This window comes from Pelmatolapia mariae, linkage group LG5 (assembly GCF_036321145.2).
Source record: "Pelmatolapia mariae isolate MD_Pm_ZW linkage group LG5, Pm_UMD_F_2, whole genome shotgun sequence".
Taxonomy (NCBI): Eukaryota; Metazoa; Chordata; class Actinopteri; order Cichliformes; family Cichlidae; genus Pelmatolapia; species Pelmatolapia mariae.
The window spans coordinates 27,355,941-27,416,919 of NC_086231.1; the positions used below are offsets into that span (position 1 = coordinate 27,355,941).

General features: G+C 40.0%; 5 protein-coding genes across 5 annotated transcripts in view; 1 reads left to right on the forward strand and 4 right to left on the reverse strand.

Moving 5' to 3' along the window:
* The window catches only part of otop1 (otopetrin 1), a 7,013-nt gene extending 1,367 nt beyond the window's left edge, over window positions 1-5,646 (reverse strand). The window contains exons 1-5 of the mRNA XM_063473153.1: window positions 5,103-5,646; window positions 4,760-4,896; window positions 4,340-4,398; window positions 3,997-4,127; window positions 1-712 (exon numbers count right to left, since the gene is read on the reverse strand). The exon at window positions 1-712 is cut by the window's left edge and continues 196 nt beyond it. Coding sequence (XP_063329223.1) covers window positions 1-712; window positions 3,997-4,127; window positions 4,340-4,398; window positions 4,760-4,896; window positions 5,103-5,487 — 1,424 coding nt within the window. The 5' untranslated portion in view covers window positions 5,488-5,646. The remainder of the gene's footprint in view (window positions 713-3,996; window positions 4,128-4,339; window positions 4,399-4,759; window positions 4,897-5,102) is intronic.
* A 20,248-nt stretch (window positions 5,647-25,894) lies between these two features.
* tmem128 (transmembrane protein 128) lies at window positions 25,895-39,463 on the reverse strand. Its single transcript, XM_063474571.1, has 5 exons — window positions 39,293-39,463; window positions 37,915-38,047; window positions 36,806-36,967; window positions 29,786-29,894; window positions 25,895-26,177 (listed from the first exon to the last, which is right to left on the reverse strand). Exons 1-4 carry the CDS (start codon window positions 39,390-39,392, stop codon window positions 29,795-29,797), a joined length of 495 nt encoding a protein of 164 aa, XP_063330641.1. The 5' UTR covers window positions 39,393-39,463; the 3' UTR covers window positions 25,895-26,177; window positions 29,786-29,794.
* An 873-nt stretch (window positions 39,464-40,336) lies between these two features.
* Window positions 40,337-44,598, reverse strand: lyar (Ly1 antibody reactive homolog (mouse)). The gene is made up of 8 exons (XM_063474573.1): window positions 44,088-44,598; window positions 43,886-44,000; window positions 43,681-43,788; window positions 43,518-43,598; window positions 43,007-43,328; window positions 42,739-42,801; window positions 42,504-42,589; window positions 40,337-42,370 (listed from the first exon to the last, which is right to left on the reverse strand). Exons 1-8 carry the CDS (start codon window positions 44,207-44,209, stop codon window positions 42,233-42,235), a joined length of 1,035 nt encoding a protein of 344 aa, XP_063330643.1. The 5' UTR covers window positions 44,210-44,598; the 3' UTR covers window positions 40,337-42,232.
* Window positions 44,599-44,844: 246 nt separating this feature from the next.
* On the forward strand, window positions 44,845-47,183 carry LOC134628004 (uncharacterized). The gene is made up of 3 exons (XM_063474572.1): window positions 44,845-45,544; window positions 45,847-45,982; window positions 46,346-47,183. Exons 1-3 carry the CDS (start codon window positions 44,949-44,951, stop codon window positions 47,090-47,092), a joined length of 1,479 nt encoding a protein of 492 aa, XP_063330642.1. The 5' UTR covers window positions 44,845-44,948; the 3' UTR covers window positions 47,093-47,183.
* Window positions 47,184-47,319: 136 nt separating this feature from the next.
* Window positions 47,320-50,308, reverse strand: LOC134627209 (uncharacterized). Its single transcript, XM_063473154.1, has 4 exons — window positions 50,117-50,308; window positions 49,102-49,295; window positions 48,937-49,013; window positions 47,320-48,686 (listed from the first exon to the last, which is right to left on the reverse strand). Exons 2-4 carry the CDS (start codon window positions 49,225-49,227, stop codon window positions 47,849-47,851), a joined length of 1,041 nt encoding a protein of 346 aa, XP_063329224.1. The 5' UTR covers window positions 49,228-49,295; window positions 50,117-50,308; the 3' UTR covers window positions 47,320-47,848.
* Window positions 50,309-60,979: the final 10,671 nt, after the last annotated feature.

The window sequence follows — 60,979 nt, forward strand, 5'->3', positions numbered from 1 at the left end:
TTGATGATGCCATTGTACGGCGGAGCGAGAGAGGAAGTGACAGAGAAGACTTCTGGAGCAGCTGGTAACTCTGGGTCCTGCCTCTCTCTATCCTCTTGCTGGCGATACAAAGACTCTATGATGAACAGATTCTGGACGTATTTCTCCAACACAATAAACAGAGAGTAGACTAAATTTGTCCAGCGATAAGGAGGGTTGCTTCCGGTGCTTAGCACAGACACTATGCTGCACCATGACATGAACCAGGAGCCAATGGAGGATCCAAACAGCACCTCCGTGTCCAGCTGCCTTGACGGGTTCTTGGAGGTGTCCAGCGGCATGTGGTTCACTCGGTATATGAGCAGACCCGAAGCACCGGCGCAGCACATGACTGTCAGCATGACGATGGCATAAATGTAGAACATGGAAACGGCTGACCTTCGCATTTGGATTGACTTCTCTACATGAGTAACGTAGACCACCAGTATCCCGATAGTGCTGGCCAGGGCAAGTAGACCCACAAGAGGACCTAAGATCAAGCCCCGGTTTTTGGCAACCTGCCTTTTATGGTTTGAAGTGAGGTCAATGGTGCGTCCAATATTTCTCCACATCACGAAAAGCAAGACAGAAACAAAGATGTGGTATTCGATATTGAAGGGGTAGAGATAGTAGAGGCTGGTGGCGAACATGGAGCATGTGCTGGTGGTGCAGTTACATTGTGGTTCTGAGTACTCTGGAAAACAGTTAAAAATGTGGGCAAACACATGAGTTACAGGGAAATAGTACAATAAAAAGAAGCTGACTATGCCAGTGCTGTCTTACATTAGTACAGCCTGTCTGTTTTTGAAGATAAGAACAAAATGAAAGACATGTTAGGCAATAATACTGGTCTAAAATCTAAATGTTAGAAACAATTTGAATGTAAAATAGAATGAATAGTAGATCTTTTACAGGTTGACAATAACAACAAAATGGATTATATTATCATAAAAAACATAAATATACACAATAATCATTCAGATTCCACACTACAAGTATACACACATATGCCATAACAGAATGTCTGTCTTGAAGTTTAATATTGTCTGACTCAACATCAAACATGGCATGTACAGGTCAGATAGCAATGTATAACCCCAATATAAAAAATGTTGGAATATTGTGTAAAGTGTGAGTAAAAACAGAATTCAGTGGTTTGAAAATCTCCTAAACCCATATTTTAGTCACACTAAACCATAGAAAACAAATTAAATATTTAAAATGATACATTTATCACGCATTTATTATTTCATGAAAAATATTTGCTCATTTTGAATTTGATGGCAGCGACATGTCTCAAAATAGTTGGAATAGGGGCAGCAAAAGTGTGGAAAAGTAAGTGGTACTGAAAAGAGACAGCTCAATGAACATTTTGCAACTAATTAGGTTAAATGGTAACTGGTCAGTAACGTGACTGGGTAGAAAAAGGACATCTTAGAGATGCAGAGTTTCCTTTTGTAAACTGTAAATTGTGGAACAAATTTAGAATAATGTTCCTAATAATAATGTTAAAATTGAGAAGATCTTGAATATCTCATCATCTACAGTACATAATATCATTAAAAGACTCAGACAATATTGAAAAATCTCTATGTGCATAAGACAAGGCTGAATTCAATTTTGGATGCGTCTGACTTTGGAATGCTTCCAAAGGTCACATCCTTTAGTATTATTAAATTTCACTGTGCCATATACAAATACAGGTTAAAGCTCTATAATACAAGGAAGTGACCATATGTGAACATAACCCAGAAACACTGGGATTTTCTCTTGTCCAAATTGCTTTTGAAAATGGACTTAGGCAAAGTGGAAAAGTGCTCTGTGGTCAAATTGAAATTTGAAATACTTTTTATGAGGCATTTTTTGAAAACATAGATGCTGCTTTCTCCAGGTTAAAGAAGAGGGAGACCAACCAGCTTGTTATCAGCGCTCAGTTCAAAAGCCTTAATCTGTGACAGTTTGGGGATGTAATGTAATTGGCAGCTTGCACATTTGTAAAGTGCTGAAAGATGTATACAGGATTTAGAGCTACATATGCTCCAATCCAGTCAATATCTTTTTTCAGGGAAAGCCTTGCATATTTCAGCAAGACAGCTAAACCACATACTGGATCTATTACAGCAGAATGGTTGCACAGTAGAAGAATCCGGGTGCTGAGCCTTTCACCAGTTGAAAGCATTTGCCACATCATGAATAAAAAAATATGATGATGATTCAGGACTCTTGAGCAGCTAGAATGCTATATAAGACGAGAATGGAACAACATTCCTCTCTCAAAACTCCCGCAGCTGTCTCCTCTGTTCCCAGATGTTTATGCGGAGGGGATGCTACGCAGTGGTAAACAAGATTCTGTCCTAACTTTTTTTAGTCATTTTGCTGCCCTCAAATTCAAAATGTGATAATATTTTTATTAACATGATATGTCTCAGTTTAAACATTTGATTTGTTTTCTGTGCTCAATTTAAATGAAATGTGGGTTGATAAGATTTGCATATCATTGCATTCTGTTTTTATTTACATTTTACACAGCGTCCCAACTTTTTAAAACTTTAAACCAGACTCACATGAAATAACAGAGTGCTCTGTTTCGATTTTTAACCATAAAACATGTTTTTTTTAGGGCTTTGAGACAAGTTTTAACCTATTGAATTTATACTAATCTTGTCTTATGAATGTGTTGACATCCTTGTGCTGCCCTCAGTTATACTGCACTATGACAGGACATCCCAACTTTTTGGTTTGTTGCAAACCCCTTTTCAGTGCATGTGGTTTGTGGAAGCTGTAGCATATTCACATTTATCCAAAATTAAGGAAACAATAATAATAATAATAATAATAATAATAATAATAATAATAATAATAATAATAATAATAATAATAATAATAATAATATAGAAGAAAAAAACCCAGAAGAATAAAAGTATTATTCTGTAGAGATTTGTAATTCTCTTTATTCAACAACATTTGTTTTATGATTACTTCTGACATCTTGTTGCTCGGTTTTACAAGATTACATGAATTTCAAAGCAAAAGATTTCTTTTAAAATAATTTTGTTGCCTCTCAACCACTATACCACCCACTGGTACACCCCCTTTTAATTTGGAATTTAAATATTTCTTCTTCTTAATATATATATTATTGCATTAATTGTTAGGATACCTTGTTTCTTAATATGTTTTATGCCTTTTAAGCCCTTTAAACTTGTATTTGTGACACTGAGCTATACAAAAAAATTAAATTGAACTAAATTAAAATAGTGATTTTTATTTATTTATTTTATTTATTTAATGATGAAAATGCCAGTTTGTTTTTGTGTGTGATTGTTTGTTTGCGAGAGAAAGAGAGCAAGCAAGTTTCTGCTTTTGAGTATTTATTAATCATATTGTATTCATTTGAAATTTCATTCATTAGCTGAATACACGTCTTGTTCACTTCCTATGGTAACACTGTTGCCCTCTAGGTCTTAAGCCCCCTCCCAACTCACCTGCTCCTGGCCCCCATCACCCCCCCACCCCCCCTTTCCCCTTGAGCCCACTACTATGGTCATGCACCCTTTAATTAAAAAGTGAACAACAGTCAGGGTGCAGCCAGCCTCACAGTCAGCCGGATATGAAGAGGAGTAGCAGAACCCCTCAACCCTAAGCTTAGATGTATCAGTTACTGTAATTGCAGTACCCTTGGGACTAAGCAGCCTGGGGACAAAGCCGTCTGAGGTCAAGTGGGGGGTTGCCAAGGGAGGTGGTGGTGGCTGAAGTGTGGGGAAAGGACTGGGGAGGGGGCAACAATATGTGTCTTCTGAAACCTAATAGAGAGACATTCGACACAAACAAGACCCGCTGAGCAGCCAGGCTTACCTCCATTGCGCTTCCAAGCCCTCCTCTCTTTCCCTTTTCTTTCATCCACTGAAGTGAGCTCTCAAGCTGACTATTGTACTTTTCTTCTAAGAACAAGCCTGCAATCGACCCCCAGGTCCTTACCTGTAGTGAGGTTTACGAGGCCCAGGGCAGAAAGTCTCCTCTTGTGGTTGTTCAGGAAGTGTTCAGCCTCTGACATCACACCACTGCACCACAGGAGGATGTTGGTAAAGACTGCATGGATTACACCAAATCTGAGGAGACAGCAGTTGAAAATAAGACACCCGATCACCTAACAGCAAGTGTAAGTGACAGGATTTAGCTGTGTTGTTGAGCTTGTTTCATGCCAGTGATTAAAAAAGAACTATGAACACAAAATTTTCTTATGATTTGCAGGTGCAAAAACAAACAAAAGAAAAAAAGGATATATTGACTAAAGGCCTAGGTTATCGCACATTTCACACACCTCTCAAATGTTTCAAAGCTCTTGATGACATCCTTGATGTGAAACCAGAGAAAATGCACCTAAATAAAACCCAAACACAAGTCTTAAAAAAAGCTTGACAAAGTCGTATCCAAAATGCAGTTTAGTGATTTTATCAAGCTTCAGAAATACACTTCATAATATACTAAGTACATACTTATTGTAAACTTAATTCTATTTATTTGCTTAAGTCATTTCATTTAAAGATTCCCACTGATATATGCAGTTACACTCAAGCGACATGGACAATGATCGGATTATACTGTCGCAGCAACGCTCTCTACTTGCCTTAACAACAAAGAGCACATTATTCTAAGATCTTGAAATGGTATATGGGGAAAAAAAAAGATACTGCTGAAAGAGTGTCACTTTTTAAAAATTAAACCTAGGCTGTGCACTTACCTGTGCCATAGTGTGAGTTGCGTGGATGACAGGATATACCACGAGCACCGCCGACACACAAGGCTGAAAACCAACATATTGCCCAATTCGGAAAGCATCCATAATCAGTGAAAGGAGTGCAAGAAGGGTCAAACCACCTACCGAAGAAAAATAAAGTTATTAAGCGATATAATCAAAGAAAATAAAGTCTTTGTGACCACATATGTTAACATTCAAGTTCTCTTTAAGTTATGAAACAAACATATAGTGGTCACGCGCATAAATCCCTTTAATTTTCACACTAACGAAAAAAACAGTTGCATAAATATTGTGTGCATTTGCTTGTTTAATCTCGCAAACTCACCTCTTATCCAGCCTGAGGTGGCGTGTACATCTTTTTCTGGCGGCGTGCTCTTTTGCCTGTCCCGCACCAAGATGTACCACATCATCCAGAGCAGCTGGAGGATCATGAGGCAGGTAGTGAAGGACCGCAGATCCTCTTCTTTAACGGAGGGGCTCTTGTTTGCGATGGCAAGCATCAACGCCGCCCCGATCAGCAGCAGATTGGTCCCGTATTGTCCGCTCAGGAACTCCGCGTTCTTCTTCGGATAGTCTTCAGACAAACTGAGTTTTAGTTTGCTGAAGATCTTCGTGTCCTGCTCGGAGCTGGACGACGACGAGGAGCTGTTGCTATACTTGTTCGGACACATAATATCCAGGCCGTTATGTTCCACCATGGTGAGAGGCATGTGCAAAAGGCGCAGTGCTGGGAGAAGAGGAAAGTCAAAGCCGTGCAAAAGCCGTGCGCTATAAGTGCATTTGAGGGAGGCGAGACGTGTAACCTGTTGCCTCTAGGTGGGGATTCAGATGGATAGGTACCGTGCCAAACATGCATTCAATCTTCAAGATCCGGCTCAGTGGCCACGCATAGTTTGAATGGGCTTGATAGATGCCATTGTCATCTTGTAGCCCTGAAACAAATATCTGGTCGTGTACCAGGCTCGCTGAGTCACTGAAAAGTGAAGATTATGTTTCAGTCTTTCCGAGAACGCGGTCTTCTTGGAACTACCATACGTTTACAAAAAAAAAAAAAAAAAAAAAAAAAAATAGCTGAGTCTGCTGTGCCAACCATTCAGCGGGCTACCTAAAGAAATAAAAAAAAAACCTCTATGCGTGGGCTTGGCCACAATAACAGAAACAACTGAGCTGTGCCCAAATCCACCTCTTTAGAGCAGCTGCCAAACAGTCCGTCCAAGTCTGCTATCAGGTGTTAAGCGTACACGCCTGGATAAGATGAAAGAGAACATGACATTTCTCAAATCTGAGATTTTTACAGGCTGCAGGAGAGTGGCCTGTTGTGACAGTGACTTAAATCTAAGTGCTCCTAACACAAATCCACTTGGGACTGAGATGTGGTTAAAATATTTGCTTTCAAGTCGGTTTAAAAAGGAAGAAGAAGACGAATCAGATTTCAGTGGTCAAGTATACAATGGCTTTTTGTGAGTGGATGTCAGGGAGACCGTGTAGGCCATGGCCAGTAAGATCTTTTAAGGATATGACCGTGTAACCTATTAAATAACATCCGGGCGGACACACGCAATCAGCCCAGCAACAGAATAACTGCTCACACCGATCGCGGTGATTAATCTGATGCGATATTGTTTAATAAACAAATTCTTCTTAAATAAATATATAAAAAGTAAAAAATAAAAATGAAAACAAACAGCTGGTGTTTCTATGCAGACAGAACGGTGGCTTCGCAAGAGCTCTCGTTAAGATTTAAGAGCCTGAGTTCATTCTAGTCAAGAAACATGGACTTCAAAATATTTTTCAAAACTAAATAAAACTGGATAAATCTGTTCATTTAGACTCTTTCTTAAATTTCACCAATAGTTGCTTTGATATAAGTCTAACATTTCCGAAAATTCACAGTTCATCAGTTGCTGCCAGCAACATAACGAATCAAGCTTTCCCCGAAAGGTCTTTTAGTTTTATTTGCGAACCTGCAGCGCGCACCAGCTGACTGCGGTGTGCGTCATATAGCCTAACTGTTTTGAAGCTGGCAATCAGTGAACTGAGGAAGACAAACTCCCTCTTTCGAGCCTTGTGTTTCTGATTAGCTGAGATGTCCATTATCCTTTGACGCAGGACTCGGGACACAATGGCATCACGAGTATTCAAAAGATGATCACGTCAGGGTCCATCTCATTTGCTGAGTGGACCATTGATTTCTTGATTAGCGATAAAAACGCTCGACAAAAAAAAGAGAGTAAAATCTGTTCTTTATCTGGACACTTTAATGGGCTATTGAGCAGGTCTAAAGGTTTTGATTGAATTCGGAAATACTCATTTCAGCCCTTTGTTGATTGCTCGTCTGGATCCACAAAACAAAGCAAAGACCATTGAATTTCAGAGTAGCTTGAGGGAAATTCTATAGCAATAAGATTTACTGTAAAAGCCTCTTTTTAATATCTTTAAAATGTTTTTAAAAGCGTCATTTGAGATTATTGTGTTGCATTCTGGTATGGTTATTACTATTATTCTTTTTAACTCCACTACACTGAATTGCCAGCAGCTTTTAGGAGTCTCTTTTTTTAAGAGAAGACACTAAAAGGGGCCGTTCTGATCACTCTAGACACATAACTGTATTTTCCCTGTATACTTGTATAAATGATTAAAATCTTGACTCCTTAATTGCTGCAGTGAAGGATGTCATTATAATCTGAAAATATTAATTTTACCATCAACAGTATAGCTACAGCCCTGCTTTGAATCGTTACCCTGGACAAAAAAATCACAATAACAGTTGTTTTAAAAAAAAGAAAGAAAAAAAAGCAAGATTTAACCATTTCAAATTCTCATCTTCTCATATTTTAAAGTTACTGCTTCAAAAACCCAAAAAACAATGAACTGCCAGTTATTTTATTGCACTACAGTTCACCACTTAAAAAATACTAGGTCTGGATTATTATTTACATAACTCACACATGGTTGCTATAATAGGCCAGGTGAAAGAAAAATGGGTTACGATGTAGGGAGCTTTTAATCGAGTTGGTCCTAGACTCTAAAGTTAGGAGCTCAGTTTCAGTCCAAACTTTGCTACAATGGCTTAAACCTCTGTGGTATACTGCCGCGACTGGCATGGAGATGCTGGGTCCTTTAAGTCCTGTGGACTGTGGATGACAGCATCACTGTCCTGGGCTTGTTCCAGGGGATGCTGCAAAGGTATAATAGGATCTTGGAGATCAGGTCAATGCATTTGGTTTCCTGAGTAGTGTTTTTTGTGGTGTGGGCCATTATCCTCCTGATGGGTGTGCCGTAACTATGGGAGGGTGTGCTTTGTCTGAGAAAATGTTTGTTTGGGTGGCATGTGTTAAAGTGCTATCCATATGAATGCCATGACCCAGCGTTTTCAACAAAGAGTGTTGCACTGTAACAGTATGATCAATGTAATTCACTTCCACTGCTAGAAGTTAAGATAAGATAAGATAAGATAACCTTTATTAGTCCCACATGTGGGAAATTTGTTTTGTCACAGCAGGAAGTGGACAGTGCAAAAGTTATGAAGCAAAAATTAGAATAAAATAAAATAAGAATAAATACAGTACACAACTGTACAGAATAGAATAAAATAAAATACTATATACAGTAGAATAAAATAGAATAAAATATGCAATAAGATAAAAATAGAATACAAGTGCTATATACAACTCAGTAAAAATACAACGATACCAGAAAAGATTATTGCACATGTGTGAATGTGTGTGTTGATCAGTTGGAGTCTTTGTTGTGCAGTCTGACAGCAGTGGGGAGGAAAGACCTGCGAAATCTCTCCGTCCCACACCGTGGGTGCCGCAGTCTCCCACTGAAGGAGCTGCTCAGTGCTGTCACAGTCTCATGCATGGGGTGGGAGATGTTGTCCAACAGGGATGACAGCTTAGCCACCATTCTCCTGTCACTCACAACCTCCACTGGGTCCAGAGGGCATCCTAGAACAGAGCTGGCCCTGCAGATCAGCCTGTTCAGTCTCTTCCTGTCCCCAGAAGAGATGCTGCCGCCCCAGCAGACCACACCATAAAAGATGGCTGAGGCCACCACAGAATCATAGAAGGTCTTCAGGAGTCGGCCCTCCACTCCAAAAGACCTGAGTCTCCGCAGCAGGTACAGTCTGCTCTGCCCTTTCCTGTAGAGGGCGTCTGAGTTATGAGTCCAGTCCAGTTTGCTGTTCAGATGAACACCAAGGTACCTGTAGCTGTCCACAGCCTCAATGTCCATACCTTGGATGTTCAGTGGTTGCAGTGGAGGATGTTTGTGCCTGCGGAAGTCTACCACCAGCTCCTTTGTTTTACTGGCATTGATCTGGAGGTAGTTCAGCTGGCACCAGTCCACAAAGTCCTGAGTCAGTCCTCTGTACTCCTTGTCGTCCCCATCAGTGATGAGGCCGACTATAGCAGAGTCATCAGAGAACTTCTGCAGGAAGCACTGGGTGGAGTTGTGGGAGAAGTCTGCAGTGTAGATGGTGAAGAGGAACGGAGCCAGAACCGTTCCCTGTGGGGCCCCCGTACTGCAGACGACCCTGTCCGACACACAGCCCTGAGTCCTCACATACTGTGGTCGGTCGGTGAGGTAGTCCAGAATCCAGGTAGTGAGGTGATGGTCCACTCCAGAGTTCTCCAGCTTGTCCTTCAGAACCGAGGGAAGAATAGTGTTGAAGGCACTGGAGAAATCAAAGAACATGATTCTCACAGTGCTTCCAGCGGTCTCCAGGTGAGCGAGGGAGCGATGTAGGAGGTGAATGACGGCATCATCCGCTCCAATGCCAGGCTGGTAGGCAAACTGAAGTGGATCCAGTGATGAGCTCACAAGGCGCCGAAGCTGAGCCAGGACCAGCCGCTCCAGGGTCTTCATCAGGTGGGATGTCAGAGCCACCGGCCTGTAGCTGTTGAGGTCCTTGGGGCGTGAAGTCTTTGGCACTGGTACAACACAGGAGGTTTTCCAGAGCTGTGGGACTCTTCCCAGCCTCAGGCTCAGGTTGAAGAGGTGCTCCATCACACCACACAGTTGGTCTGCGCAGGACCTGACGACCCTCGAGCTGATGCCATCTGGACCCGCTGCCTTCTTGGCTTTAATCCTCCTCAGTTCCCTCCTAACCTGGGTGGTTGAGAGAGACAGGCTGGAGCCTTGTGTTGATTGTGTATTGGATGCTGTTGTTGGGGGTGGGGAGGAGTGAGCAGGGTGAATAGAGGAGGTGTGAAGTGTCTGAGGTGTCAGAGGTGGAACAGCAGCAGTGGGGGTGGGTGAGTCTGCAGCCGATGTTGAAGACTGCCTCATGGCTGAATCAAATCTGTTGAAGAAATGATTCAGTTCATTTGCCCACCTCACATCCCTCCCAGGCAGAGAGTTCTGATGTTTGTGGCCTGAGATGGTTCTGAGGCCTCTCCAGACTTCACCAACGTTATTTTGCTGAAGCTGGTTCTCCATCTTCTGCCTGTAGCTGTCCTTCCCATTCCTTATCAGTCCCCTCAGCTCTCTCTGCACCCTTTTCAACTCCTCTTTGTCTTTGGATTTGAAGGCCCTCCTCTTCTGCTTGAGGACGGCTTTAATTTCTGGGGTAATCCAAGGTTTGTTGTTGGAGAAACACCGTACAGTCCTGGTAGGTACGGTGTTATCCACACAGAAATTAATATAGTCAGTAATACATGTAGTAAGGCTGTCGATGTCCTCTCCGTGGTCGTCACAGATCACCTCCCACACAGTCGACTCAAAACAGTCCTTAAGAGCCTCCTCGCTCTCCTCCGACCATCTCTGTACTGTGCGGGTGGCTGGTGGCTCCCTGCGCACTAAGGGCTCATACACAGGGACAAGGTGCACCAGGTTATGATCAGATCTGCCCAGGGGAGGGAGAGATGATGAACTGTATGCCTCTTCTGCATTGGCATACAGTAAGTCCAGTGTTTTATTGTCTCTGGTTGGGCAGGTCACATACTGGGTGAAGGTGGGCAGTGTGGAGTCCAGTGAGGCATGATTGAAGTCCCCTGATATTATGAGGAGGGCTCTCGGAGATTGTGTTTGCAGTCTGCTGACCACTGAGTGGAGAGTGTCACAGGCTGCATCCGCGTTGGCCGAGGGGGGGACATACGCTGTTATCGCGATAACATGCGAGAATTCCCGGGGCAGGTAGTACGGACGCATGCTAACGGCTAACAGCTCAATGTCTCTGCTGCAGAGTTGTTCTTTCACAGTGATGTGCCCAGGGTTACACCATCTGTCATTCACAAACACTGCCAGTCCCCCTCCTTTCCTCTTACCGCTCTCTCTCGTCCTGTCCGCTCGCAGCAGCTGGAATCCCGGTAGTGTCACGCTCGTGTCCGGAGTTAGCGGTGTTAGCCACGACTCCGTTAGCATCATGATGCTACATTGCCGGTACTCCCTCTGTGACCAGGTTAGCGACGTGAGCTCATCCAATTTATTGTGCAAAGAACGTACATTTCCAATAATTACAGAAGGAAGAGATGGTCGATAACGTCTCCTTCTCGGCCGACGGCGCTCCTTCCCAGCACGACACCCCCGTCTTTTCCTCCTCAGCTCACTGGGAATGTCAGGTCTGTCCGCCGGCAGTACCGCTGCGGGACGCAGCGCTAACAGCTGATCCTTACTGTAAACAAAGGATCCCTGCTCTGGGTCCCCAGACACGGGTGAAAAAAGTAGAAAAAAACTAAGAAAAACGACCAGAACTAGCACAAAACGGTAGAACATGGTTACAGAGTCTAATTACTAATACGTTAGTTATAGAAAAATTACGAGAAGAAAAGATAAGAAAGAAAGAAACTCAGAATGAGCAGAGCTGCTGTAACAGGCTGCCGCACACGGGGGGCGCCGGAAGTAGAGACAGTTGAAACGTTTGTGTAATGTTTGCATAATCTGCAATAATAATGCCATTATTTTATAGAATGTATTTCAAGAGACTCAAAGAGTCCTGACATAAGTGGAAAAATTATTGCAACCACTAAAAAGCAAAAATATATTAGTCACATTAAAAGCAGTTCTAAAAAAACAATAATGATCATTCAGTGTCTGGTGCTTGGCCTTTACAATGGAGATTGACAGATTGCCTCGGAGCATGGAGGTGGAGCAGATCAAACAGGACAAGGATTTTAAATTGAAAGGGTTGTTAGACAACTAGGCAGTTCCGAATGAAATTCAGCCCACTATTGCTTTTCATGTGGTAAAAATGGTCTGAGCTAAAATGGATAGGTCAGTGGAAGTGAACCTTAACAAAAGCATGTTTAATTTTCCCAGAAATTGTCTGCTGTAAATGTATTTTTACTTTACTTTTTACTGAAACATTCTACATTTGGAACATACATCAATTTATCTTATATAACCAGCATATGAATATCCATAATATTTTACATAAAGCATTTAGTGAGCTTGCTGCTACATGTGTTTACAAAAAATATGTGTAGAACATGTTTTTTTGTGTGAGTGTATCTAGTTTGTTAAGATTTAGCACTGTAAAATAATGAAGGGTTAGGGTGTGCACGTCTTATATTCTCCTAGTTAAACGGAAAACAGGCTGGCAATATTTTGCGAATATACAAGATGCAAACATACGACAATACAAGATTTAGATTACGAAACTTCACAAATGAAAAAAAAAAAAAAAACAACAAAAAGGTGGTTTGACTTAGAACGCTGACACAATATGCACACAGTACAAAATCTTAGGTTGACACTTACTCACTCCTCTCGCATCAAGCTGGGCCAACTTTTCTGAAAAGTGAAATATTGAGTTTTCTCACCCTGTTACAGTTTTGTTGAATTGTCTGCAGTTATTGGTCCTAGTTCTGTTCTTCTTACACTTTCATCCAAATAATAAAATAGATATGCATATCTTTTTTAAAACATTTATTTTTTACAAAACAATTTAAAAATAAATATAATTAAATAAACTGATGTCATTCAATTTTGAATACATCACAGAAACTCTACTTGTTAACTAAATATACCTCAAAACAAACTGGAAAGGAGAAATCAGATCAGGATTTTTATCCACTAGGTTATTGCAAATCCGAGTGCATAAAAAAATCTTCTATCAAAGAAAAAGAAAAGATAATAGTGCTTATCCCACGTTTCCTTGGAGTAGCAGTTGCCAAAGACACTTCAACTGCAAAGCTTTCACCGTCTATGAATGTTACTGACATTAAATTATAGCACACTATAACACACCTAACACTTACTTCAGCCAACTCATGAGCCCATTCAGCGATTAGACTGCAACAAACTTTCCTGCTCCTATATTATATTATACTAAAACAAACTGAATAAAAGATCGCAAATAACTTATTGTGAGTTTTCAAGCACTGCAGTTTGATTTTGTGACTTTACTTTAAAATGTCATATTTTGTTTTATGTGTTATTTCATGAGGACGTTTTAGTCACTTGCTGAGACAAATTCATGGACGTGGCACCATGGAGGTAGGATATATATTTGATTAATTTTTCTCAGTCCTTCTCTCTCATCAGCTAGTCTTAATTTTAGCGTTAGCTAAGTTTAGCCTAGCACACAGTGAAATATGACCTTTGCTCACAGTCTGTCGCTACTTTTTGAGATCAGGTTTTTGTTTTAAAATCATAAACTTTTGCTGTGGAGGTGGGAGACATTAGATGTAATCAATTAAAAATAGGATTTCAGAGGAAAGGTCTTTGTGGTTGTAGTTCACCATTTGCCATTTCCTCACTCAGAGCAGACTCTGCTGGACGCGGTATCAAAATTATTTTGACTTATTAGTTGTAGTTGTTGTAAGTTGTCTTCTCTCTTTAGCGCATTAATAATACTGCTGGAAGCAGTTACAGTTAGCTCTCAGCTAATTCACCCCTCTCTGCTTACGTGTATCATGGCGAAGGCAGAAAAGATTTGCCTCTTCTTCACTAGTGCCTACTGAGCTCTACTTGACTGGACTCGACTCTACTGGGTTTCGCTCGTTTTTATTTCCATAACTGAGTGCCACCTCAATGTGGGTGGACTAGTTACACCACAGCAACTTGAAAGCCTCATGATGTCGTTTGTATGTGACACAAACAGAACACATTCTGTCATCAACACAAAAATGTCTACACTTTGTCAGTGGACCACGGTGACGGTTTCTTCTTTGCCAGGTTTCAAAAATGGGGGGTTGATTCTTGTGAAGAAGTTGCGCTCATGACTCGTCCAGTGACATTCAGTTTGTTGACATCATATTTTCTGCTTGCTTCAACTTGCTTGGAAACTCAACCAAGTAGATACTAAAAAGATACCTGGGTCCCAGGTACTAACACTTAATTGAAAATTTAGATTGTAGGTGCTAATGGAAAAGTGCCATTTAAGACTCCAGAGAGGAGCTCAAAGACCAGGTAAATTCTGAAAAACTGCAATTTTCTGATCTATGTATGTATATACTATTTTACAAACAGTAGAAAATTTACTTAGCTTGGCTTTAAGATAGAGTACTTGTTAAGTCTGGTCATGCTTTCTGGTATATCTAAACTTTGGCAAGTATTGTTCCTTAAATGTTTAATGTGGAAGCATTTACTATGTCTTAATGCTCAGTAACCTAGGTAATTAAATCCAAGAAACTTGAATCTGTTTATCTGGATGTAGCATTTTCAGTGGGATAAATGTTTCATCAGTCATCCAAGTGACTTCTTCGGTATCAGCTGACTGCAGGTTTCCACAGTTTCCCCAACCTTATAAAAGGTACAGTTGCATAACGGCCAGAACTGGCATCGGTGACTGACAATGGGCTGTGAGTTCAGTTTCATGATCATTACTATGCAGTTTGTCATGGCCATTAATCAATGGCCACAAGTACCATTCAGAGAGCTGAGGAATCACAGCATTGTAAAGATCAGGGATGCAGAATAACATCACATCAAAGAGGCACTAAATAAATATCAGCTGGGCATTTGTCAAATGTTGGAAGGTATACATAAGGGAAACCAAAGAATCACTGGCACAACACAGAAGAGCTACCTCATTAGGCCAGGACTCTACAGCCTATTTACACCTACAGGCCAGGGACCTGGGATGTACACATCTCAGTTAATCAGGTTTAAGGTGTGCTGATATTCTCCAATACCTAAATGCTGTGTTTTTCACATGTGTGTGAGTGGGTGGGTGCCTCTGTGAAACTATGGCACATCTGAATAATTAGTCTGCTTCGTATGTTGAATTTGCTCCAGTCTGGAGCAGCTATTTTTCTTTCTGACTTCTGTGGAGCAGTACCTCAGGAAGGAAAAATCACATAATACCAACTAGTTATTTTTAGTTAATTTAGTTAATTTTAATTAATATAGGGTTAGCATTGCCATGAAATCAATTTCATGAGATGATACAACACACTCAACTTCAGAAAACCTAACAAGAAGAAAACTAAAAACAGACTAAAGAAATACATTTGTGACGGCCAGTGGGCTGGCCTTGTGTTTTGCTTTTTCTGTTACCTGTTTCTTGCAGGTAGGTGGAGCCGGCCCAATTACAGATGCAGCACACCTGAGGAGGCCAGTCCCAGTGCATATAAAGACACTTTGACTGAACCAGCGCTCTCTCTTGCTCTTGCTCTCTCTGTCTGGCACCCATCATGTTCATTTGGAAGTTTCAGTTATGGCTGTTATGTCCTTTAAGTTGCTTTACCTTATTTTCATTAAATATGTCTTACAGCCTTTAAAAGCCTGTGTGTGGTCTCCCTCTTGATTGTCACTTCCTGTGAGCCGGGTTGTGACAAATGGGGGCTCGTCCCTGCAATTATCCTGGTTTGGTAAGCTTTCTAACATTTGATTGGGAGCCGGTCTGTTTGCAGCTGATTGCAACTAGTGTTGTTTGCTTTCATCTGTTTAGCTGACTTTGTCTAGTTGTGTCTTGGCTAGGACTGATGAGTTTGGTTATTTGTGGTGGTTTGATTTTCTGGGTTTGCTGTGTATTTTGTTTGGGAGGCAATTTTGTTAGGGAGATTAAGTGGTGGCGGTCATGTTAACACTGATGTTTTGCTATAGGCTTCGGTTTCGTGGAGCTAGTGTTGATGTGCTGTCTTGTGTCAACTTTGGAGCGTATGAGCTGTGTTGATTATTGAATATGCATAAGTTAAAACCAGTGCTTTCCCTGTTAGGTTGAAGGAGTGTTTCTCTCCTGAGAATCATTCATGAAATTTCTGTGGCGGTGAACACGGTTAGACCAGTTGTCTCGGGAGCACGTCCCCAGAATTGAGGGGGTCGCTGTTTGTGCAGTTGCCTTTCTCTTTCTGGCGGTTTTCAGTGCATAAGTACCCACCGTAAGTAACTGCATGAAGACTAGGCTTTAGTTAAGTAGATTTTGGTTAGGCAGTTGGTGGGGAAGTGCTGATTTCACTTGCATTTTCGAGAATCAATACTTTGCTGTTATGGCTACAGTTGATGCTTTTGTTCAGTCTCCATCGGAGGAACTCTTGAATAGTTGTACAAAGGAACAACTGTTGAAACTTGTTGAACATTATGATGTCGACGTTGGGGATAAACGGTTGAAAGATGAGATTAAAGGAGTGTTAAAGGCTGCATTAGTAACGATAGGCGTGTTGCCAGGTAAAATGCAGGCTTTAGTGGCGGAGGTTGATCAGTCTGTGGTCTCAACTGCCGTTGCTTTGTCCTTTTGAGCAGCAAAAGGAGTTGTTACTCTTACAAATGGAAAGAGACAAGCTGAGCATTGAGAAAGAACGTGTGAGGCCTTCTTTAGAAAAGGAAAAGATGGAGCTGGAGCAGTATCGGTTAGACCTAATCAAGGCGGGCAAGTTATCAGGTGGTGTTGAGGCTAAAGAGTCTTCTCCACAAGGAGTTGAAACTTTTGATGTTGTGCGTAATTTGCGTTTGGTGCCGAAATTTGATGAAAAAGAGCCAGATGCCTTTTTCTCCCTTTTTGAACGTGTTGCCGAATTGAGAGGATGGCCGGGAGCTGACTGTGTCATTATGTTGCAGTCTGTTTTGACTGGAAAGGCTCAGGAAACTTATTCAGCACTTAGTGCAGCTGATTGTCAGAGTTTTGCTACTGTTAAAGATGCAGTTCTGAAAGCGTACGAGTTGGTACCAGAAGCTTACCGTCAACGTTTCAGATCATGGAGGAAGTCTGATAAGCAGTCGCATGTAGAGTTTGCGAGGGATTTAACTAAACACTTCAACAGATGGTGTTCTGCACTGGGAGTGTCTACTTTCCAGGATTTATGTGAGTTAATGGTATTGGAGCAGTTTAAAGATTGTGTTCCTCCTGAGGTTGCCACTTACATTGCCGAACGGGAAGTGACAACAGTTTCTGACGCTGCTAAATTGGCAGATGAATATGTCTTGGCACATAAGGGGCAGTTTGGTAGAAACTGTTTTTCAGTTGGTGCTCCTGCTAGAGTTTTTTGGTCAAACTAAATTTGTGTCATCGGTTCCTGCGAAGGCCAGTGGTGCTGTGAAGCCCCATAAGTTTGGTCAAGCTTGCAGTTATTCACAGCAAAATCTCTAGTGTTAAATTAACACTAGAGAGTGTCTATATGGGTCCACACCTCTGAGTGTTAAATATAACACTGAGTGTTAAATGAACACTTTTGACAGTGTTATATTTTTAAAAGTGACCTAGTCAGTTTTGAAGATTAGCAATGACTAACACTGGGCAGTGCTGATCTTCTAACACTGGAATATTTCTAACATTTTGAGTTATTTTCCAGTGTTAGAAAATAAGCACTGCTCAGTGTTAGTCATAATTTTGGAGATTAACAATGACTAAACACTGAGCAGTGCTTATTTTCTAACACTGGAAAATAACTCAAAATGTTAGAAATATTCCAGTGTTAGAAGATCAGCACTGCCCAGTGTTAGTCACTGCTAATCTTCAAAACTGACTAGGTCACTTTTAAAAATATAACACTGTCAAAAGTGTTCATTTAACACTCAGTGTTATATTTAACACTCAGAGGTGTGGACCCATATAGACACTCTCTAGTGTTAATTTAACACTGGAGATTTTGCTGTGTTGCCATGGCGATGGACACTGGAAAGCAGAATGTCTCTTGTTGAAAAGCAAGTTGGCGCGTACAGGCAAACAGGTTAAGCCTGCGGCTCTTACCATTCCTGCACGGGAAATTTCAGTAGTTCCTCAGGATACTCTAGTTTCAGCTAAATCTGACTCGGAGAGCTATTCGGGGTTTGAGGATTTTGTGTCAGATGGGTTTGTATCGCTCCCAGGTGATGTTCATAGAGTTCCTGTAAAGATTTTGCGTGACATGTAAAACCTACCAGGATAAAGAAAATAATGAAAAATGAAATGTCATAAATAAATATTTCTAAATTTACATTTTTTTTACATGGGTGGCAGGTATGGAGCATTAAAAAGCAATGGGATAAGGACGAGTGCCAAACAGGTTAAAGTTATTGAACATGGTATTGCAGCAAAGAGGCAGTGCATTTGTGAGAGACTATCTTCATACTGGAAGATGACAAGAACAGCCATAAAGAGTGCATTGTGGTTGCCCAGGTGTTGCAGTTGAGGAGTCTAATGGCCTGATAATAAAAACTGTTCTTCAATCTAGTAGTCAATGCAGCATGACCGTAACAAGAATAGCTGGTGTGCTGGATGGATATGGTCTTTGATAACGCTGTGAGCCTTGTGCAGACACTACTTGAGGTAGATGTCCTTTATGGCAGTAAGGCTCTCACCACTGGTGTTTTCTGCCACCTCTGCCACTTTCTGTAATGATCTCCAGTTGTTGGCAAAGCAACCCCTACACCAGGTTCTTGATTGTGATCCTAGAAGTTAGAGGAGATGCTAGAATTCATGTTCATGGCTCCTTAGGAAGTATAAGCACTGACAAGTGTTTCTGACCACAGTGGCTTTGTGAAGGATCCAGGAGAGATCCTCTGTAATGTTCATACCAAGGAACATGAAACTGCTGACACTTTCAACCTTAACACCACTGATGTGGATAGGCTAATGTTCTTTTCTGTGTTGATTTCTATAGTCCACTATCATTTCTCTTTGTTTTGCTGATGTGGAGAGAGAGGTTGTCCTGACACCAGATATTTTGTGCCTTTCTCTCTGTAGGCCATCTCATTGTCTGTGATAAGCCCCATGATGGTCATATCATCTGCAAACTTAATGATAATGTTGGAGCTGTGCTAAGCAACACAGTCATGAGTGAACAAAGAATGCAAGAGGGGAATAAACACGCAGGCTTGTGGTGTTCCTGTGTTATGAGAGAGGAGGAACTCTCACTAGGAGTTGTGAAGAAGTTGAAAATTCTGGTGGACATCCCAAACACAAGGTCAGTGATTTTGGACACAAGTTTCAAAGGGACGATGGTGCTGAATGTTGAGCTGTAATCAGAAAAGAGCATTCTCATGTGTTCACTTCCTCCAGATGGGTTAGGGCAGTGTGTGTTGCCAAGGTGATGACATCATCCATGGCTCTATACCTTTTGTAGGGAAATTAAAGAGGGTCCAGTGCATTAGGGAGGGAGGAACAGGTGTATCTTTTCACCAGCACTTCATGATGTTCACTGGTTTCATCATTCCTGGAGAGGGGAATAATGGTGGGCACACTGAAAGATGTGGGAACCATAGACTACTTCAGAGAGAGGCAGAAAATGTTGGTGAACACCTCTGCCAGCTGGTAAGAACTTGCTCTGAGAACATGACTTGGAATGCTGTCTGGTCCCAGAGCTTTGTTTGAGTTGACCTTTATGAAGAATAGAATAGAATAGAATAATCCTTTAATTGTCCCACAAGGGGAAATTTTTGTGTAACAGCAGCAAGAAAGACACATATACATACAAACAGAACAGAAACATACACAATATTTACATCAAGGACAATGGTTACCAAAAACAGAGTACTGTACCGTTATTAAATTAAATAAAATTAAATGAATTTAAATGAAGTTAAGAGGCAAACCCTGGTTATAGTGTGAATCGGTTGATAAAATAGTGCAAGTTACAGCGCTGATGTAAACCTCTGTTGGTAGCAGTTTTGATTGTACAGTCTGACAGCTGCAGGGAGGAAGGACCTGCGGAAACGCTCCTTCATGCATCGAGGATGCAGCAGATGTAAGGACCCTCTTACATCAGCCCCACTGCCCACTAGACGGCTCTTCTTTGTTGGCTGGGGCAGAATGAATGTGGAAGCTGTTAAGCTCATCTGGGAGCAACATGGTGGGTTGAACACTGATTATGATTTTATAGTCAACTCCACTTTGTCCTAGTAGACTCTCTTGGTCTTTGTAATGGACTTCTGGAGGTTTTGTTTTTGTTTTTTGGCTGCTTTGTAAGCATCCAAGTTCCCCAAGTTAAAGGCAAAGGTCCATGTCTTGAGCTAAGCAAATTTTTTTTCTCCATGTTTTCTGGTTTGGGTATGTGCAGACATTGATTTTAGTAACAGTTTCGCCAATGCACTTGCTTATATAACTAATGACAGTGTCTGTAGATTAATTGATTTTTCCATCTCCTGTGTCCTCAAACAATCAGTTGTCTTAAAGCAGTCCTGTAAGACCCGCTCAGCTCCACTGTCCCATTTGTAAATGTTGCTGGAAACCTGTTTTTCTCGTTTAAGTCTCTGTAGCAGACAAGAGGATGGAACAATGATCTGCTTTCCCAAAAGTAGGGTGGGGGAGGGGTTCGTAACAGGCTAATGACTCCATGAAAGTACTGACAACTCAAGCAGAGATCAGACTTGATTGTTGTACTTTAAAGAAAAAATACACCAAATAGTATTTCATAAACTGGTTATCACAAGAAAGAATTTACTCAAACCCTTCTGACTGTTTAACAATCACTAGTGTGACTCCTATTCTGAAAATGTCATTTTTTTTTAGCACACAACTGCAAAAACAAATGACCTGTCAGTAAAAGGGATTATTTGCATTGTATGGTGGCTTGAGATGTTTTCACTGACTGAAACTATATTTACATGACAAGGTGTCTCGTGTGTCAGCTACTGTCCGCTTTTTTTTTTTTTTTTTTTTTTTTTTTTTTTGCATTACAGATGTTATCAAAGATTTCTTGCCAGTCATTCACCATAATTTATGCTTTCAGTAACTTTTTTTGCTTAGATGCGTTGTTATCTGTTTAGTTATCATTTTAACATCTTGTGATGCAAGGGCCATGTTGGTTTATCGTGTATACAGTTCGTCATTTTGGTGAAATGCAGTGGCGTGTCTAGAAAATTTTTGTTGGGGGGGCCAGGTGGGGGGCCAGGTAGGGGCACAGCTTTGAAGAAGGGTGGCAGATGTAATTGGCAGATAATGTTAAAAAAAAAAACATTTCTACCAACCGTTAACCATAATTCAATAACCCTATAAATCTAATAACCGAATGTGCTTTTAACACTTATTAGAATGAGATTTTAACTACTACAGTGCAAAGTTTTTAGATACTGCGCTGATAAAGTACAAGAGATACAATCAGTGCTTTGTCAGTGTTTATTTAGCATTCAAGGACAGCAATATTTGCATAGTATTTTTACTGACATATAGTGCACAAATGTTTTGGGCAAAAACATTTTTGAATATTAAAATACGAACATTTTTAACATACAATTGGCAAATTAGCCAATGCCAATGCAAAACTTTATCTGCCTATTAAAAAAAGAAGATAATCTGTGCACAAGTCTGTAAATGATTCTTTAAATCAGCTGTGTTGAAGTATGGAAACATCTGAAACCGGGAGGACAGGAGCCTTGAGAACCAGAACTGCACATCCCTGCATTGAACATGGCACAGCCATTTCATGGGGTGATTTACACTCTATTCATAACATGGAGCTGGCAGATAGGATAAGTAATGAGAGAAATTAGCTAGACCGCACAGTGTAGTGTAAGTGCTGCCTTATGGTAAACTTTAGTAATATTGATGTATAAAGAACAACACTGGCTGATGATGAAATGCAGTCAGCTGGCATGGTGACACTGCCAGTATTAACCTGCAACCAAATCTGCAGCTCCATACAGCAATGTTACAACTTGGATTATATCTTATAACTCATAACTCTTATGCTAGCTCCCCCCAGTAGCCTACTGTCTGAAATATTCGATGGTTGCAATAATTCTTTAAGTGTTATTTTTTTCCTTGGTATTCTAATTTCACCGAAGTTTACTAAACTCAACAAACTTAATATTACTTACCGGGACATTTATTCTCTCCTCATTTTCTTTCGCCGAAAAATTGTTTTCTGCGCTGCCGTCTTTCGTGCTTGGCTCTCCTTCCTTTGCTAACGTGATGCTCATAGTGCAGAACCCAATGCTGCATTCATTTACACTCGGATATCTGAGCTTCACTGTGAAAACATAATCCTACATTTGATATTTGATTGAATTTTATTGTTTTAGCTTCGGGGTAGCACCTGGGGTGGCCTATGTCCCCCCCAGGCCACCCCGCTGGACACGCCACTGGTGAAATGATTTGTTACTAAGGTTCAGAATTCTGACCAAGCTTTAATAAATTTTATACATTTATTTCAAAGTAATGGATCAGCTCCTTATTATGTTATGTCAAAGGTTTGCCTTTTGCTTAAGAAAGAATGAATTTGGATTATATATCTGAAATCTGAGCAAAATTGGAACAAAAGCTGCCTGTGTTCAGTATGCAGGATTTAAAATTGGCAAATGGAAAAAAGGAAAGTCAAAAATCAAAGCATAAGAGTCGAGATAAAGACAGAGAACAACAAAGTGCTAATGTGGAATATCACAAGGAACGAGCAGTTTAACCCAGCTAAAATTGCCCCTCTCATCTCCGTGACAAACGTGTATATGATGCAATTTCTAAACTGGCTGAAAGTGGGCGTCAGGTTTCGTCAAGCAGCTCGGATTTCAAGATGCTGAGTAATATAAATTCCAATTTATCACCTTTTTTCAACTGCACATTATATCCTCAAAGTTAAGCTTTGCTATTATCCATTTCCAATAAAATAAAGTTATATAGCTATTTTTGCTAAAAAAAAATTTGATTGTCAGACATATCAACAATATCATTAAAACTTGCCATAAATGCTGTCATATGACAGAGTCATGATATTATTAGTCTATATGGGACGATTGTGGCTCAAGAGTTGGGAGTTCGTCTTGTAATCGGAAGGTTTACAAGACGAGCCCCAGCTCGGACAGTCTCGGTCGTTGTGTCCTTGGGCAAGACACTTCACCCATTGCCTACTGGTGGTGGTCAGAGGGCCCGATGGCGCCAGTGTCCGGCAGCCTCGCCTCTGTCAGTGCGCCCTAGGGCAGCTGTGGCTACAATGTAGCTTGCCATCACCTGTGTGTGAATGACTGAATGTAGTGTAAAGCGCTTTGGGGTCCTTAGGGACTAAGTAAAGCGCTATACAAATACAGGACATTTATATCAATCTGTGACTGAACGGAGTCAAGTTGGCAGCAATTAACTGTGATAAATTATTGAAAATCACATACACCAACCAGGCGTAAGATCATGACCACTGTCAGGTGAACACTGATTATCTCTACATCGTGTCCATATTAGTGGTTGGACTATATTCGGGACTAAGTGGACATTTTGTCCTCAAAGTTTGTGTTTGAAGCAGGAAAAATGGGCAAGGATAAGGATTTGACCTAGTTTGACAAGGGTCAAATTGTGATGACTAGCCGTCTGGGTCAGAGCAACCCTTGTCAGCTATTCTTAGTCTGCAGTGGTGAGGAAAACTGGTCCAGGGAAGGAACAGCGGTGAACCAGAGACAGGGTAATGGGCAGCCAAGAGTCACTGATGTGTGTACAGATCAAAGGCTGGCCTCTGTGTTCTGATCCAACAGAACAGCTACTATTGCTCAAATTGCCAGAAGTAGTTAATGCTGGTTCTGATAGCAATTTGTCAAATACACACTTTGTTGTGTATGGGGCTGCATAGCCACAGTCCAGTTGAGTGCCCATTGTTGACCCTTGTCCACTGCCGAAAAGGCAAACAATGGGCACGTGAGCATCAGAACTGAACCATGGAGAAGTGGAAGGTGGTGGCCTGGTCTGATGAATCATGTTTTCTTTTACATCATATGGATGGCCGTGTGTGTATGTTACTTATCTGGGGAATACCTGGGACCAAGATGTAGTGTAGCAGAAGCGTCATGGTTTGAGCAGTGTTGTTTGGAAGCATGGGGTTAGGGATTAGCCATCCATGGGGATGTTACTTTGACATGCACCATCTATCTAAGAACTGTTGAACACCCTTTCATGGAAACACTATTCCCCGATAGCTGTGGCTAAGGACAATGTGCTCTGCCATAAAGCAAAAATGGTTCAGAAATGTTTGGAGGAGCGCAACGCTGAAATTGACAACTCAATCCAATTGAGCATGTGTGGGATGTGGTGGAGAAAAAATTCCAATCCATCTAACATCTTGGTATCAGATACCATAGCACATCTTCAGGGATGTATTGGAGCACATGTCCCAGCAGGTCAGGGCTCTTTGGCAGTAAAAGGCAGGCCAACACAATATTAGGCAGGTGGTCATAATGCTATGCCCAATCATTATAGCTGTTGCTGGCATGTCCACGCTGGTTTGTGCCTTTGTTGTAAAAATGCTTCTTGCCACTGAATCTCATATTTTTGGAAGGCCTGTTTATTTTCCCTTAAATGGTGCCACATTTCTAACGAAAATGCATTTGTGGTTTCAGCAGCAGCATTCAGTATGTGGGGTGGATCCATTAAAAACTTGCCAAATCTTCTCTGCCAAACAGCTTGCTCTGCTATTGACTCCTGTTAGGTGTTGTTTATTGAAATGGATGATCGAAGTCTGAAGAAACAAGACATACTGGTAATTAAACAACTTATTCATTTAACAAAATTTCAGTAGCATTTGTAAGGCTGAGTGAGGAAACGATTGTGGTGTCGTCTTCTTCGGGCGCCCACTTCAAAGCCTCTTCTTGACAGGTGCCGACTCCAGGTGTTGACAAACAAGAGTCAATAGCAGAATAAGAGAAGAAATGGCAAGTTTTTCATGGGCATAACACATACTCAACTCTGCTGCTCAACCCATAAATACAATTTCCTTACAAGGGAAATAAACAGGCTTTCCAGTAGTATAAGATTTATTGCCAAGAAGCATTGTTAAACCAAAGAATAGACCAAACACACCTTTCCTTACCTTTTGTGCTAGGTTTATTACACTTTCAGTTTGCAACTTCCTGTTCCATAGGAATATAACCAGAATACAACAATTTGGCAGTGAGCCGAGTCTCCTGGAGTTGTATTCAATGGCAAAGATTGACAACATGTTGTTATCTGTTGCTGTCTGATTCAATCTGCATTTATAAACTAGACAGCAATTATTTGCAAACCTTGAACAATCAGAGTCATTTCAGTCAATCCATGTCAGACTGTAAAAGGTTGCCTCCTATCAAGTGACCTGTACAATTGTCTTGCAGTAAGAAGTGGTTGTGAGTGTGCAACACCCTCAAGCAGTAGGAAAGCATTTAGTTACCAAAAGTTGCAATCAGTAGCAGAATGTGAAAAATAAAATACACCTTTGTCAAGCTAAGTAGGTGGAGCCTACAGTGGAGCCAATTTAATGTAATTTTGCTCAGCTAACATCATGTCAGCATTGTGGCGCATGAGATGATTTGTCTTGTCCTCCTCTTCCCCAGCTTCTGAATTTTTTTAAGGACACATTGCACACAGACTTCAGCTAATATCTCTAGAAATATCTCACGTGCAAAAACACTATTTCATGCCTGTCAAGCTGTTATTTTTGACATCTTTCATAGATTTAACTAAAGAAATTGGATTTAATTACTTCCATATTGTGCCAGGCTGCTGGCAACAAAGCGCATAAATATATAATTACATTTTTCTTTGGCAAGACGGCCAGCGTCACTAGACACAAGACTCCCTTGAGTTAGATGCTTTTTTATAGTCGAATGACTCACCGGTCAGTGCAAAGTAGCTTAATGAACCAAAAAAAACACCAACACTTCCCTAAAAACTGTTAGGTACAAGGACTGGACTAATTTAAATGAAAACCTAGCAAGTCTCCAAAGAAAAACATCAGGTCTGGGGAAGTACTGAATGAAAGCAATAAAGAAATTCTTTAAAAACAAAAAACAAAACACAAACAAAACTCAACACTGTAGTGAACTGGAGTTGATTAGGCTGGACAACAAACAAGACAGTTGAATGGTTTTAATCTTTATTTACAATCATTTTACTATACATAATGCACTGTGCAGCTTTTTTTGTTTTAGTACCTTTAGTACTACCTTTAGTATCTTTAAAACAGAAACAATACAATCTCAGTTGTTTGATAAAAGACATTGAAAATTAATCTTTACAGCAGTCAAAAAAACCAAACAAAACAAAAAACAGTAACACAAAGATTGCGAGATGAATATAATTACACCGATGAACTGTGTGAATCAAATGAGTGGAGTAAAGGAGGACCACACTGGCCATAACTCAATGGTAAAGCTGGAAGACAAGTATAGAGAAATGTTTGAATATTGAATATTTAAAAAAAATAATAAAATATTAGTTGCATACAGAAATGGAATATTTAACATGATGAGAAAGAATCTGATAACATATGACAAGTGGAGAAAAAAAAAAAACAAATATCCAAACTTGTTCACCTTATCAGGCTACGTCTACATCTACACAGGTATTTTGGTAAGCGTGGCTTTTTCTATGCATTTTTGTCTTTTGAATCCATGAAAACAGACTCTCTGAAAAACTCTCTTTTTGTATCTCTTTCACCTACCGGATTGTGACACAGAATCTAAGATCTTCTGAAACTAAGGGTGGTTCAGGGAAGATTTGACTCATTAGATCATCACTCACTCTCAATAATACTCTAATTCCTACAAATTATTTGGGGTTTCTTTCCTCCCCCCCACACCTCTGTAATACATGTAGAGACAAATAGTAATTATCTTCTGTTGGTTTCCGAGCATTACTGTGTAGTAACATTCACCTGTCCAAGGCTATAGTGTACGATTTCTGCAGGGTAGTGTTTTTATATCCGTGTTCCTGAAAATGTGACACCATTTCCTCAGATTTCATTTCAAATCCCCTTTACTGGTCAGCGTCTTCTGACTCATTGAAATTTACCAAAAGGGAAAATTTTTGTAAGCCACTTCAGATGAAAGCTGTTGGCATGTACTATAACTCTCTATTGGTAACACATGTATGTCACTTTGTGATCTTTAATGATTTTGCGGCCCAATAAATATATTCTCACCTTGCTATACTCCAAAGACAGCTTATATTGTAATTGAGGTTATTTAAAAAGATATGAAAAGTTTATCACCAGTGTACCATTCCCACTGAACAATAGGTTTAAGAACAAAAAAAAAAAAAAAACAACAACATTCACTGGTGGAATATTCCATTCACCATTAGGTGGTAGCTTGCGACTGGTGTAACACCATATCTGGACCGCCCTACTGGGGGCATACCACTAGAAACGATTCTGTGTTCATGGACTTTTATTCTCTGATGAAGGCGTGTGTACTGAAACAGCTTTGTGTATTTACATACAATAAAGGCTGGAATTTGTTTTTAAAAAAGGGAATGATTTATTTCTGCGCTTGTCAGTTTTTAGATCGTTTTCGTTTTTTGTTTTTTTTGTTTTTTTGTTTTTTTTTAGTTGGGGGAGACTAAGATATATTTCAAAATGTACTTGGGGAAAAAGTGTCCATGTGGATGTAGGCACGCAAGCTTAATTCATGTCATTAGTAACACCTGTGTTCACCCTGCTCATATCAAAACAGCTGCTCTCAAATAGGTCCATTACAAACAAAAAGAATAAGCTTAAGAGACTACTGGTTCAACAACAATGCTTCTGTACATGTACAGGGTCAGGCAGGGGACAATGAATCATGCTTTTGTTTTCTTTAAGCTACAGGGGGGAAGAAAAAAAAGTACCTGACATTTAATCTATCATGCCAAGAACACGGGAGGAGATTTTATTTTGTGGGTTTCAACTATTACACTGTCCTATACACAGAGATGTCATTCAAGTAAAACCTAGTAGAGGTCTAATCAGCTAAATTAAGTCGAACATCTGTTTGAGTATAAAATGAGTTTATATCAACTAATTTCCAAGTTCATTAAAGGAAAGGAGGAAAAAAAATGACAACTTGACTATTTCAAAAATAAGTAACAATCCATTGATTATAATGCCAGGAGTTCACACATCTTTAGGAAAGAGCTCATTTCTGACACTTGTTCATATAATCATTCTTTGGTTTACAACCCAGGACTTGTGACCTCAGCTGAGGGCAGGAATGGAGATCAACTGATAAACTGATGATACCGATCCATCTGCCAATTTCCCATTCCACTCCATCTTCACTCATGAACAAGACCCTGAGATACTTGAACACCTCTATTTGGAGCAGTAACTCGTTCCAAAGCTAGAGCAGGCACACAACCTGCTTGTGGCCAAGAATCAGAAGTTGAGGTGCCAATTCTCCTCCCAGTTGCTTCATAGCCACAATCCACAAATTCTATGTGGCATTAGACAGCTACATAACTTACAGACATTTAGGGTAAATCGTATCCACCTCAGGAGCCCTGCCACCAAGTATTAAATTTAATTACCTCCAAAACCTTGCTCCCTTGTGTTTTACCAGTCAAAATAATAATAAAATATCCAGTCTGTTCCATCCCATCCACATTAAACTGGTTGCACTGCCCAAAATATGCATCAAAGTTACTCCAGTCCCATCAAACAATGGATCAACTTCACTCACTAGCTCAGGCTCCTTACCTGCTAGACATTTCATGTACCTCTAGCTTGTTTTGGGACTTAGCTAATGCTGCTATTTTATGTAATGCATTTCAAGACGCAAAGATTCCTCAGACAAGTGAAAAGAAAGACTGTAACCACAAAGCAAAATGATATTGGACGCATTGAGAGCAGTTCTATTTAAAAAAAACAAAACCAAACAACCTATCACTCAGTGTATGGTGCTTTGTCTTGACAATGGAGACTGAAAGATGGTGTCAAAGCATGTATGTACAGTAAATCAAACAAGGGAAGGATTTTGAATTGAAAAGGTTGCGGGATAGCGAGACAGGTCTGAATGAAATTCAGTACACTATTGCTTTTCATGTGGTAAAAATGGTTCAAGCTAAAAAAGAGGGGTGGTAAGTGTATACACGTAGGCCAAGTGAGGCTTAACAAATGAAAGATAAAGCGATAAAACAGAAGGAATTTAAATAGCGATTATGCCAGCACTGCACAGTCAGTGTACTTACTTGCAAGAAACTTACGAAAAAATTTCTGCTGTACATGTAATTTATTTTTTCCTAGAAGGTTCTACATTTAGAACTTGCACAATTTCATCTTGGACAGCCACTACAAAAAAATCCATTATTTGCTATATCAGTGTTTCCCAACCTTTTGGAGCCACGGCACACATTTCATTTTAGAAAAATCACACATGCTAGGGCCTTCATCTGGGTTGGAATTTTCTCCAGGACCCAGGTCAGGTCGACTACTTTTCTTTTCAAATATTTATCAATTGCTATTACGTGCTGTGTCGTCTCACAGCATGACTATTATGTAATTTCTTCTTGGTTTTCTTCTGTTTTACTGGCAGTTGGCAACCCATTTAATTACAGCAGGTAGTTGTACTGCCCTCTAGTGGAAGAAAATATAATTGTTCTGCCCGCTGATCGCTTAGAGTACTAATCAGATGGAATCAGATAATCTTCCACGGCACACCTATGTGCCGCAGCACAGTAGTTGGAAAACACTGTGCTATATAAAGCATTAAGTTTCAATGAAAGATGTATTTTTTGGTGACATATCCAACAACAAAATAATTAAGATAATTTAACCTTTACTGCCAATAATTTCAATTAACAGAGTGCGCTGGACAGTGCAGTCTCTTTACTTTCGTGCTTAAAATTTTTTGCCATTTTGAAGATGTGTCCAAAAGACAATACAATGTCAACAGATTGATTAAAAAAAAAAGACACACTGTGAAAATTACAATTTCCACAGTATAGTTATTTAAAAAACAAACAAACAAAAAAAAAAAAACCAAAAACAAAGAACACTGTCCCACCTTTCCTATTCATCCAAGCAAAGAGATGAACATGACCACACCCATGAACTGTGTGAAGAGGATGAGTGGAGTGAAGAAGGACCACACTGGCCATAATGCAATGTTAAAGCTGCAAGACAAATATTGAGAAATGTTTGAGTATTGATCATTTGTAAAATATTAGTTGAATACAGATGCTTCCTGTTACAAAAAGATGTGAGAGGACAGGCAACAGAGCTGTTTCTCTATCAGATTCAGCTCCTTTGCCCCTTCATCATATACAGGCATTTTATTTTAGTTTAGTTTTTAAACACCACATACTATCAGTTGCTATAATGCAATATATCTGTCTTTAATAATAATAATAACAATAATCATCATCATCTGTGAATAAAGAAGTATGGGATAAATAAAGTATTATGATCTTTAATTTTTTTTTTTTTTTGCACTCACAAAAAAACAAAAACAAAAAAAGCTACTAAATAAATACTGTGCTGTATGTATTGTGGCAAAGTATTGAATCACCTCTTTTTTTTCCTATTGAATCACATTTCTTTCTGTTTTTTCCTAAGGAAGCAACGCGCTTTAAAAACGCTCCAGAGCAACATCTTTATGCATGTTCAATCATGGAGGTAAGGAAATCCCAAAAAGTTGATTCTGTTCATCTGGACGTGGCGTTTTCAGTGGGAGAAATGTTTCGTCACTCATCCAAATGACTTCTTCAGTCTCAGCTGACTGCAGCTTTCCCCAACCTTTTAAACAGTACATTTGCATAATGAGTGAAAATACAACTGCACAAGTGGATGAAAAATCTGTCTGACAGACAACTCACCCAAGCAGAGAAAAACATCCTTGTGAAAGGGTAGAACTTTGCTGTGATACCGACACAAATATGGCTAGTGGAACTGATCACAGCCACAGAAACAACATTGAAGCTGTGGAAGCAGAGCAACTGCGGACTAAGGTTTCAGCCTGTCTCAACAATGCAAAGCATTGAGGAGCATGGAGGAGAGCAAAGCACTTACATCCCTTAGTAATGACAAAAAACAATATCATCCTTCCGGCAGACAAAGGTAGGTGCACAGTTTTGCTAAGCCAGAAAGACTATCATGAGAACATTTTGCCACAGTGACAGTGACAAAAATACTTCTGAGCCCCTGAAACGAGACCCAGGACGTGGTTACAGGAAGATGGTGTTAGATTGTCTGAAGTAGTTTGACCAAGACAATGCCATTGACCAGACCTCATACCACAGGATATACCCAGGGGAAGCTACACCAAGTCCATATGGTTTGCCAAAGATACATAAACAGGGTGTACCTTTAAGACCAATTGTCTTTATGATCAACTTAAGTCACCTATAACATCTCGTTTCTGGATTCAATCCTCAACCTGTTAGTAGGCACCTCTGAACACCACATCGAGAACACCTTGGATTTTGTTGAGAGATGTCATTATGGAGGCTGATGAAACCATGGTCTCGTACGATGTTACATCTCTCTTCACTTGCATCCCAGTCACTGAAGCAGTGGAGGTAGTCTGTAAGCGATTACAAGATGACCCCAACCTCAGCACCGACCAGCTGTGTTTGCTCTTGGAACTGTGTCTTCATTCCATATATTTCACATACAAGGGTCAGCACTACAGGCAGAAACATGGGTGCACCATGGGTTCCCCAGTTCACCCATTGTGTACAACTTGCATATGGAATAAGTGGAAAAGAGTCCTCTGTTATCCTACCCTGGAACACCACCTAGTCTTTGTTTAGGTACATGGATGACACCTGGGTAAAAAAATCAAATCTCAGGACATACCAAAATTCACTGATCACATTAACTTGGGGGACCAACACATCTATGGAACACCAGGACTGACATAATGAATTAATTAAATATACCACTAAATAATTAATTAAATGTGGCAATAATTAATTACAATTGGAAATAATTAAAATGGGAAATAATTAATTAAATATTTTTACCCCATTTAATTAATTAATTATTGCCACATTTACATAATTATTTAACGGTGTATTTAATTAATTCATTTTGGCACGCTTGACTCCTTCAGGTCTCACCATGAAATAATTTTATCTGTCAACCTCATTAGTTTTCTTCTAACATCCAGAAGTCTGCACGATGTGTTTCATAGTTTCTAACAAGCCTTTGACAGTTAAACATAACATGAAAGAAACACCAAAAAAGAAGAAAAAAAAAAAAAAAAAAAAAAAAAATCACACAAATCATATGTTACCCTCATTTATTTTTAGTTAAGTAAACTCTAAAAATTCTAACAGATACCTGGTGCTTAGAATACAGTTGAATAACTATTAAAAAACAGATGATGTAATATTTCTGTACAGGTTGCAGTCTTCATGATGAACATGCTGTTGCAAACTCTGCTCCTCTTGGTGGAAATGCGCCTTCTCCTTCCTCTTTGTATAAAAACATTTTAAAAGTCAGTTTAATCTCAAAATTCACTGTTAAAAAATCCAAAACACACCAGATAAAGAAAAGCGAATGGTTCAATCCAATACATGTGCCAGTGAACCATTAAACTTCAGTAAAACTATGCAGTTATGAAACGTAACTTTAACCTCAGCCAAACCGATTTGCTCAATTGTAAATAAAACAGCGAATTAAACGTGACCCAACAGACAAAACCTAAGTGAATTAAATCCAGTGTTTAACCACTGAGAGCTAAAATTCAGGTGAGGTTTCAAAGCTGTGTGCCGGTGATTGGACATCAGCCGCTGATAAAGTGGGTTCGCCTATAAAGTGCTCTGTAGGGAAACAAACTCCAGCAGCTCTGCGCTCTGGAAAAAAAAACTATATTTACTTATCTTGTGCAGAAAAATGCGTCGACATTGCGTTATATCGAACAACGACTGCCCAGTTAAACTGTGACTATCACCAGGTAAAGTGGGCGTGTTTCTTGAATTAGCAGCAGGTGTTAAACAGCTGACAGGTGAGGAGGATGTATGCAGGTAAACTGAGGGCTTGTTGAGCTGATCGCTGGAGTCGTGAGAAAAATGTCACCTCGTTCTTTATGTTACAGAAGCACAGAGACACAAGACCAGGCGGAAAGAGACGATCATTCGGTGAAAATGAGAATCTGCAGATGCAACATGTGGAACACGGAGAGTGGAATATTTAAACAAACCGCTTAATGTAAAAAAAAACCAAACAAACAAAAAACAGTTACGATGGAACACCGGGGCTGTGAGCTCGGTACACTCTGTCAGCTAACTGTTAGCAGAGCTAGTGACATCTCTGAAAACATCTGACCACTTTTGCAAACATGTTCTATGTTGACAACCTGACCAGACATGTAAAGATTAGGCCACGACATTCGCGGCTAAAACACTATTAAAAGTGTAGTTGGTGACAGAAAACGGGATATTTTAAAACTTTACACCACCACCATTGCTGCCTGTGATTTGAAATGCATTCTGGGATACCTGGCTGCCCCAAGTCCACACAAGCAATCGATTATCTAGGATCACCCTGTCTTGACTTACTTTGCACGGCAACCAATCAAATGTTAGAGAAGCTGCAGTGGCAGCGTTAAACATTTATTTAATTATATATTTCCAATTTCAATTAATTATTGCCACATTTAATTAATTATTTAATGGTGTATTTAATTAATTAATTATGTCAGTCCTGGCGTTCCATACACATCAAGTTCACCTGGGAGAATTTGAAAAATGACAGGCTAGGTTTTTTAGACTGGAAGATTTACATTCGTAAAGGTGGACATTTGTTGATGTGTACCGTAAACCAACGCATACGGATGAGTATTTAAGGTTTGACTCTCATCATCCACTGGAGCACAAACTGGGTGTCATCAGGACGCTATAACACAGGGGGAACACCATCCCCACAGATACAGCGTCCAGGGAAGCCGAAGAACATATCGAGAAGGCCCTGGACATTCATCAAAGCTGGGAAGACACCTAAAGGAAGCTCCAGGTGATCCAGGAGAGAAGAAGGACAAGAGCTTCCTCAGTAAAACCCCTTAGTGATCCCTTATGTGTCAGGAATATCAGAACAGCTGAGACGCATTTTCTCTTAACACTGGAAACACGCTGCGTCAAAAATTGGTCCACCCCAAGGATCGGGTCCCCCGACACACAGTAGTATAGTGTACGCTGTTAAGTGCCAGGAGGATAGCCATGATTTATACATTGGGAAAACTAAACAACCCCTGGCTAAGCGGATGGCACAACACAGAAAAGCTAACTCGTCAGGCCAGGAGTCTACTCACACCTACAGGCCAGTGGCCATTCTTTCAATGATCCTGGACAGGGAGGAACACTGGTTTGAGAAGGGAGTCAAGGAGACCATTTACTTGAAAAGGGAAAGACCATCTCTTAATCGAGGAGGTGGACTATGGGGGCATCTTTCACCATTTTACAATGCTGTGACTGCAGCCGTTTCCCAACTCTCTGTGAATGGTACTCATAGCAACCACTGATCAATGGTCTTTGATCAGTGGTTGTTGATTAGTGGTGATGAAAATTTGGATATTAATGATCAAGAAAGTGACCTTACAGCCCATTGTTCGTCAGTGGTGCTAGTTTCAGTTATTGTGCAAATGTACTGTTTAAAAGGATGGGGAAACCTGCAGTCAGCTGAGACTAAAGAAGTCCCTTTGATGAATCAACTTTTTGGGGCTCTTGAGCAATAGTTCTCCAGGTTCTCTGAAGGCCTTTCAAAGCTTTTCTTTGGACGTTAGCTGCTTTTTCACTCAACTAACAGTCCAGTCCTTGTACCAAAGGATTCAAAGGATTTTTTTTTTGTTGTTTCTTGTCCACTTAACACTGACCTCGGAATCATTGAAGCATAAAAAAAAAGCACCCAAGTCAAGGGATGACCCAGTGTTGTGTCTACATATAACAGACAACTTAAAGAAAAAGAAAAAAACAAAACAAAAACAGCCTGTCACAAAAAACACATAATTTATTTCTACTTCCTTCACTGGCCCTGGCTGTCAGGAAGCCATTCTCAAGCAAGAAAAATAGAGAGAAAAAAGCTGATTTATCCCAAATTAGACATGAACTGAAATGAAATATGTGGTAAGAGGTCTTATGGAACGATTAATCCAAATTTCAAATTTTTTGTTCAAATCATCACTTTCTTGGTCAGAAGAGGTACAAAAATGAGTACCTACAGCCATTTGTAAAACTCGTTGAGGCTCTGGAATGGTTTGAGGCTACATTTCAGCCAATGGTGCTGGGAATTGTGTCGAAAATGACGGAATTATGAATGCAGAAAAATACTGTCAGATTTTGATCCACCATGCAATATGAACTGAAAGATGACTGACAGCTTTATTTTTCAGCATAACAATGATCCCAGACATACTGCCAATGAAGTAAAAACTTAACTGGATAGAGAAACCAAAAGTGCAACATTATCAGTTAGTGTTGTGCGATATGACCAAAAATCTCCTGATATAACCCATCTGTTATCCTGATAATGACACATATCACAATATAGTACATTTTCTGTAGATTTTGTGATTATATGTGTTGATTATATAAACAGAAGTAATATTTCTTGTAACATTTAAATTAAATCAAAAGTGAAACAAATATGAACCTCACATGGCGTTAACCACATGGCGTATTGACACAAACTAGATGACCCGTTGCACTCATGAAAGCGCTTCCCTGAACCCTCCAGCTATCATTACTGTCCCTGTATGGTTGTCAAGAAACTAACCTCTGCAGACACTGACTGCAGAGTGTTCGGTTTCGGATGCAGTGCACCATTAAACTCTTACAAGGATGTGTTGTTCGGCTCATCCACATATCTGTTGTTCCAGCGTAGTATGCTACGTTGCTGATTTCCTCCAATACTTACCCGACACTCATAATATAAAACAGGCAACTCGACTTGTGGTGAAGTGTTTTCGGCTGGGAGTTATGTACCTGGAATCGAATATTTTGACCAGTGCACAAAATCATATAACGAGCCCCTAATTTTTTTTGGCTGGTTCTTGTGTGGTGCCAATGAAAGAATATTTCAGTTAATACTGTGTTTTGTAATAGAGTATAAATATGAAACAATAAGCGTTTCGATATCATCCTCTAATATAATTCATCATATCGCACAGCCCTACTGTCAGTCATAGATTGGCCTCCCCAGTGCCCAGATCTCAGCATTATATTATAGCCAACATCCAAAGAAGAGCTTTGAATGTCCTTCAAGAAGACTGGAGAACTATGCCTGAAGACTACTTAAATAAATGGTAAGAAGGTTTGCCTAAGGGAGTTCAGACAGTGTTAAAAAATAAAAATGGTTATACAAATTCATTATACCATATTGATATTACCATATATACACACAATATAGATTTTCAAGCTTTTGAGAACTGTACAAACTCTATTTTTGCTTTATATACTGCATTGCATATTGCAAATATGCAAGACAATATATAAAGAAAATAATTTGCTGCCCCTACTTTCAATTTCCCTAGAAAATTATAAAGAAATGAGGGCTGGTTCAACATCTTTTTTGCACAGTAGTATACACACAAACACCTGCAAGAAAATGTCTAAACTTGCTCCATTCCACTTACACAAATAGCCTTGATTAAATACCAATATTTGTTTTTAACCCGCTATCAAAATGGCTGCCATTAAACAAGTCAATTATTACATATTTTAAATTGTGCTGAAATGCTAGGCACTTTTTACTGTTCATAACATTACACACACACTTTTAGATCAGTTTGATGAGTCAACAGAGGCTAGCTTTAGCAGCTTTCTTTCCTTACAGATTAAGATCCACTTTGATTACAGTACATGCCACAGTAACATTTAAATCATACTGGACGGTCAGTTGCCTACCATTACCTCTTACTATATACCCAAAAGAATATAAAGTTGTTTATGCAAACACATTTAAATAAGAAAAGTACTATAGTCTTTGCTATACATGTTGCTGGCATATAAACCTATGGCTGCATTTTTTGTGTGAAAACAATGCTTTGGAGTTAACTTGTAATTACACAGGACATGTCCTGTTTTACCTGCATGATGCAGCGATAAATGCTGCAGTGGTGATTGGAGGAATGGCAGGGTACTCTTGGTCATAGTGCTGGATGCCTTTGTACCACTCCAAGTACACAATGCAAAACGTGGCCAGAGACAAGCAGATCCCCAGGAGTAACAGACCAACGCTGAACCACCAACTGGCAAAACAGGTTAAAATGAGGATCAGTGTCAACACCTAAAGCTAGTCTATTCAAACAGAGAACATGCTGCGTCACGAACACATTCGCACCAGTATCATATAACCACAATGTCATTGAAAGAGAAGAAAAACAAACAAACAAAAAAAAACACCTCTTGGGTTTTGATTTTCAAGCACCTTTCATAACGACAAAGTAGGGCTTGGTGATACAGTTAAAAAAGAAAGAAAGAAAATGTAATGTTAAAAAAGGTATTCCTTTATAACACCAACACCACAATTATGTAAGTAATATCAAAAATGTTTTAAACTGAAATACTGATTTGACAAAAATTATGTGGAATATATTAAAAAACACAATGTGCACAGAGGAGGTGACGCCTTTAAGAAGATAATCCGTCACTTCTTATTGTGGGAGGTTTTCTGTTATTGCAGTTATCAGCATCTAGCTATGATTAAGTTACAAAAGTATCCGAGTATGGCATTTGGTGGAATTGGTGCGCCCCAGAAAAGAAAAGAAAGACTCTTTTTATACAAGGGTATTGTCGTGTCTATCTGCATCTCCTTATTACTGCATCATTAGAGTGCAGAGTAGAGAGCAGTCACTCTATATGAGATAAGCTACAGTAAAGACATTAACAGCAGAAAATATAAAAGCTAATGTCTGTGTGCACATGCACCAGCTAGTGAACCAAACAGCAGTACTGTTCTATAGTCCAGGCAAAATCCAACAGCTAAGCGGACAGTAACCTGCTTAGCTAATAGAACTCATATTGAGTATCATCACAAATTATGGATTTTCCACAAAATGCAATGAAATATACTGATGTTGATGATATTCAGAAAGAACTACTGCAAACACTTTAAAAGAACAATGTTTACTGTGATTATCTGAGAAATTTTAATAATAGTATAACGCGGAATGAGTGAGCAACAAAGCACATTCACCTTTTTATATCATCATTTTCCATGATGTGTCGGAGGAAGTCCACGTAGTATGTCACAACTACCGAAGCCACAATCCAGAAAACAGAGTGTTTATTGATGCGGGGGAGTGGTTTGACCTCTTTTTCCTCCTGACCTGAAAGATTAAAAAAACAAAAAAACAAAACACAAAAGCACAAAAATTATTTGTATTAACTCAAGCCCTTTTTAAGGGCATACTTAATTACAGGACACCTCAGAAGAACAGACCGTACACTGTTACGATGTTTTACTATAAATTAGATGCTAAGTAAAGTTATTATATAAACACACTGCATTACTCAAAGAAAACTGAAGTTATAGCACCATATGACATAAATCAAATCTAAGATTTGTCTCATCAGAAGGCATACGACAAATCTCTGTTGTACAAATTCCAGCCTTTAACGTTTAAGCAGCTTCTGAGGCAAAACTGATAGGTTTCCTTCAGACAATCTTCCCTCTCAGAGGGCTATTAATCTCTATAATTTAATGGTTGATTAAACGTATCAGAGATTGTTGTTGGCCACTGAAGTGGCTTAGCGTGCTACTCCACTGTACAAAGAGTTCACTATGAACTTGACGCCCTAGATAAGTAGCTGCTGTACATCTTAATCAAAGTTAAGCCTAATGGTTCATCCTTCATGTAACATTGGCATAGTACTATAATACATTATCTTGCCATAGAGACCCAGTGATGATAAGCAGGTATGGGTGTCATATACACAAAGCCATTCATAAGAAATCTCAATCTCAGTTATCTTACAGTTTACACTGGCAAAGGCACGACCCTTGAATTGATAACTGTGTAGGAGTAGAGTGTCCCCTGTATTATGTTGCTGAGCTGACACAGAGTTTCTTCACAGTCAAAACAATCAAGAATTGGTGGATTTCTGCCAGCTAGGGCCTCAGAGTTGGACAAGTGTCGGTTGTACAAGCTGCCTACAAGACACCATTACAATAAAAAGGCTGCAGTCACAATGACCAGCCGCTGTGTTACAGCTGAGGGAGTTTGCGTTTAATTACCTGTAGCTTAATACAGGGACGAAGTAATGAAAAGAAAGAAAAACGTTAAATGGTTTAAAGAAAGACCCAAAAAGAAAGAAAGAAAGAAAGAAAGAAAGATTGGTTACTTTTCTATCAACCTCTGCTCGGGTCAGCAGCTGTACCTGTGGCAGATAACCACAATTTGTACTCAAGTGACAGTTTGACACCTTTAAAGTCACAGACCGGGGTTAACTCTGTGGATAACAGTAACGGTGCCTTCCAGCGTAAATGGTTCGTTCAGAAGAAGAAGAAGAAGAAAAAATATTAGTTAAAACTGGCTAATAACGTTAGCCAGCATAAATTTTCTAAACCTTACTCTTTTCATCTTCGGCACCCGAATCTGCTGGTCGCATAAGCAATTCTGCATCTCTTTTAAATCGATTCCGTAAGTTTGCAAGATCGCTGTCGTTCAGCATTTTACTGACGCTACCATTAACTTAACATGAACATTAAATGTTAGCTAGCTGGGTATCAGAAGGGACTTCCCGTGACACACTGAGTCGCTTTTTTATGACGCACTTGAGCGAGACGGTTGTAGTTTTAAAACCCATTCTATAATAAAATGATAAGAATAACTAAATGTTTAATCATTTGACTTTAAAGCGATTATAAAATAGCTGAAGTTAAACGTAAAAAGGTAGAATACCTTCAGAAAGGTTAACGTCAGAGTATATATTAAATTGGATCTTTCTAAGATAGAATGCGTAATCATAAAGTATTCTCATTTTTCTTATATCTTTACACGTATAAAAATAGAATTTGGCAAAGAGGAATGGGCCATTCAGAAATTTTCTGTCGTTTTAAAAAGAATATCTATAAAAAATATTTTGTGCCTGTCTTTTATTAAGGAGCAGCTGGAAAGGTAGAGCAACAACCAAACTGGACCACTGGTCTGGAAAGAAATGCACGTCTAGTGTAACTGAGGATTAAGGGGAGGGTGGTCTGATGGGGTACTTCTGATGCCAACCCTCATAACATTTGCAGAATGCATAGTCGCTGGCTTTACTCCAAGCCTAATCTTGAATGTGAATGTATACATTTACATAGCTCTGGCAACAATCTGACACTTCTGTTATTGTTGCTTGTATTTCTGAGCCCTAAATTTTTTCTGTTGAGACTTGAGACAGATTTTGTTTTATACTTAATGGTTTGTCTATCACCCAGTTTAGCAGCTATAAATGCCACAGAGTCCAGCTTTTTGTTGGAATGTTTTTATTATTTTTGTAATATGTGACTATTGGACTGACATGTTGCTAAAATTCTAATTATTTAAATCACATAACTGCAAAACTCCTGCATTTCGTCATCTTTAGGGAAAATGAAATGACTCCTATTATTAAAATATATTAAAATACCTCACTGAAATAAAACTGTGTAACAGTGCTGAACATCGTATGGATGTGACACTTATATCACAATTTTATGAACCAAAAATAAATAAGTTTAAAAAAAAAAAAAACTTAGTTCTGTGCAAAACTCTTGAGCCACCCAATCTATCTGGAGAGGCCAATCCATGACTGATAGTGTTTCACTGTGTTTTTTTCTTTCCCGGTCTGCTTTTACTACATTGGCAGTGTGTCTGGGATCATTTTCATGCTGCAAAATGAAACATTTTCTAATCAGATACTTTCCAAATTGTATTGCCTGGTGGATCAAAATCTGATGGTACTATTCTATGTTCTTAAATCCAATAATTTTAAACGATCTCCAAACAAGGCTGGCTGAAATGGAGCCCCAAATCATGACAGAGCCGTTTAGTGACCATTTGTGATGAGGCTTCAACAAAAACTACAAGGCCAGATGCATCTTTTCGCTCCTGTGTCAAGTCTTTGCTGGTTTTTTTCCTCATTCTTAAGGGTGGCTTTCACATCTGCAACAGATGTCATTTTCTTTTCTATTCCAGTATATTAAAATCCTTCAGATACATCGCACACCATGACAATCTATGCCAACTTTTCTTTTTGGCAAACACTTTATTCATGCAAAAATGTTATTTTGTCTTTGAAACCTTGTTATTTTCTGCATTTCGTAGATCACATAACCAGGAATGGATTATATTGGGTTTTTCTGGACAGCCTGCTGATTACAAAGTCCCCAAAGACACAATATAAAAATCGGTTCCTTTTTTAAGCTGCCTGTGCAGGCACAACATCTGGAAATTCCTTGAGTTAGGTAGCTTTTCTACGCTTGAATAATTCATAGATCAGTGAAAGAAAATGGAGAGCTATACAGACTAGACTGAAAATAAGTGAAATGCAGTGAATGTCCAAAGAAAAACTAAGACTGTAAGAACTATTGCTCAAGACCACTTAAAAAAAAACAAACAAACAAATTATGAGAAAGTCTGGCTCTTTGTAAGTAAAATATAAATAACAACATTTTACACAGAGCTGTATGTTTCATAATTTCACTTTGATACCAACGGCATGTTATTAATCATATACAGCAGATTAAGGCTTGAATGAATGCATTTGTTTTGCAGTGAAGATGTAGTTTCAGCATTCTGGGGGGTCTGGATTAAATCAACAGAATTAAGTTCTGCTGAGCCCAGGTGGACTAGAAAACATCATTTTAATACTACCAAACTTCAGTTACAGCTTGACTAAAGCCCAAAGTATGTAATATACAATTACAAGGTAAGCAGTGTGATGAATGAGCATCAGTGTTAAACCTGCTGGGATTAGCTGAGCTTCATAAAGCTGGGCAGATTTCCTCCTGTTTGTGTGTGCGTCTGTGTGTCTGCGTGTGCGTACAGGGTAAAGAGACTGCTCATTCTAGTCGTGCAAAATCAGACAGCATTAAAACTTCACCTGAGGCTGACACCAAGCGTCTTGCCTCTATGGGGCTTCTGTATCCCTGGCCAAGTGAGCCCCGTTCGGGGTGCCGAGGAATGTGCATTAACTTCGTCCCGTGTGAGAGTCTAATTCACCTCAGGTGCACCTCTCCCGTTACCCTTCCCCCACTCTAACATCCAATCCCACAGATAAGGTGCCATTTCCCAGCCTTACCGTGAGCTTGGAATGCGTAACAGAGCAGCCATCTATCACAATTGTCATACATTAAACAGTACTAAATTATGAAAGTCAAACAGGAACCAGACACTTAAATCAGTGGTAAAAACGTTTTATCTTCAACATCATGTCAACTGTATTAAAAAAAAGAAGTCCAATGTAAGATGACAGACAACAATAAGACAATGATGGCTTTGAAATTTTAAAAATCTATGCAGTACATCAAAAGGACAAGATGAAGGAGCCTACTTTACAAGTCTAACTCTATCTTTCAAAACTCTAAGCTTTGGATTTTTGTTGATCTTGTTGTTGAAAAGTGCTAGCACTTCTTCCTCCTTCTTAAAATTCCTATCACCAGTGTAGGAATAGTAGGCAGCCAAAACCTGAAAAGCATGAGCAAGCTTTTACTTTAGTGTTAATAAAAGATTATAGAGCTTTGAAACTTTAAGAGTTTGATATACAAATAAACAACTACATCCTCATTTCATATAGCAATGAAAACACTTCATGGCTCACCTTCTTTCTGAGTTTTTTCACTGACATTTCCTGGTCAGGTGACTCTCTCAGTACTGCCTTGATGTTCCCCTTCCAGTTAAATTTACCTGATGAGAAACAGAAATCAGCTTTCAGTACAGACACTAATCATCAAGGGTCACTTTCTCACTCTGAACAAAAAGAGGCAACACTGACCTCTGCTGCCTAATCATTTAATAAAGCAGGGCAATCTTAGTCATTGCTAGCTCCACCGTACCTTTAGTAGCAGCTCGATCCTCAGTCTCCTCTTGATCATCAGCATCCTCCGTTTCTTCATCAACTGGAAAAGGATGATAACAGAGTTATCTAATAAATGTTGAAATACACACACACTTTAAAAAAAAATTAACATAAATCTGACCAGACTTCACAAAGCCGCTGATGTAAACATCCTCAATCTATGTTTGAGTGTTAGAGAATACCTAAACTCAGTTTAACCATGACAGTAACAGATAATGTCTAGCACTTCAGAAATCTTGACTCACCCTTTGTTTTCTTGCTTGATGTCTCATTTTCAGTGCCATAGCTGTTATCATCATCACTGGGTTCTTCAGAGAGCTGTTTTCTCTTTCTGTCCTTTTTCCTTTTGCCAACCATTTCTTTCTCCAGCTCTTGTGCGACTGTATTTCCAGCACCTTTTGTAGCTTTCCCATTCTTCTGCTGTCGGGCCTCTTTGCGTTCCCGTTTGTTCAGTTTTTTCTTCTTCTCTTCCTCATCACTTGGGTGGCCATTCGGCTCTTCTTTTCCATTAGTGTGCACTTTGACTTCAGCCTCTGTCTGCTGAACTGGCTGTGGGGGCTCTGAAGCCTGTCAGACAGTGGCAGTTAAAGACAATCACTACATCTATTGTAAACATGCTAGACTCTTTATTTTTATGGCATACTTGATGTTAAAAGGAGCAGTTTGCTTCCACTCATTTCCTGGTAACATTCTAATTTAATAAGCACACATTCACAGAAAAAACAAAAAACATGAGAACTAACAAGCCTAACTTACGTTATCAGCTGCAGCAAGTATATTCCACACTTCCTCCTGCAGACTGGGGTTTGGTATTTTGAGACTATTTTTCATCCAGTTCTGATGGGAAAAGAAAAATGTGACAGTGAATCAACATTAACGTGAAAACTGATTACTTTGTACAGTTTTAAGTAATACTAACCTGAAACTTGGCCTTCTTTCTCGGTACGTTATCGTAAGTACTAACTTGCTGGAGGACATCTCTTAGCTTTGCACTGACTCCGGGTTTGTTCATGGCTTCGTGGACTTTCTTCAGTAAAAGGACATAAAGGTAGAACAGTTGGCTTTCCTAAGTGATCCAAAAGCTTTGCAGAGTTTTTCTTTTCTTTTTCTTCCCTGAATCTTACCTGGAGCCACTGCTGCTGTTTCACATCTCCTTTGTTTGTTTTCGCCTCGTAGCCTTTGCCACCATACTTCTGATCTTCACTGATGCATTTAATGTGGGTTTTGTAGTCATCGCCCCTAGTAGACAAACACACACAAATCGTTAGCACCGAGGCTGATCTAGCGCCTGTTAGCCTGGGCTAGCAGTGAACAGTCATTAATTACCAGAAGTCTTTTCCACAGTCGATGCAGGACAGGACCTGGCAGCCCCGGCAGATATTTACATGCTTATCAACCTGAGCTTTTTTCAGGGACTCCCCACAAGCGTTGCAGGTGAAAAACACCATATTTAAAGACTCTCCTGTTTGGCTAGAGTGCAGCGATAACGGTCAAAACTGAACCGGCCTACACTCTGCGGCACCGACCTATAAACCAGAGTCGGTTAAACTCTCATGCGAAAGCTGAACGCATGTGACAGCGCTGATACGAGCTAACGTTAGCCAAAGAACGGAGGCAGACCCCGGTCCCCTAAAACACTACAAAAACAAACCCTCTCCTGGGAAAAGTGGAGGTCAAAACGGTGTGAGCCGACGGATTAAGTCAGTTGCCTCAAAATCGCATTTGAGCGTAAACGTTCAGCAGCTTCGTTATATTCCAAACTTTTCCAAACATACATTAGGGTACAACTACCCGTACCGGAAATCTGATCGGTACCACGCATGTGCGAAAGGCCACTACTTCTGCTCGAAGCATTTTACGAAAGTTACGGGTCAGAATATCTGTTAAGATGTTAACAATAATAAGTATCTTTTAAAATGTTTGCAGTGATGAAACATTTCAATATAATGTAGACAAAAATTAAAAAAAAAAAAGATAGTTACGGATCAGAACTCCCCGATCCGTACCGCGCATGTGCAGATGTTGTCTTCTTCTCCTGTTTCGTTTAATGGCAGTTTACTCCCCAGTGTACGAGAATGGACTACTTGCACTAAGGCATGTGACGTATTTCCGTTTCCAAATACTACCGCTTGGGCGTTTCCGGTATGTTTGTTTATCTATCGGTAGCTACGCTAATGTCACTTCAGAATGAGTATAAAAAGGAAAGTATTTAAAACAGAACATTTTCAAAAACAGGAGAAGAAATACTCCGAGCATTGCTGTGTCCCACTTTGTTCGGCTTCAGCCAAATTTAACGGCATACTAAGTTTTCATGGCTTTCCGACCCATTCCGACTTGAGAAGACAATGGCTGGTAAACATACGCCGGGATCATTTCACGATTACCTCTCACACCAGGGTCTGCAGCAGACACTTTGCCAGTGATCAACTCATAGAGCCAACAACCCTTGATGGTCGAAGGCGGCTTATTAAAGGGGCTGTACCAACACTTTTTGAGTGGAATGGCTATAAAGTTGAACCACCGCGGCGTAGTGTTTGGGAGAGAACGGAGCGACGCCCTGAACTAGTTCCTCCTGACGATCAAGAAGAGCACAGTCTTACAAGAGATCATGACTACTGCTCAGTCCCTGAGCCGTCTGCATTGGACATATCTGCATCAGCTGCAGAAGACCTGTCCAAAGACGTGGAGACTCTGAGGAAGGAAATACAGGAGTTACGTGTCCAGCGAGAATTTGGGTTACAGCGTTTTGCTGGCTCCGACACTGACATCCGATTCTACACCAGGTACACCTAAGGTCTATTCAAGCTAACTGTTTAAAATATACCAAGGTCACCATCAGTTAAATTTCGAAAGTGTTTCCAGTCTTAATGAAAACAAAATAGATATTTACTTTTTCTCTGCTGATTGTATGTTTCATGTAGACGATATCCTAATGCTACAGGTAAAATACAACACCAAATAGACTCTTAATCAGACTATGTTATACAGCATACCATTAGCATATTTGTCACAGTTTACATTATTTTTATGTCAGTGTGTAATGTTAATTAATGATTGACACAATGTATGTCTCTCTCGTGAATAGATTTCCAAGCTATGATCATTTGATGGCATTTTGGTTTTTGATTGAGCCTTGCATCTATAAAATGATCCGGGTTTCAAGAGCCAAGTCAGCTGCCAATAGGAACGAAGAAGTGTTGACACCTGCACGCACATCAACGGTAGGTTATGGGTTTGTTGGTAGTTAGAACTAGAGCTGTAATGCTAATGTATTTATGTACAATAACATTACATTTCATTGCCCTGTACCTGTGCATGTGCAATGACAATAAAGTTGAATTCTATTCTATTCTATTCTATTCTATTCTACATTATGTACAATAGCATACATACACAGGTGTATATATGCTAAAGGACTCAGCATCCTTTACATACATATACCTGTGTACTACAGCACCTCATTGTTTACCCCATGGTACAGTATGGTATGCATAACCATTACAAAACATTTAGCCAAGAAAAGCATAATTTTACTAGTTCATAGCTTAAGGAGTAACATTTTCCCTTTTGTTTTCACCTTCCAGAGGCAGCTGCTACAGCCAGTTGACGAGTTCTTTCTTTTCCTGGTTTTCCTGTCAGTTGGTTTGAAGGAGAGGGACCTGGCACACCGATTTAACATACACCAGTCCACAGTGAGCCGCATTATTGCAACATGGACAAATTTTCTTGCCACTGCACTGGGGTCTCAATGCATCTGGCTTACACGTGAAGAAGTGCAAGCTTACCTCCCTGAGGAATTCAAAGATTTCTCAGACACCCAGATGATCCTCGACTGTACAGAGCTGAGGTGTCAGACACCATCCTCACCACTTCTCCAGAGTGAAATGTACTCTTCGTACAGATCCCACTGTACGATGAAAGCCCTGGTTGGCATAGCTCCACATGGTCCAGTGACATTCATCTCTAATCTGTATGCTGGTTCGGTTAGTGACAAGGAACTATTCAAACAATCAGGCATTGCTGAGAAGTTGACTGAAGACATGGCAGTGATGGTAGATAAGGGCTTCCTAATCACCGATTGTTGTAAATGCAAAGTGTACTGCCCACCTTTCCTATCTAAGCAGAAGCCAGCATACCAGGTTAAGGAGACGCAGGCCATAGCCAGACTCAGGGTACATGTGGAGCAAGTCATTAGGAGGATAAAACAGAACAAACTTTTTGATAGCATCATTACCATGTCACATGTTTACAATATCAACCAACTGTTTGCAGTAGCATGTATGCTGTCAAATTACCAGAACACAGCATTAGTTAAAAAATGGGTTAAGTGAGACAAGATGGACTTTTCCCAAGACACCAGTGCCAGTACAAGGAACTTATGGAAAATGACCTGCAGCTGAGGCCACTACAGTTGCATTTCTTCCTTGACAAAACTTGATTACGGAACTGGTACTTGAGTGCTGATAGTTGAGTTCCAGTTATTGATAATTCTAATTCATTGCAAATGTTGAATGTTAATACTGTTTAATTATACTACTATATTACTATTCATATTCAACAAAATTGTTTATCAAAATTATAAAGTAAATCACTAAATCGTTTTAAAATCATAAGTGACATTGTGCTTTTGTAACATCCAAAATACCATTTGTCATTTTCTTCATTCAGTTGTGTTATTGTCTAAATGTATGTCAGTATGCTAGGCATGGATTTTTAAATACTTACCATGTAAATAAGTTCTGCACAAATTCAATGTTTTAATGTGTGTTTTTAAAAAATGAAATTGATGCCATTGCTTAAATAACAGTTTATTGATTTCACATAAAAGTAACATGTAACAACAAGTAACAACAAAAAAATTCATGAAATACATTGCAAATAAAACATCAGTTATTTTGTTCCAGCCAGCCTGAAGGATCTGTTTTCCTTTTTGCTATGTTTTCACTGTTCATTTTTCCAAACACAGGTATCTTGGCATATATATGTAAAAAAAGAAGTAGTCAGCCTTTTCTCTGATTGCATTGTGCACATCTGTATCCATGTATATTCTTTGCACTAGGTAGTCCTCTTGTGCCCACACAACAAAGTCACACCACTGCATCCCACTGATGAGCAGTTGTCCTTGCACTTGCCAGTAATATGCGTGGCTCTTTTTTTAGTTTAGGGGTACCACATTCCATCTGCACATATTTGCAGTCAATAACGTTTTGTACATTGGGACATTTGAATTCAACAAGGCCAAACTGGGGGTATTCATTGGGGTCAAAAACAACACCATCAGGAGATGCAGCAAGCCAGGGGGCAATGGGGTGAATGACCAGACCACAGGGTGAGTAGTTAACATTCATTAGCCTACTATACTCTGCTGCTATTACAGGCTCCATCTCAGTTCCTCTCCTTATGTCTGCTGTTTGCCTTGTTCCCTTCAATATACGCTCTGCTAGTGACTCTGCCGAGCTCTGGCCTCTGACGTGACACACCTCCCGAAACTTAGAGGCAGTCACTCTGGGCCTGCGGAGCTGATGCCACTCAGATGAAGAGCTTTGCTCACGTGTAGCTTCCTCTATTTTGTGAGCCATTTCCAGAGTTACAGACAAGCTTTTCAGATGCAGAAGCTCTTCTTCTGAGCACACAAACACACAATCTGATGGCAAGATGTCATACCCCTCCAGAGGCAAGTGCGGTGTTGGTGGTGCATCACGGTGTAGTGTGATGTACCGGGTTGTCAAAACCGGCTGCTGATATGACAGAACACTGCCCTCCTGCACCAGCCCAAAGGCACTTTCCACAAGGGGCTTGTCAGGTCTCATGTTCATTGTGGTCACAAGTAGCCTGTCCTCAATATTAAATTTTGCATATTCCTCCATTATTCTGAACAAGCAAGGATCTGGTAACGGACCCACCATGCCTCTGTAGAAGTCACTCCTAAAGAAAACATCAATGACAATAATGTAAGGAAGAAGGTTATTATACTGAACAACAACTAAACTAAAAACTAAAAGGTGTAAAACAGTGGTGCATAAGTTAGAGACTGGGATGTATATGTACATGACTGAGTTAGCCGTCTTCAGAAAGTGTTGTATGTAAATTAATACCTATTCTGACACATGTACGTATGAACAAATAGCAACATGCATTTGTAACACAGGAAACCAAATTTTACAAATCTAATTACCGTACTCCAGTATGGGCCATCCTATTTGGTACCGGCTTAGTGAAGATCATGGAGTTGATGGGTCCTGGCTTCACACCCTAACAGAAGACACATTTACTATGGATGGTGTTGCTGTTCATATGTAAACATGGATTAATTCAAAAACTTTAACCTCATTTAAATTACCACTGTCCGTGGCTTGTGCCATTGCTGTTCAGATTCCGTGCAGCTATGCACAGGGGGGACAACCGGCACTCTGAGTTGTGAGTAGTGTGCTGTTTGGAAGAGCAATGCCACTGTGTGATTGCACATAACAGCACCTGCCACACAGGAGCACTGGCTATGTGTCAGTACCACCGCGATGAATCCAGAAGCTTAATCTACGAAGAAAGAACGAAAATTAAAAATGTAACATCATCTTCATGGAAGAGCCGAACAGGAACATAGTTCAGTGTTATGGTTACTAACCCCTACAGGCTTACCCTCCTGAATGCTTAGTGTTTCCTTCTCTCCCTATTAAAACAACTTAACCATCCTTGATAACTGTAATAACTTAGATTGTGTATATTTGCAGTATTAACTTGGTGTCAAATGTTTCTGATCACCCAAACACACGTTGATTAAACTATCTGACTAGTCAAATTAGGAGTGATAAAGCAGGGAGACAAGGAAAACATTCAAGTTGATGGGCTTTTAGGAATGAACTTAACTAATGCTTAAATGAACTGAACCCCACTGAACGGGGATTAACAACTTTACACAGCTTCCTGCCTACACTTAGTCTGTGTGGTGCCTCACTCTTCCTCATTGACCTGTAGCACAGGGCTCTCACACCGACCTCCCCTGACAACCTGTCTTTATTGGACACTGAATAAAGATACAAGTACCATTAGCATTATTTCTGTATTACTCATGTCAGCACGTCTTAAACATATGTACTTTACACTTAGCAAGAGTAGCATTAGGTAGTTAACTACCTCCTTAGTTAGCCAACTACCTAACGCTATTATAACAGTGTCTAACAACAAAAGTGACATTAGTTAAGAAAACCTCAACTATAGTTTCGGACGACATAAAACACCGTTTAAGAAAACATGTAATGTAGAGAATTGACATCAAATGACGGACATAGCGGAGTAACGTAGTGTTTGCATTTGACGTTAGCTAACGTTTCTTTGTCGGTTAATTTACGTTTTCTTACCTTCGTAGTTGTGTATATATGATGCAGCATATAACTTAAATCCTTTATCTAATTTGATGGCTGGGATAGTCGTCACTCTGCAAATCCGATGAACATCAGTGATGTTCAATTTTGGGAGCTCTTGTAGGCAGCGAGTGTAGAACGTCGCCATGGTTTAACCATACCGGAAGCACTGGGGCAGGACTACATAGAACGCGGAAGTGATTGTGCAAGTAGTCCATTGACTATGCACGTTAGCTTTTTGGTTTTGTAACCTTGTACAAGATTTTTGGCAGAGTTTATGTGTTTTTATTTCAGAAAATATATTTAAAGGATTTGTACTTGTGGTATCGCAAGAAATTAGTTGGTTATATAAATGTATAAGTATGCATAATAGTTATTAGTCATAGATACATAGATCCTAGGTTCCTGTTATTCTTCTGAAAGAAACAGAATGAGTGTGTTGTTACAATGGGAATGCCAGGAGAGGCAGTATAGGTTCTGTGTTACATGAAGGTTGTAAGAAAGTGGAAGAAGAGTGTGTGCGGTAGGAGGCAGAAAAGATGGACACTGATGTTCTGTACGTGCACTGAAAGAAGGTTCAGTAAATCAGTTGCAACGATACTCCGGCGTAAGGCTCAGTTATTTTATTTTTATTTTTTGTGAAGATGCAACATCTTTTTGGCGACGAGGACGTTTAGGGGGAAGGAGTTTAAGGGCGACCGGACTGAAAGAAACAGTGAAGGAGTCGGCTACAGGTTTGGCTAGCTGTTCAAAGAATGCAAAAGTTTTCGGCTGGAAATAGAAGCCAGTAACCTCGAAGCGGAAATGGCTACAATCGGCACGCTAGTAGCGTTCGATCCAAAGAATCAGACCTGGGATGAGTATACGGAAATACTCGAGCAGTTTTTTGCAGCTAACGGGATCGACGATGCAGAAAAACAAAGAGCGATCTTAATAAGTGTCGTCGGAGCAGCGACGTACAGCTTGATGCGAAACCTTCTCAGCCCGGCCAAGCCCAAAGACAAAACCTTCCAAGAGCTGGTACTTCTGATGAAAAATCACTTTGACCCGAAGCCCAGTGAAATCGTGCAAAGGTATAAGTTTGACTCTCGCTCCCGCAAGCCGAATGAAACCGTCATGGAATACGTAGCGGAGCTGCGTCGCCTGGCACAGGATTGTAACTATGGCAACACGTTACAACAGATGTTGAGAGATAGGATCGTCTGCGGAATTAAGGATGACCGAATTCAGAGACGTCTCTTGTCAGAAGTAGATCTCACTTTTGACAAGGCTCTGTCAATTGCAGTAGCCCTGGAGACTGCAAATAAAAATGCACAGGATCTGCAGACCTCAGGGGCGACAGCAAAATGTTTCAGTCTCACCAGAGGACAACAGGAGAGTCGTACCTTTAAGGGAGAAAGCAAAGAGTGTTATCGTTGCAAAGGAACCAAGCACACAGCAGCAGACTGTAAGTACAAACAAGAAAAATGTCATGCTTGTGGTAAAGTGGGACACATAGCCAGAGCTTGTAGAAGCAAGACTAAACTGAACCAGAAAAAGTATGCATCAACATATGTAAAGAAAGACAAAAAGCAGAGTTCACACTACAGTACTCACAATGTGGGCGAGAAATCAGATAACAACAAAACTGACAGCTCTGAAGATGACTCTTTCACGTTGAACTGTGTTAAGTGCAGTCAAGGGCACAAAAGAAAACTGTTCAAGCTAGGGCGTGGCAGTGTGGTACACTTGAGAAAAGTAGACCCCTACACTGTGGATATGCAAATTGATGGAAAAAAGGTGAACTTTGAAATAGACACTGGGTGTTGCCTAACAGTCATGAACGAAGCAACATTCAGAGAAACGGGGAAAGACACCAAGCCCCCCAGCCTGCAGCCCATCAAAATCAAACTGGAAACTTATACAGGGGATCCTGTTAAAGTGATTGGCGTAACACGAGTCAGCGTGAAATACAAGCAGCAGAAAAAACATCTGCCCCTGGTGGTGGTCGAAGGCGACGGCCCCAGCTTGCTAGGTCGAGCTTGGCTCGAGGAAATTAAATTGGACTGGAGTGAAGTGAAAAACAGTCGTAACAGCAGAAAGCTGCACCAAGTCAAAACAACAGAAAAAACACTACAGCAAGTGTTAAGTAAACACGAGGATGTATTCAAAGAGGAGTTGGGCACTCTAAAAGGTATGAAAGCTGCTATTCATGTGAAAAGAGATGCCACTCCACGCTTCTTCCGTCCACGTTCTGTCCCCTTTGCTATGCGAGCAAAAGTCGACGAGGAAATAGACCGACTTTTGAAAGAAGGAATCATCTCACCAGTGAAATATGCTGAATGGGCGGCACCAGTAGTGCCACTTCTGAAGCCCACAGGGACAATAAGACTGTGTGGAGATTACAAGCTTACTGTAAATACAATGGCTTCACTGGAGCAGTATCCAATACCCAGAATGGAGGACCTGTTTGCCACACTATCTGGGGGTAAGCAGTTCTCAAAATTAGACATGAGCCACGCTTACCAGCAAATCCTCTTGGATGACGAATCGAAAAAGTACGTGACAGTAAACACATCTAGGGGGCTGTTCACGTATAACAGATTGCCTTTTGGAGTGGCCTCTGCTCCAGCGATATTCCAGAGGACCATGGAAAGCCTTTTGAAGGGGATACCCCAGGTAGCGGTGTATTTAGATGACATCTTAGTGACTGGAGTGGATGAGGTAAGCCATCTACAGAACCTGGATCAGGTGTTGACCCGGTTGGAGGAAGCTGGGTTGAGGTTAAAGAGGTGCAAGTGTGCTTTCATGCAAGAGAAAGTGGAGTACTTGGGGCACATAGTGGACGCCCAGGGGCTCCACCCAGTGGAAAAGAAAGTTAAAGCAATCATGGACGCACCTACCCCCACAAATGTCACTGAACTGAAAGCATACTTAGGTTTGCTAAATTACTACAACAAATTCCTTCCAAACCTGGCAACCCTGTTGGCACCCTTACATGAACTTTTGAGACATGAGGTACGCTGGACATGGCAAAAGAGACAAGAGGAAGCATTCCAGAAATCCAAGAACCTGTTGAACTCAGCAGAGGTGTTAGTTCATTATTCTGCTGACCGTGAGTTGGTTCTCTCATGTGATGCATCCCCATACGGCGTAGGCGCCGTATTGTCACATAAGATCGCGGATGGAAGCGAGAGACCTTTGGGGTTCATGTCACGCACACTCTCTCCTGCTGAGAAAAAGTATTCTCAGCTTGACAAAGAAGGTTTAGCTGTGATATTTGGCATCAAGAAATTTCATAAATACTTGTATGGCCGAGTTTTCACGATCTACACAGATCATAAACCCCTGATCTCACTGTTCAATGAAAAGAAGCCTATACCTCAGATGGACTCACCGAGAGTACAAAGATGGGCCGTGACATTGAGTGCTTACGAGTACAACATCAGGTACAAGCCAGGAAAACACCATGAAAACGCGGATGCGCTCAGCCGGTTGCCGGTACCAGACTCAGCACCTGAGCAAGAGATGACTGAGCAGGTTTTAATGATGGATGTACTGGATGACACATTAGTTGACACTGCACAGATCAAACGTTGGACAGCTAAGGATGTAATGTTGTCGCAAGTCCACGAGTACACCTTAAAAGGTTGGCCAGCTCAGACCGATGCCGGTTTAAAGCCATATCGACAGAGAAAGCTGGAACTGAGTGTGAGGGATGGTTGCGTGCTCTGGGGAGCCCAAGTCATTATTCCCACCAAAGGCAGAGACAAAATATTGAAACTCCTGCACCAGACTCATACAGGCATGTCGAAGATGAAAGGCTTGGCTAGGTCTTATGTATGGTGGCCAGGGATGGATGAGAACATTGAAAGAGAAGTGCAGGCATGTGAGGAGTGTCAGAAACACCATAAGTCACCACCTACTGCATCATTACACCCGTGGGAGTGGCCGGAGTCACCATGGTCCAGAATCCATGTGGACTATGCAGGGCCTTTCCTCGGGGAAATGTTTCTGATCATTGTGGATGCTCATTCCAAGTGGATGGACATTTACCCTGTGAAATCCTCTACATCACAGGTAACTATAGAGAAACTGCGCCAGAGTTACAGTGTGTTTGGACTACCTAAAATGTTAGTTTCAGACAACGGAACATGTTTCACAAGTGCTGAATTTGAGTCATTCATGAAACAGAAGGGAATTGACCATGTGAGATCAGCACCTTTCCACCCTTCTTCAAATGGGCTGGCTGAGAGGGCGGTCCAGACCTTTAAGGAGGGGATGAAGAAGTCAAAGGTGATACCTTGCAAACCAGACTGTCCCGATTTCTATTCAGTTATCGTATCACACCGCATGCCACTACTGGTTTATCACCAGCGGAGTTGATGATGTCACGGAGACTCAGATCAGTTTTGGACTTGCTCATGCCTGATGTGAAAACAAAAGTGCAGCACAAACAATTGAAACAGAAAGAAAATCATGACACCAAGAAAAGACTGAGAAGTTTCACACCAGGAGACAAGGTCTTCATCAGAAACTACTCCTATGGCCTGAAGTGGATTTCTGCAGTCATTGTGAGAGCATCGGGTCCAGTGTCTTACATTGTTACCATTGGATCAGGTCAAACTATGAAGCGGCACGTGGATCAGGTGAGAGTAAGAGTGGCTGACACTGTTCCCAGTACAGCTGACAGGGAGGTGGAGCCATTGCAGGACCAAGAAGCAGTGCCTGAGTGCTGCTTGCCATCAGAGTTGGACACATCGCCAGAACCTCTGGCATCGGAGTTGCCGTATGATTCGGAGACTCCGGCTCCCGGAGACCCCTCAATGACACCAGTGTTGCGACGTTCTCAGAGAGAGAGACGTCCACCAGAGACTTTAAAGGACTTTGTTAGATAGAGTGAGATCTTCCAGGAATAGAGCAACAATGCGCTCTGATCTCACAGGAAGGACGTACCTTCCTAGTCAGTTAAAAAAAAAAAAAAAAAAAAAAAAAAACAGAACATTGAAACATATGTATGGTTATATGGTTACCTTAATTACATGTTGATTGTTTGTTAAGCGTTCTTTAAATAAGCAGTTATTTTGTAAGTCCAGGTAGTTGTTGACTTAAGGGGGGAGGAGATGTGGTATCGCAAGAAATTAGTTGGTTATATAAATGTATAAGTATGCATAATAGTTATTAGTCATAGATACATAGATCCTAGGTTCCTGTTATTCTTCTGAAAGAAACAGAATGAGTGTGTTGTTACAATGGGAATGCCAGGAGAGGCAGTATAGGTTCTGTGTTACATGAAGGTTGTAAGAAAGTGGAAGAAGAGTGTGTCCGGTAGGAGGCAGAAAAGATGGACACTGATGTTCTGTACGTGCACTGAAAGAAGGTTCAGTAAACCAGTTGCAACGATACTCCGGCGTAAGGCTCAGTTATTTTATTTTTATTTTTTGTGAAGATGCAACAGTACTGTTTTGGAAATATGTTTTGTTTGGTCTGCACAAAAACCAAAAACAATTCAACTTTGATAACAGATATATGATTAACTTGTTAATTTTAATGGCTAAATTTCATATTCACAAGTCCAAATGTTTAGGAAGACATCCCTCTTTTTATGTATTCTCCTTTGAACTTGTACAGTATCTTAACTCAATTAAGAACTCCACTAACCCAAAAGCTATAAAAACTATTGGTGTTTGTGAAAAAATCAAGTTCTTTCAATCACTTTATTCTTTGGCTTGATCAGTTACTTTCCCCCTAGCATATTTATATTGTTGTTTCTGAATACTGTTCTTGTATTTGTTTATCTATGCATACAATTCTTTTGTAAGTACAACACCATTATTGTGGTACTGTTTAATTCCATTTTGTATTGTACTGATGTTTAAATAAAGGTTTGGAGAAAAAAAAAACAAAAAGAAAAAAAACAAAACAAAAAAACTATGCACATTAGCATATGCTACTTCCGGTGCGGAAACTCCTGTGGGGAGCTTTGTTTCCGGTGTCCTATTCGCGCCCTGTTTACGGTCCAAAACAAGTTAAGCAAATGAATAAATCAAGCGGCGATTTACATTTCTATAGATGTCTTGGGCATTTACCCAATATATCTGTAAATGATGTTCATCGACTTGTCGATATTTTTTCCCCAGCGCCTCTCTTTTTATGAAAGGGAAAAGGGATTCAAATGTTATATTTCTCAGTATCTGTAAACAGCGGTCCCTCGTTTATCGCGGGTGTTATGTTCTAAAAATAACCAGCGATAGGTGAAATCAACTAGCCAATTTTATTTTTTGACGCATGGACATCGTGGACATACAGTACTGCACTTCAGAGTCACACTGCTAGCGATCGATGTGGCGATTGTGTACTGTACAGGAGAGACGTCACGGAGGAGATCGTCTGCAGCGATCAGGACGCAGGACACAATGTGATGTAAAAAAAAAAATGCAAACTTGCACTAAAAAAATCTGCGAAACAGCGAGGTGAAAGCTGAACCGCGTTATAGTGAGGGACCACTGTAAGGTAAGTCACAACATACCCTTCGTAAATACTAATGTATAGAAACCCTTACCAGCAATCATTCATTTTTTGTGTGGCTTTTTTTCACGGTTTGTTAACATGCTGTGTAGGTGTGTACTTGACTAGCTGATATCGACATAACGGGGGAAACATCTGTTTTGACTATTGTTCACCTGTAGTTTGAATGCTGAACATTTGCCTGTTTAAATCATAAGACCAGTCACTATACAGAGATGTGCTTCTGAAGGTGGACGATGTGTCTTCTGATTTTGTAATGCAGTTCTGCTTGTGTTGAGTGATGTAAACAACTGATCGATCTAAACTCTTTAAACGTCAAAATTGATCATTAGATTTTTTATGACACAACAGTGGTGAGTGTTCCCACCTTCTCCTCTTTGTAACTTAACGCGATCTTTCCGTTTTCGAGTTTTGGACATGATTTTGGAGCATATCTTCGAAGTAGCGATTGACCGCAAAGTAAAGCTACCGGAAATGTACAACCCCACATCCGGTCTCAAACCAGGAAGTTAGCATTTTCTCGTGCACAGGGTCCCTGTCACTTGCTGACCGAGAGAATGAGCCCTGAACTAGCGTCATTACAAATCGTGTTTGTGAATTCGTTAAATTTGATTTAGTGATAGTCGAGTGTGTTTATGATTGTCTGTATGGAGAGGATTGATTGGAATAGTGATGATGATGTCCACCATCACTGTCAATTGTCAGTAAACACTTAATCTGGCTGATGAATCTTCACGTGACATATTACTAAATCTGTATTATTAAGTCTGTAATTAGGCGCCATTCTTCTTATTTTACAGCGCTGTTATTCAAGAAAGGGAGAAAAGCATGAATTTGTTTATATACGGAGGTATGTTTAAATGTCCCGGGCAGTCGAAAAAGAAGCAGAGCTGTTTTTTGTTTCCTTTTTTTTTTTTAATGAACTTTATTTATAAACAGCAATATAACATGTGAGGCACCATCGTTAATTCAAACATCCAAATATCCTCGGTTGAGCGGTACAACGAGATAAGAGAAAACAATAAAGACAAAAGGAAAAAGAATTAAAAAAAAAACTGTCATTGTAGGATTTGAAACCAAAGGCACAAATAATATGAACAAAAAAGGGCAATCATGATCATTAAATGGGGAGGTTTCCTTTTAACATAGATTAAACTTTTTAAACAATACAACTTTACGAGCTTTCTTGTTATTCACATGTTTCAGCGACTTAGCCCAAAATGTAAAGTCACTCAGCCATCTGTTTATACACGGTTTAGCTTTAAAGTATCTGAATTTGTGAATAAAAAAATTTCCCAGTAACAAAACCGTTCTAATCATCAAGTCAAAATCTGCATTCTCAGCAAGCATTCCAAATTTTATTACGGTCACTGTCAAATGGGGTAACTGAATTCCCCTGGACTGTAGCCAGCTCCACATGTCAATCCAGAAGCAGTCCACTGATTCACAGTAGAAAAACAAGTGATCCAGACTTTCAGTGTCATTTCCACAAACAAGGTGATCAGGAATGTTTTGATAAATGAAATTTGTCCTAATCCGGTTAAAATAAATTATATTCTTAAAGAATTTGAGACCATGGAGGTTAAGGCAATAAGAAGAAAGTATGTCTCACTTCCTCTTTCCCCTAAAGTAAAAGAGGCTAACTTTAAAATCATAAATGAGATTTACCCAACCCACTGAATTTTTAAGACAGAAATTTAACTTAGATGTGTGTACATTTTGTGGAAATGACACTGAAAGTCTGGATCACTTGTTTTTCTACTGTGAATCAGTGCACTGCTTCTGGATTGACATGTGGAGCTGGCTACAGTCCTGTCGGTGTGCGGGGCAAGCCATGTGGCGTTGTGAGAAAAGGACCCAAGATGCAGGTACTGGCTGAGATGCGAGTGAGCTTTATTTACAGGAGGTGAAAGCAAACAAAAGCGAGGATGGCGAGGACAGAACTAAGACATTACCTAAACTGGGGCAATTAATAAACAAACCTGAAATGATAACATGCAGGGAGAAACACGGGATGAGAAGCAGGGAGACGCAGAGAACGCCAACTAATGGAGACAGACCGACAACCAGCAAAGGCAACCCCAATGCATAAAGGACGCTAAACACAAGTGTTGTTGGTACATGATAGGTGTAGCATAACAAAGACTAGAATAGTAGTACCAGAGGCTTAAGGCTTAGTATCTTCAGTGAAGACCAAGGAACAAGCTCATGAAACTTTAATGCCCGGTTTTGGCATTCAAACACTTAGCCACCTGTCCTGAGTGTGACCTCATGATTAATTCAGCATTTGTGATCTACAAGCCATGTCTGTGAAGAAAGAGGCCAAGTTGTCTTGAGGTGTGAAAACATACTGTTCATGTTTCAGTTCAACAATGATGGCTTCCTCTGAAAGAATTACCTCTATTAAAGTTATAATCTGTACATTCAACAAAAAAAAAATAGGGTAATAAAATTTAAATAAATGTAGGATTACTGACACAAAAACCGGGAATCAACTGGGGAGCATCAGTTAATGTTGATGGAGCCAGAAAGAAAATACAACCCAGTGATTTCCAGTTCTGTTTGCCTGCTCCTTGGAAAGTTCAGACAGAGGCCCTCTACAACAGTCCCAGTTTTTCATGTGGTCCGTTGGGGAAATAATTTGCCCACCCGAATGAGAATGCTCTGCTAGTGTGCAAAGGAAGACAATCCTATATAGAGAAGGAATGCACAGTTGTTAGAAAAATAATGTGTAACATCAAATATTAAAACTGTGAACAAACCTGATACACCTGTCAGGTTTGTACCTAATGCCCCTGCAGGGTGTGATATGTCCTTCAGTTACCTTTTGAACGGAAGCCCAGAAGTGAAGCCAAAGATTTACACACATCTGTCTAGACACAAATCTAATAAGATAAGATATATATATTTCATGTTTGCCAGGAATCCAACACGATAATAAATCCAGTGAACCTTTGCATCACCGAATCTCAAAAACATAAACCACCGCCTTGTCATTGCAGCATAGCTAACCAACGTAAACTTACAAGCTACTCCAATAAAACATGTCACCATCGCCTACATGTCAAGTTAAGCTCGACTGACACAGTATTAGCACACAGTACAGTTTCTCCTCTCACCTGCTGAGATCCAAAGGTGTCAGGAGCGCATGCTGAGCCTGAACCGTTACCCATTTACTGTTGCCCTGGCAAACCGTGGAAAGCCGCTAACATTTCCGTCTTTATCTATTTGTGATGTGGGCAATATTTATTTATTTACTGTTTACTTATTTTTTTATTAGACGTTAAGGAGCATTAGCTACTCCGCTTGGTTAATTCCATTTTCATTCTTTGTTATTATTAATTTTAATATTTTTACTTGTTGCACTGGCATAAATAATTTTAGTGACCACATTTGTATTGCTACTTTTTTAGTGGCACAAAGAAAAGCTAAATTCCTTTTTATAATTTAAAATTGAAGCTATAATATAATATAATATAATATAATATAATATAATATAATATAATATAATTATTTTATTTTTTGTTTTATTTTTATTTTATTTTTTTTATTAGTCTTTGCACAAATTTAGAATAGAATAGAATAGAATAGAATAGAATAATCCTATAATTGTCCCACAAGGGGAAATTTGGTTGTAACAGCAGCCAGAAAGACACATATACAAACAAACTGTACACAGGACACAGAACAGAAACATACACAATTTTTCTTGCATGTTTACATATGGACAATGGACAATGGTTACTATAAACTTATAAAATTTACAAACTCTCATGGGGAGACAACATTGGTGCAACAACATCTTGAAAGAAAAAATAAGAAATAGGAAAAACAAACAAACAAAGAAAACAAAGAAAAATTAACAATATAAATATGTGAAGGCCATTCTTATGATATTTAACATTTTCCTTTCTGGCAACACACGAGATGTCTCTGTGTTACTGCAGATACTGTTACTGTGCCACGTGCATAAATGTGTGCATCGTTCACACATCAGATTCATATGAAGAAAAAAATTTTTAAAAAAGGGTTAATGAGCACACAGGTAAGGAAAACCCAGTTACGTTAAGAAATTTGATTGGGCAATCCAGTGCCAGTAATGAAAATGAATGGATTAAGTGCCCTAGAAAGGCCTGCAATCATTCAAGCCGACCTGCAGCCTGTGTGATTCCAAATACTTGCTTTGCCATTACAACCACACTGCCGTGACCCTTGAACATAACTAATTCGCAACTTGAAGTGCCGAATTAGTTATGTTGGTAGTTCAATTCACTTCAGTCTATTTAGCGCCAAAGGAAATGAAATGATGGTCTTTTAAAGGCGCTTCATACTGTAAGGTAACAACTTTACAGT

Excerpts from the sequence above, each read along its gene's own strand:
- LOC134628004 (XM_063474572.1), top strand. The coding sequence starts at position 44,949 with ATGAGTATAAAAAGGAAAGTATTTAAAACAGAACATTTTCAAAAACAG. Across the intron at positions 45,545-45,846 it reads GACATCCGATTCTACACCAG|ATTTCCAAGCTATGATCATT; the intron begins GTACACCTAAGG and ends TCTCGTGAATAG. Across the intron at positions 45,983-46,345 it reads CACCTGCACGCACATCAACG|AGGCAGCTGCTACAGCCAGT; the intron begins GTAGGTTATGGG and ends TTCACCTTCCAG.
- LOC134627209 (XM_063473154.1), bottom strand. The coding sequence starts at position 49,227 with ATGTGCAATCACACAGTGGCATTGCTCTTCCAAACAGCACACTACTCA. Across the intron at positions 49,014-49,101 it reads GGCACAAGCCACGGACAGTG|GGTGTGAAGCCAGGACCCAT; the intron begins GTAATTTAAATG and ends GTCTTCTGTTAG. Across the intron at positions 48,687-48,936 it reads ATGGCCCATACTGGAGTACG|GAGTGACTTCTACAGAGGCA; the intron begins GTAATTAGATTT and ends TGTTTTCTTTAG.
- tmem128 (XM_063474571.1), bottom strand. The coding sequence starts at position 39,392 with ATGCTGAACGACAGCGATCTTGCAAACTTACGGAATCGATTTAAAAGA. Across the intron at positions 36,968-37,914 it reads GAAAATGATGATATAAAAAG|TTGGTGGTTCAGCGTTGGTC; the intron begins GTGAATGTGCTT and ends CTGTTTTGCCAG. Across the intron at positions 29,895-36,805 it reads TTTATCGCTGCATCATGCAG|CTTTAACATTGCATTATGGC; the intron begins GTAAAACAGGAC and ends TTTGTCTTGCAG.
- lyar (XM_063474573.1), bottom strand. The coding sequence starts at position 44,209 with ATGGTGTTTTTCACCTGCAACGCTTGTGGGGAGTCCCTGAAAAAAGCT. Across the intron at positions 44,001-44,087 it reads GACTGTGGAAAAGACTTCTG|GGGCGATGACTACAAAACCC; the intron begins GTAATTAATGAC and ends TTTGTCTACTAG. Across the intron at positions 42,802-43,006 it reads ATCAAGCAAGAAAACAAAGG|TTGATGAAGAAACGGAGGAT; the intron begins GTGAGTCAAGAT and ends ATCCTTTTCCAG.